The 68,295-nt window shown below is 35.2% G+C and overlaps 5 protein-coding genes and 1 long non-coding RNA gene across 38 annotated transcripts; 5 read left to right on the top strand and 1 right to left on the bottom strand.

The window, feature by feature from the left end:
* Positions 1–14,059: 14,059 nt before the first annotated feature.
* Positions 14,060–14,587, top strand: LOC113718369 (abscisic acid receptor PYL4-like). The gene has a single exon (XM_027243277.1). It carries the CDS (start codon positions 14,060–14,062, stop codon positions 14,585–14,587), a length of 528 nt encoding a protein of 175 aa, XP_027099078.1.
* Positions 14,588–17,070: 2,483 nt separating this feature from the next.
* On the bottom strand, positions 17,071–19,993 carry LOC113717982 (uncharacterized). Its single transcript, XR_011824897.1, has 2 exons — positions 19,511–19,993; positions 17,071–17,290 (listed from the first exon to the last, which is right to left on the bottom strand). It is a non-coding gene; the product is annotated as an uncharacterized lncRNA (long non-coding RNA).
* Positions 19,994–29,931: 9,938 nt separating this feature from the next.
* LOC113718368 (disease resistance protein RPM1-like) lies at positions 29,932–31,299 on the top strand. Its single transcript, XM_027243276.1, has one exon. The coding sequence runs from the start codon at positions 29,932–29,934 to the stop codon at positions 31,297–31,299; it is 1,368 nt and encodes a 455-aa protein (XP_027099077.1).
* Positions 31,300–34,896: 3,597 nt separating this feature from the next.
* LOC113717680 (DNA repair protein RAD5B-like) lies at positions 34,897–40,529 on the top strand. 33 transcript variants are annotated; one of them, XR_011825646.1, is made up of 12 exons: positions 34,897–35,134; positions 35,232–35,273; positions 35,431–35,467; positions 35,584–35,647; positions 35,894–35,977; positions 36,353–36,600; positions 37,728–37,904; positions 38,118–38,202; positions 38,297–38,510; positions 38,698–38,833; positions 39,032–39,184; positions 39,621–40,529. XR_011825646.1 is itself a non-coding variant. In XM_072073007.1 (10 exons), the coding sequence occupies exons 7-9, from the start codon at positions 38,487–38,489 to the stop codon at positions 39,372–39,374; spliced, it is 240 nt and encodes a 79-aa protein (XP_071929108.1). In that variant the 5' UTR covers positions 34,897–35,134; positions 35,232–35,647; positions 35,894–35,977; positions 36,353–36,600; positions 37,728–37,904; positions 38,118–38,202; positions 38,297–38,486; the 3' UTR covers positions 39,375–39,379; positions 39,621–40,529. The 33 variants fall into 33 exon arrangements, 1 of the variants encoding a protein (XP_071929108.1); XR_011825643.1 differs by having other exon boundaries at positions 35,579–35,647; XR_011825647.1 differs by having other exon boundaries at positions 35,562–35,647.
* Positions 40,530–48,970: 8,441 nt separating this feature from the next.
* Positions 48,971–50,577, top strand: LOC113715385 (phenylcoumaran benzylic ether reductase POP1-like). Its single transcript, XM_027239568.2, has 5 exons — positions 48,971–49,279; positions 49,373–49,507; positions 49,619–49,865; positions 49,962–50,165; positions 50,274–50,577. Exons 1-5 carry the CDS (start codon positions 49,097–49,099, stop codon positions 50,444–50,446), a joined length of 942 nt encoding a protein of 313 aa, XP_027095369.2. The 5' UTR covers positions 48,971–49,096; the 3' UTR covers positions 50,447–50,577.
* A 5,117-nt stretch (positions 50,578–55,694) lies between these two features.
* On the top strand, positions 55,695–58,024 carry LOC113718843 (disease resistance protein RPM1-like). The gene has a single exon (XM_072071680.1). The coding sequence runs from the start codon at positions 56,054–56,056 to the stop codon at positions 57,767–57,769; it is 1,716 nt and encodes a 571-aa protein (XP_071927781.1). The 5' UTR covers positions 55,695–56,053; the 3' UTR covers positions 57,770–58,024.
* The last annotated feature ends 10,271 nt before the right edge of the window (positions 58,025–68,295 follow it).

The raw sequence follows: 68,295 nt of genomic DNA, 5'->3' as shown, positions 1-68,295 counted from the left end.
ACCCTTATTAATTTGCTTTTATATTTATAAATTTTTTTCTTACAGTAGAAATATATTGCATATATTCTATCTATTGTTTTTGTTTTATTTTCAAAGAAAACAATGCAAAGCTTCTGTATTAGTAAGGTGAATTTGTTCTTAGCCGAAATGAGTTAACTTATGTACAAGCTTAAGCTAACTACGTATCCATAAGCCTCTTCAAATTTGAGGAAAATGGTAACTCTTTCATATATATACACTGGAAAGATATGGGTGACAAAGAACTTAACCAGTGTTGCATTTTGGATGAAAATCATGTCAGTTACTCAAGAAGGCACTGCAGACTTAAATGGAGTCACTAGATTGAATCAAGTGACAAATGACAGAGTAAGCAACACAAGGTGAATAAGACATGTAAACAAGGAATAAACCTTACTAATCTGTGACCTAACAATGCACTAATTACAAATAAATGGATGAAGTGGAAGATCATAAGCAAAAAAGATTCCAGTTACTAGACTCAGATGTTAATAACATTGACATCTTATCCTTCTGTTTCTCTGCCTGACAGGTGTTGAGCCTGTGCAATAATAATTACTAAAAAATCCTAGTTACCACCACAATTAATTATAGAACAAATCCAAGTATTGGAGCAGGGACCTTAGGTGTGCAATGAGTTACTTGATTCACCCTATTCCCGAAGAGTTTGCTTGATCCGATATACCAGAATTGTCTATAAAAGTATTAAATTTGCATACAATGGCAAGTAATCAATTCCACAGGGAACGGATAGGAAGTTGTTTCTTTCCAAATCAATAGAACAAAATTGGGGGATATTTAATGGAATGAAAATGAAAATAAAATAAACAAAATTCAAAAACTAACCCAACAAGTACAATTTACTAAAAATAGCAATTAATAAAATTCTACCCAAATGATCAACTTTTCAGGTACGGTCCAATTAAATGATCATCGATGCAAAGATATTTCATTCATTTGTCACTAGGTTGGTTATAGCCATCAACAAACTCTAACAGCCAGTTCTTCCTTACTTTTTTTACAGTCAAGGTACGACCATTGACTGCTTCTCTAACCAGAAAACAACCCTACGTTCGACCGTAGGAATTTAATTATCCAGTTGCATTAAAGCTAGATGAACCCAACCTTAGCCAATAAAAACGCTAAGAGAGTTTATTTAAACTAGATCCTACGTTTTTCCAACATAAAGCCAATTATGGTGGTTGCCACTAGTTGTCAACTAAACGAACAATTACGAATTCAATTCAATTAACGTGGCAATAGGCTATTAGATTAAATTATATATCCGGCCGTTGATACTCAATTAATAGAATACCCATGAACAATTAATCCAGGAAACGCATGAATAGTAACGAATTGGAAGAAATAATGAAAATAAGATTAGATCTCACATATGTTATGGACCGCGCCTTCGCGTCGACCTTTGGGTAGAGGAGAAACCTAGTCACTCCTCATCGTGCCACTCTCGCGTGATTTGATTGATTCCATCCACACAATTGCCAAATAATTGGAAGAGATGAATTAACGAAGGAACGGACGAAAAGATTTGCTTTTCTTTTTTGGGGTTTCGTCTTCGTACTGGAACGAAAAGTAAAAAGCAAAAAGGTCTAATAGCCAGCCGTACACGAGCCAAAACCAAGAGTAAATCGTCTGACAGAAAAAAAGAAACTAATAGCTAATCTATTAATATCACGTGAATCTGGCTTTTTAGCCAAATCTCTTTTGCAGTAGCCGCCGTAGATTGCTATCCCAACGATATACGTAAGAAAGTTGCAAGCCAATCTCCTTATCCCACGTGAATCTGGCTTTTCGCCAATTTCTCCCAAAGCAGCCGCCGAAAAGAAAGAAAGCATCAGAGCTTCCTACTTCCTCTAGGAGAAGAGTTTTAATCCTCTGCACCTTCGCGGCCCATGAGCCCTTTTGACTTCCTAATTTTTCACTTTTTCTACCAATCCCGCGGGGTCCGTCTTTTAGGTGTATCTCTTCAGTTTATGGTGTAGGCACGCCATAAAATAAAGGGTCTTCTAGAATTTTGCATCGAAAGATCACTTTTGACACCAATCGCCAGCGATTTACACAAATATCAAATATGAGCAAAATCTCAATACTTAGCACAGTAAGTAGCCAAAATTACGAACAAATAACAGAGTAAAAGGTGCCCAATAATTGTTCCATCAAATCCCCCTACACCTAGACAATGTTTGTTCTCAAGCATTTTGAAACTCAGAAGTACAATCAAGATAGAAACGGTTATGTAGTGATCTACACTAACACAAGTATCCCGCCTACCTGACAATATCGCCAAAGTTAGAACACACCGGATATGTAGTTATCCAAAGAGTATGAACAGTAATACTCATCATTTTCAAGAAATTGTATAGATACTAGGAACGCTCAAATCAACATCACGGAATGACATTACCATAGGCTTTCACATTTATCACATCTCCACCACTCAAAAATAAACTCAATACAAAAATAAATGGGACTTTAATAGGGTTGTAATGGGGCTTGGGTAAAAGGCTGGATAAAAAGGTAAAGATATGGTGTAATGTGTCAAGAGAATGTCCAATATTCACTACATAACCACAACGCTTTACCGGAAAAATTTCACAAGCAAGACATTTCCATTTGCTATACCCACTGTGCAAGTGTCTAAACTCTTTTTGTCCTCCATGTTTTTTTTTTAAAAAAAAGAAATAGCTTGCAAGGTGTGGGCACGCCCTGTAAACCAGAGTCTTCTGTTCACCAGCTTGCCGATAGCTTTTTTTGCTTTTTTTTTTCTCTTTTTCTCATTTTTTTTCTTTCCTCTTTTCGATCTCAGATGCACAGAACCAGCACCATACAACTTCTATTCTAACAACACTTGCGACCCTATATTTATTCGCCTTGCACAAACAATGAAATTCAAACATCTCTTAACGACATAAGGTTGAACAAGAAAGTCTAAAAAGGTTCTGGGTTATTAAACACAGCTGACAAACAAAGGAGAAGGATAAAAGCTCAAATTGGTTCACTATTGGGAAACAGGATAAAGCCATGGTTTGTAGCAAGTTAAAGAAGGTTAGATCCTAAATGCCCTTATCATTTCAAATGCCTCCAGTTCAACAAAATGTAGCCTCGACATGTATAAAATAGCAAGTTTTAGAATGCCAATACCATGTGTGATACCCACTCAACAATACAAACGAAACAGACAAAAATAATGTGCTCATGCATGGCTCAAAAGCTCCCAAGAGTTTCAAGAATGGGTCAAATCTAACATATTCAACATTCAACGATATTGCCAAGGAAAACCAAAATGCATAGCTAGCATATATGACCACATACCCGTGCACCCTGATTGTGCAATCCATCATAGCAACATGTTCTAGCAGTTAACAATTGTAGAACTAAAGAAATCAACTAACTACTTTTTTTTGTTTTCTGTTTGTTTCATTTTTTCTCTTTTTGTTTGTTTTTTTTTTCTTTTTGTGTTTTTTTTTCAAGCAAAAAGAAATAAGCAAAAAGAAATAATAGAAACCATCCCCCCACACCTAAAATCTACATTGTCCTCAATGTAGCAAAGACAAATGGATTGTAAGTATAAAGGAGCGAAACTTCCCTGACAGCCGAGATGACGTAGCGAACCACTAAGGAGGAGGCGGATGAGGCGGCTGGAATCCAATATGAGCAAGGAAAGGTGCCTGATTCTCTGTCTGAATACGGACGTAAACCTGCAGCGCTGTAAAACGGTCATCCAATCCAACACCTGATTCACGGATAGAATCTTGGACGGCACGGTATTGGGAATCCCTAGCAGGAGGACCATGGTAGGAGGAGTGCGCCGCGGCAGCGCGTTGTGCACAGCGGACTAACAAGAAAAGAGGAAAAGAAGAAACTGAAACTAAGACAAAACAAAGGAAATTGAAAAGTAGAAACTAAGACAAAAGAAATTGAAAAGACCAGACAAGACAAGAAAAGAAAAAAGTAGAAAAGTGGGGTTAGAGAGGGTCCTGGTCAAATTTTTTTGACTTTCGTTGTCGCAAAGGTTAGAAAGCGTGGGCACGCCTTGGAGGTCGAGATCTTCTGTCTATCGTGGTGTAATATGTCCGATACGATCTGCTCTGCGGCGTGGGCACGCCTTGGAGGTCGAGGTCTTCTGTTCACCAAATTTTACAAATGTCCATGTGCGGTGAGTACAAGGCGCAGGCACGCCTTGTAACATGCGACCCACAAATTTTTGCCCCCAACCCAGAATAAAACTCCACAGAAACACCCTTGACCTACATTACAGATTGTTTGTCAATAGGAATCTAAACCCACTGATCTTGAACACACAAATATGAAATAAAACGCAATTGAAATCCTTGGATTGCCATCCAAGTAGCGCCTTTTTTTAATGTCTTTGGCTAGACATTAAGCACCACTCTTCAATCTGGATGTAATTCAATTTTTCTTGTAATCGGTGGCCCTCCTTCGGGATCCAAATAGCTATTGAGTGCAACATTTTTTCTTAATTTTCTACCCATTTTCACCTCATGAATTGCTTTCATTCAATGATACTTGTTCGCAACAACTTTGAATTTACCCCTACAAGCAAACTCAGGAAATTCTTGCACACAGGGATTAGTAGCATGAATAGCAAACACAGAATGAGAGTTAACAGGATATTTCATTGTATCAAAAATATTAAAGTGAACTATTTCTTCATCAAATTCCATCGTGAGAGTACCCTTACTAACATCAATTTTAGCCTGGGCAGTACTCAAGAATGGCCTTTCTAATATAATGAGTGATGGATTTGGGACACTTCTATCATCCATGTAAAGCACATAAAAATCAGCAGGAAAAATTAATCCATCCACTTGCACTAAAACATCCTCAACTATCCCATCCGGATAAGCAAATGTACGATCAGTCAATTAAATTATTATCCCTGTTTCTTTTAAATGTCTTAAATTTAGGAAATCATACAATGATTTAGGCATCACATTAATAGAAACTTCTAAATCTAGTATGGCATTTTCGATATTAGAATGTCCAATCTTATAAGGGATAATAAACGTACCTGAATTTTCGCATTTAGGTGGTAGTTTCCTTTGTAAAATCGCTGAAACGTTCTCACCTACCACAATTTGTTCATTCCCCCTCAACTTCTTCTTGTCGATGCACAAGTTTTTCAAGAATTGAACGTATTTTGACACTTGTTCGATCCCGTCCAACAAAGGGATATTGATTGCCACCTTTCGAAACACCTCTAGAATCTCCTTTTCCTTATTTTGCTTCGTTGTCTTTTCCAACCTGCAAAGAAAAGGAGGTAAGTTAGATTTAATAGGAGTTGAAGGAGTAAATTTTACCTTAGGGTCTTCGCGAACGCACCCTTCTTCTTCAATCTCATTTTTTATCTCTTCTTCACTTTTACTCTTTAGGTTCATGGCCTTAGACCCCTCCACTTCCTTGTCACTCCTCAGTGTCATAGCACTTACATTCTTGGAATTTGCTTCGGGTTGCGATGGCAATTTTCCAAAAACTTGGGACTCTAAGCGATTAATTGCAGTTGCCATGTGACTTATTTGAATCTCCAAATTTTTCATACCCGATCTAGTTTCCTGTTGGAACTGAGCAGTACTCGTGACCAGGCTCTTGACAATATCCTCCAAAGAGCCTCCTGAATTGGAGGACGAAGGTTGAGGCTTTGGTTGCCATGGTTGCTGAAATCCTGGTGGACGATTTGAGAATGAATTCTGTGACCTGTTCCCATAGTTGAAGTTGGGGTGGTCTCTCCAACCCGGATTGTACGTGTTCGAGTATGGGTCGTACTGTTTACGAGGCGCGGGCACGCCTCCAGCTATGTTTACTTGTTCAACCCCATTCTCTTGCAAAATAGGGCATGAGTCAGTGGGGTGACCCACGTTTGTGCAAATTTCACAGACCTTTGCTTGATGCACGTTCCCCACAGCTAATTGCCGAACAAAAGATGTTAGCTCCGACAGCTATTGCTGAATGGATGTCGTCTCCACCTCATTGACCCTACGGGTAGGGTTACTCTCACGGAAGCCAAACTGTTGAGAGTTCTCTGCCATTGTTTCAATAAGCAACCATGCTTCTCTCGGCATCTTGTTCGCTAATGCTCCTCCACTCGCAGCATCAATGATACTTCTGTCAGATGACTGAAGTCCCTCATAGAAGTATTGAATCAATAGTTGTTCACTAATTTGATGCTGTGGGCATCTAGTGCACAACTTATTGAACCTTTTCCAAAGTCATATAGGGATTCCCCGGGATACTGCTTAATGTTGCATATCTCTTTTCTCAGACTTGCAGCCCGGGACGCAGGAAAGAATTTCTTCAAAAATTTCTTTTTCAGTTGGGCCCATGTTATGATATTACCCGTTGGTAGGTAGTATAACCAATCCTTCACTACATCCTTGAGGGAGAAAGGGAATGCGCTAAGTTTGATCTGTTCTTCAGTAATCTCTGAAGGTTTCATACTAGAACATACCACATCGAACTCCTGGATGTATTTATGGGGTTCCTCACCCGAGAGGCCATAGAATGAGGGTAAGGGATGAATTAACCCTGACTTCAGTTCGAAGGAGGTATTCTCAGCTAGTGTTGGAAATGTAATGTACAAAGGCTGCTGGGTCAATTTCGAAACAGCCAACTCCCTTAGTGTTCTTGCATTCGCCATAGGTATGTCCTCTTCGCTTGGGTCACTTGAATTATCACCACTGGAATCTGTTGACTCAACCCCTGGATCCAGTCTCTGAGATGCAATGCTAGATTGCTCCTCTCTGAGCTGTCTAATCTCTTTCCTAGTTCGGCGCACAGTCTTCTCTACTTCCAAATCGAAAATCAATTCGCCTGTACGAGAAGAACGAGGCATAAACTGGAAAAATGCCAGACAAATCCAAAGAAAATAATTTCGAAAGAAACAAAATTAACCAAAACACCGTTCCCCGGCAACGGCGCCAAAAATTGACAGGTGTCGAGCCTGTGCAATAATAATTACTAAAAAGTTCTAGTTACCCCCACAATTAATTATAGAACAAATCCAAGTATTGGAGCAGGTGTGCAATAGGTTACTTGATTCACCCTTTTTCCGAACAGTTTGCATGATCCGATATACCAAAATTGTCTATAAAAGTATTAAATTTGCATACAATAACAAGTAGGGTCGATTCCACAGGGAACGGATAGGAAGTTGTTTCTTTCCAAGTCAATAGAACAAAATTGAGGGATATTTAATGGAATGAAAATGAAAATAAAATAAACAAAATTCAAAAGCTAACCCAACAAGTACAGTTTACTAAAAATAGCAATTAATAAAATTCTACCCACAGGATCAACTTTTCAGGCACGGTCCAATTAAATGATCATCGATACAAAGATATTTCATTCATTTGTCACTAGGTTGGTTGTAGCCATCAACAAGCTCTGACAGCTAGTTCTTCCTTACTTTTTCGACGGTCAAGGTACGACCATTGACTGCTTCTCTAACCAGAAAACAACCCTAGATACGACCGTAGAAATTTAATTATCTAGTTGCATTAAAGTTAGACGAACCTAACTCTAACCAATAAACACGCTAAGAGGGTTTATTTAAACTAGATCTTACTTTTTCCCAACATAAAACTAATTATGGTGGTTGCCACTAGTTGTCAACTAAACGAATAATTACGGATTCAATTCAATTAACGTGGCAGTAGGCTATTAGATTAGATTAAATATCCAGCCGTTGATACTCAATTAATAGAATATCCATGAACAATTAATCCAGGAAACGCACGAATAGTAACTAATTGGATGAAATAATGAAAATTCGATTAAATCTCACATATGTTATGAACCGCGCCTTTGCGTCGACCTTTGGGTAGAGGAGAAACCTAGCCGCTTCTCATCGTGTCACTCTCGCGTGATTTGATTGATTCCATCCACACAATTGCCAAAGAATTGGAAGAGATGAATTAACGAAGGAACGAATGAAAAGATTTGCTTTTCTTTTTTGGGGTTTCGTCTTCGTATTGGAATGAAAAGTAAAAAGCAAAAAGGTCTAATAGCCTGCCGTACATGAGCCAAAACCAAGAGTAAATCGTCTGACAGAAAAAAAGAAACTAAAAGCTAATCTATTAATATGTATTGTGAAACATATGTTATCCATCTACATATGTATTGTGAAAAATGGAGAGAGATTTCATTTGAGAGGAGTACAAATGAGATATCTTGAATTCGAAACCTTCCACTTACACTTTAAAAAAAATTCTTAAAGTCACCCGACTGATAAGTTGCAATTTTTGTCATTAAATTTATGAATATTTTCCCCTTGATTTTAGTCAATATTGCATTAATTGATGGTTGATTTTAGTCAATACTGCATTAATTGATGGATTTTACTTATAGTTAGTAATTGGTGATAATTGTGAGGATCTAGAGCAAAAAGAAATTAAAGATGTAATTTTTAATGGAACTTCTTTGCAAATTAGCGTGGACCGTCAAAGTTTAACCTTGCATGTTTGGGAAGTTTGGGATTTGGCACATGGTCTCCAATTTTAAATTGAGGTCGCAATAATCAAAACTTTCGACCGAATGATAGTCTTCTACTTTTATTAGGATACTAGTTTATCTATCTTTTACCACCTCTTGAAAAAGATTGGTTAATTTTATTAGGATGTAGACTTTGTTTCTTAGTAGTAGTTGTAGCAGAGATAGGGAACGATGCAACAAAACATCATCGTTGTCATTCTTTTCTTTCGTGAAAAAGCCAGATTAACCCGAGACTTTTGCTTTTCTCGTAAGAAGAAATAAGAAACAATGTTCTTCTTTTTCTTTTCCTCTGGACTTCATCACATATTTGAAGAATGGCCGTGGAAATTACTTCTACTATTTCCCGTGCGATTTCTTCGGTGGACATGAACTAAGCTATTCATTCTAATCAAGAAATAATGGAGGATTTGATTCAATTAAAATTATGAGAACAAATTGATTATATTTATTTCTTTTATTTAGTGGTATTTATATGTTCCCTGGTTTAATTTCTTATGCCTATTATGTTATTTGAATATCAAGGGTCCGGTATTTGAATTAATCTAGTAACCTAAAACCAATTAGTGCAGTTAAATCTGTAATTGTTTAATTGCTTTAAACTAGTAATAATTGACATGATTGGATTTGTGTCAGGAGAACATATGGATTAATTTAAAATAACTCATAACTCTCGTAGCATGTTATTTGGTTAGAACATGATTTCTCTAATTGTTAAAGCAATTGAAAAATAGAACTCTAAGGTTGTACTTAGGGTTATTTCTTGATTAGGGCAGTGGTTAATGATCGTACTTTAATCACCAATACAGTAACGAGAAGTTGATTGTCATCACTTATTTGATAATTATAACTTGTTTATTAGTGAGCAAATAAAATTATTATTGTATCAGTGATCAATTGAGTGAACCATCTTTGAAGTCATTTCTTGGCTAGAGTTTGTTTATTATTGATTCAATTTCAATTGATTGTAATTTAGTCCTTTTATTTGAGTTGTTTAATATTCCCAATTTTATAAAAATTCCCTGTACTCTGGGCTCTAGAAGAAATGAAGTTTTTCCAGTCCCAGTCCCTGTGGATTCGACCCTGCTCACCGCTATATACAAAATTTATATTTTACTCGAGTAAGTATTTATTATTATACAGGCTCGACACATGTCACGACTAAACTCCATTTCCGCAAATCCTGTCTCATGTCCTTGATCACTTTTAATATGTAAAACCATATGCATGGTCCTAATTCAAAATAGTAAGGTATAGCATAGAACAACTCAATGGAAAGCTTATGATTTACCCATTTAAACACTAGGAAATTTTGCAAAAAATTGAAATTAAAAAAAAACAGCAAAACTTTGAACTATATGTTACTAGCTTTACCAAAATTTTTTGGAGCAAGTTTTGTCTAGGAAATTCAGTGTCATTTAATTAATTCGAATGTGCAATTTTTTGTTACCAATGCGTCTAAACATGTTATTATCTGAATCCATTAATTTTAAGTGTTGAATTGGGTTATCAAATAAGGCCTAATACTTAACAATTCAACAACTTAACTTAATGGAATTCAAACTTCAAACTTCAGTTTTCAAATTTTAATTTTATCAAACGCACCTCTCTTTTACCCAAATTCTACCAAACAAAATTTTTCTACATATTACCACCCTCACAATTCACAAAGTCATTTTAATAATTGAATCTATTAACTAATTTCAGTCGGTTTGGACCGTTGTGTGATATCAAAGGTGAAAAAAAAAACCACATGTGTGCACAAAAATAAAACAAAAAAAAGGTGTAGATTTTTCTTTTGGAAAAACGGAGAATTGTAGTTTTAGTCTCCATTTTTAGCATATGTGCTAAATTAATTTCTAATGTTCCGAAAAAAATAAATTTGGTTCTCAAAGCTTTTGGTAGTAGGTACATTCAACAATGACGAAAACTCAACAATGACTAAGGTCAAAATCTAATTACTGTTATTTAACAATTTTGATTCTGTACTTTTGGACCATAATGTTTGAAATTTTAATTATTTCAGTCGCTTAAGTCTTCAATAGTGATATTGAGGGTGTTAGGATAAAATAAGATGCGAATTACAAGGCAATTGTCTTAAATGGGTACTTGCATTTCTAATTAAACTTTTTTATTTTTTACTTCATTTATTCATGCCACTAATGTCTCATATATTTCTTCCCTTTGGTATAATTGGTCTCAAATTTGGTTTTATATATGTAATTATTGTTTTATACTATTAGCAATTAACTGATGATTAACCCATAATGAGTAAAAGCACTTCATATTAGTATTTATGTTTGCTAGTTTTTATAATTACAATTCCTAACTATAACAATTTAAGGCCTATATGCACAGGTCATTAGCATGAATGATAATAAATTTTATATTAATACTAGAATTTTCCTTTTTTTATTTTATATATTATGTATATATTGTCATTTGATTGTAACTTATTAAGAAAAAAAGCTCTTTAGTTCAGCAATGTTATTATGTTGATATAAAGCGTTTTTATGAAATTTTATAGGAATTTAGGATGACATTTGTCATATCTTTAGTTCAATTCACACCTTTTTTTTTATTTTAAAACCCCTAACTATAACAAGAAACTTAAGAGACCATATTGATTGAAACTTCAAACATTAGGGACTAAAAATGTAAAGTTAAAATCAGAAAATTTAGAGACCATATTTGTTTTGCTGATACATTAGAGACCAGTTGTGTTTCTCCCTTTGGAAAATTTTGAGAAGTAATAATAGAAAGATTTAAAATTCTTAAAGACATAAGTTTTGGCAAATTCACATATTGCTAATATCTAATAAAACACACATAATCAAAATTACCAAATTAACCTATCCAAGTAAGCAAGCCCCCACTCTAATCATCTAATCCCCAAATTCCCTTTCTTACTCATTTTGAGAGGGAAATGAATTAGCACGAAAATATGAGGCAATCCTTCTAGGACTATTAATAGGGCCGAGTCAGTTTCAACTCGGTTTCGAGAAAAAGTCTAATGAGCCTGACCTTTGATTGAGTTGGGTTAAAATTTGGTCTAAACATTAGTCCCGAATTAAATGTAAGTAGAGTTTGGATCTTATTAGGGTCAAACACGATATAGGCTAGACCCTTTAATATGCATCTATCTATATAATCATATATAAGATATTCATATTTTGATATATATATATAATTATATATCTAAATATATAATACTAATACTTATGAGTTATTTGTCAAAAAATATATATAAGGAATATTAAATATATAAAAGAATTTCAAAAGAATTAGAAGGACAAATCTTAGTATGAGCAAATTGAGGACCTTTGAAGATGTATTGACTGTTGATAATGTTTTATTACTATTTTTCATGTATATTGAATTAATTGGATATATGATTGTTGAAAAATTCTTGGTTTTATATACTTTTTAATGAACTGTTACCGGTTCCTATATAGTTTTAATTCTGTGGTTCTGTGGATATTAAATTAGTTTAAAACTTAACAATTATAGTAATTATATTAAGGAAATTAAGGAGTTTTAAGTGAGCTTGAGTTAGTCAGAATTAAACTTATAATCCGAATATTTTGTGAGTCAAGCATGAGTTTCATATTTATCACTTCAAATCTCATAATTCGAAATCCAAAAGTGGTACTAACTATATGAGCCGAATCTGAGTTTGTTAAACCTCACTTCAGATGGCTCAATTGACAGGCCTAAATCCTTCCATTTTTTATTTAAATGAAATTAAATTTAAACCTATAGTTTAGTACTCGTATTCTTTTGTACCCAAACTACCTTTTGACCTTTGAAATAAATTACCGAAAATACTACAAGTTACCTTCACCTTGATTAGAATTATGTCAAGTAATCATGAGAGTCAAGTCACCTAATCGATTTTGTTGTCTAGGTTCTATTTTTCTTTTTTATTTTTTTATTCTAACTGCAAAAAAGGTTCCTAATCTCAATACTACTATGATTGATCATGGAAGTATATTGTTTGGATTGCATTTTCTGGAAGGGTATACTGTAACACCTTTTTAGATGTGATTTATATAAAGTAAAAAGATCATTGAAAAAATGTATCAAGGGAATATTCCCAAAATATATGAGATTTTTGTCCAGAGAATGGCAATCCAAAAAAGCCAGTATATTGGCACACTACTACAAATTGACTTCTTTTCTACAAATATATTATTTTTTATAACTTAAACTATCCCAAAAATAGATCTCTAATCAAAATATTGAATTGTTATGTTCAAACTTGTAACATATATGCTTCTAATAAAACAAGAAAAAAAAATGAAAAAGTTCAATCTTTAAAAGTAGGGTAAAATACAAAAAAGTCCCCAGTCGTTAAGCTAACCTACAGAAAAGTCCCTTATGATTTCAAATCATAAATTTTGACCTCTCTTGGTTTGAACTAATTTGAGATAGTAATGGAAATCGTCAAAACTAGCGGAGGTAGATGAAATGACACAATTACCCTAATATATATAAGCAATAAAAGACCTTCTAACAACCATCCTATTAAGCAAACTCAGGGAAAAGCTCCCTGTGATTAAACCAATCTGTGGGAAAAACCCCCCATGGTTACATGTAATTTTGATTGATTTATTTTGTGCATAGGAATAAGATAAGCTGTATTTGGAAGTTTCTAGTTATTTATTTATGTATAGAAATAAGATGAGTTTTATTTGAGAATTTTTATTTATTTATTTATTTTATATATAGAAATAAAGATGAGTTATATTGGGAGTTTTTGGTTATTTTTTGAAAACTTTATGAGTTCTAAGGTGTTTAATAGGTATATCAACTAAAAATTTGAATTTAAAAAATTATTTTTCATGTCAAGTTACCTCAAACTCATTAATTCAAATGATTTTTGCTGATTTTCACATTAATTCAAACCATGAGATATTGGATTGTATGATTTGAAACTATAAAGGTTTTTTTTGTAGGTTTGATTAATCATGGTGGGGGAAGGGGAGGTGGGGCTTTTCTATATTATAACTCTAGGACTATAATATGTATATCAATTGAAAATTTATTTATTTCCAGTATAAATACTCGCAAAAGAAGCGCGTGTATTTCAAACCCGTTAATTCAAACGATTTCTATCACTTTTTAAATTAGTTCAAACCATAAGTTACCATAGTGTATGCTTAGAAACTATAGGGGGTTTTTTTGTATGTTCACTTAACCTTAAGGGGCTTTTCTATATTTTATCCAATTGTTAATGGCGTAATTCGATCAACCCAAATTTAGCAGAACAGATGGTTCGCCAGCCAAACTGCCACTGCCACCTGATATCCAATCCTTTTCCACATAGGAAATCATAATCCTTATCCTTCCTTATTTTGGCAATAATCCTTCTCCTCTTAGGAATTGGAGCAATTTCTCCTACGCCTATAAATACACAGTCACTATTCATCTAACTTCCTCACAGAAGAGAAACTCCTTCATCGTTTTCATTGAAGATATTGTTAAAAAATTTCCTCCCACGCCCCCTTCCACAACCATGGTTTTTCAGCTTCCCCCAACCGTTTCCAGCGACCACAACCCTGTTTTGCAGCCGAACGAATGTTCATCTACTTTGTTCCAAACTATCGCAGCTCCTGCCTCCATCGTTTGGGCTCTGGTTTCCGACTTTGAAAATCCTCAACGCTACAAGCCGTTCGTGAGATCCTGCAGAATCATAGATGGCCAGGCGAACCAAGTCAGATGCTTACGCCGTGTGGATGTCGCGTCAGGACTTCCAGCCTCCTATAGCATCGAGCGGCTGGAGATTCTTGATCATGATCAGCGCATCTTTGGGTTCAGCATTGTCAGCGGCGACCACCGGTTGTCGAATTATCGCTCGATCATGAGCCTACACCCCAACGGCGGCGATGAGACGGTGGTTGTGGAGACGTACGTGATTGATGCGGCCGAGGCCAACACGAAAGAAGAGACGTGTGCCTTTGTGGATACGATCGTGAAACTGAACTTGAGGACCCTTTCTAGAGTTGCTGAGGATTTGGCGGGCAAAGCGCAACAACAGGTTTGAAAGTTTCAATTTCTTTCACTGGTTTATTTGTTTATTAGCTAGGAAGAGAATTAGAAATTTCAAAAAACAATGAAAAAACAAAAAATAAAAAAAGATTTTGGTTTCCTCTTTTTTTTCCCTTTTTTATTTGCTAAAAAAACATTGAAAAAAATCAAAAAATCCAAAAAAGCAAAAAAGATTTTGGCTTCTTTTTTTTTGTTAACTTTTCTCTGGTAGGAAAAGAATTTTCAAAAAAAATTGAAAAATCAAAAAAGTGAAAAAAGATTTTCGTTTCTTTTTTTCTCTTTTTTATTTGCAAGCAAAGAACAAAAAACATTGAAAAAAAGACCAAAAAAAATACAAAAAACCAAAAAAGCAGAAAACTATTTTGGCTTCTTTTTTTTTGTTTACTTTTCTTTGGTAGGAAAAGAATTTAAAAAAAAATTTGAAAAAAGATTTTCGTTTCTTTTTTTCTTTTTTATTTGCAAGCAAAAAACAAAAAACAAAAAACATTGACAAAACCAAAAAAATCCAAAAAAGCCCAAAAATATTTTGGTTTCTTTTTTTGGTTTACTTTTTTTAGTAGAAAAAGCATTTTTTAAAAAAATTGAAAAATAAAAAAAGTGAAAAAAGATTTTCGTTTCTTTTTTATTTGCAAGCAAAAAACAAAAAACATTGACAAAAACAAAAAAAATCCAAAAAATCCAAAAATCCAAAAAAGCGCAAAAATATTTTGGTTTCTTTTTTTTGTTTACTTTTTTTAGTAGAAAAAGCATTTTAAAAAAATTGAAAAATCAAAAAAGTGAAAAAAATATTTCCGTTTCTTTTTTTTTCTTTTTTATTTGCAAGCAAAGAACAAAAAACAAAATTGAAAAATGATCATGGTTTCCTTTTTACTTTTTTATTTGCAAGTAAAGAACGAAAAATTGAAAAAAAAAATCCAAAAAACTAAAGGATTTTGGTTTCTTTATTCCTTTACTTTTTTATTAGTAGGGAAAGAATTTTTTTTAAAAAAAATGAAAAAAAAGCATTGAATGTCTTTTTTTTTCCCCAAAAATAGAAAATTCGCTTAGCTCTACCGAACACGTATCTATCAACTATGCATGAGGTGTTATTGTTTTCAAAAGGAAAAAAGGGTAATGCATAATTTTAAATCTGCCGCTTTAATGTCTCATAAATACTCTACACGATCAATACTTAAATTTCTGTCCTTTTGCTAATTAAACAGCACTTGATTCTTTTTTGCCCTATTTAGCCTGCCTATAAACGCTATCTTCTTAACTTTTTAACTGTTTGTGAACATTTTAATAGCTACTGATGATCACTTGAGTTCCTATTAGTATGTCTAAGTGAGTTCCCTATAACTGTGCCTAAATACCAGAGGTGAAAATGATAGGTACTTCCACTTTCAGGCATCAAAGTTAGCTATACTTTGGGAATCTGTCTAAAGCTACTTCACACACCTTTGCACTTATAACAACTAGCCCTGTAATTGTGTGATAATGCGACGGTGTAGCTTTTGATGTGAATGAAATACTAATTGGCCTCTTTCCATTTCTACCTTGGCTTAGAAACTGAAAGAAGTATGAGTTAAAACTTGAAGTCTGCGCCTAGTGATTGGAGTTGACATCTTAATATACTTAATAAGTTGGTGAGGCGATAAAGCAATCACGGGCAGGTTAGCGCCATGTATCTGTTGTGGCTCCCTGTTCGGTTGTTGCAGAGTAAGTCAAGTCTGGAGTCTCGCTATACCAAATAATAAGTGAGGGTGCAGTTGTGGTTCCCGTGCCAAACATCTCCTGAGTGAGCCAGTTGGAATCTCAGGAGACCTAAAAAAGAATAAGTGCAAAAAGAGCACAAAATAGCACCAAAAAAAAGGGTGCTTCTGAAAAAAATTGGGATTGCAATTGCCACAAGAGGGACAGCTTTGCAGTCGAAAAACAAAATCTATTAACAAGCTGCAGCCAAGTCCTTGCACTCACACAGCGAGGGACAATGGGGGGAACCCCACCGCAACTATAGTGCAGGCCAACCACTGTCGTTACCATTGTTAACGCCCTGGTTCTGGTGAGCAATCCTAGATCTCACTTGGACCTTCGACTTTTAGGTATATTGGGGTTTTAAACCAAAAAACTTGGTTTCGGATGAAAAGTTGAGACAAGTCTTTTGGACATTTTTAACCCAACTCCTGTGAGCACGCCATCTTTCTTTAATATAATTGTCATATGGGCCAGTTAGTGCTGAATTCATATCAAATTGTTATGCTCGAACAAATTCCCTTTACTAGGCTAGATGACATTTCATCCCTCATGTGGCGGCCCCACTTCTCCCTAAGGCGAACCAAAGGGTTGGCGGGTCGCCTGCCTAGCTCTCGCTAGGACTCACACACTCTATTAACTAATTTCACCAAATATAAATCGAAAATAAACCTTACTTCTCGAGCAAGTCACGTACTTAAATAATTCATACAATTCAACTTATACAGCCCAAAACACAATTCCAAGTACCAACGAAAACGTCGAGCTTAGTATACTTAAATTCAACTTAATTTACAATTTAAAGTTCCTAATCCAGGGCACAGAAGCACCACAGGATTCACATTTTCCCAAAAACACAAAAATCATCCAAAAGATACTAACGTTTCCAAAAGTACAATTACAAAAGTGGGCATTCAAAATATAACATTTCTGTTCTAGTTCTCCAAGACTTCATGCATTTCAGAACCTGTCAAGGAAAACAATTTGGAAGGGATGAGCCAATAGCTCAGTGGTGCCTCGAAACATGCAATTCACATAAGGCAATTTAACAAGTACAAATAGACAAGTAAGCACTTAACAATTTAAGAAAGCGAAACAACATGACAAGAAAAGGATACGGGGCTCTCAGGAGCCAAAGTCCACGCACTTGATCAGAAAATTTATAGTAGTTGACACTCCGTCAACTTTCACTACCTAAACTCCATGTAGACATTTTCCCTAATCTACACATCTCCTAGCAACGTCTTCCCCCTTATTTTCGGGCCCGACTCCAACACGAATATTGCAAGCACTTTTACCAAGACAGCAGAGAGGTACCTCCCACTCTAATAGAGCGTGGTACGTGCATCCGTTTGGTTTATTTAGTCGACGAGACCACGCTCCAATCGACATTGCAACACTTGTACTTGTGGCATTTCACGCAATCACATAGCATATAACATTTCATGATATCTCTAGCAAGTACTTTTAACAAGTAGTTCAACTAGCAGTTAAACACGATTCATGCAAGAGACACTCACCTCAAGTGAAGAGTCTAGAATTCCAAACTTTGATCGAGATTGTGCTCTTCACCAACTCCTAAAATCATACAAATATTTCACATAAATTTCCACTTTTGAGTTGGCGAATTTAACTCGAGTCAACTAGCATTTAATTTCACTCAAAAATCCCAAACTAGTATTAATCGTTTTCTCAAAGTGAAATCCACAAATTTCGAGTGAAATTAAATTTTGAGGTTTCTTTAAAACCAAAAACTTGCTAAATTCGTCAAATATTTCAATAACCAAGTTCTAGAGTCATATAAGCAATTAACACCACTTTGGTGTCACAGGTTGAGAAAAATCACATTTACCCATTTAGAGGAATTTTCCCTTCTAATTTTCCCCAAAAATATCTTCGGAAATTCCTTTAAGAGGAAATCATATAAACCAAGTAAAACTAGTCGTTGGAATTTCTATAAAATAGAAACTCCTTAAGTTTGCCAAATTCCATTGACCAACTTGGTTCCAAGATTTTCATGAAGGCCAAAACTTGAGTTTTCAAGAAAATTTCCAGATTTGGCATACTTCTTGAAATAGGGCATTTGGTCTAATAAAATTCAAGGTTATTGACTCGAAGTGGACCTAGTAACAAAGATTAATGCTAGAAAATATTTTTGGGACAGATTTAGTCCACATTTAACCAAAACGAAATCCAAACGTCAAAATCATTTCTAATTTCAAACAAAATTTCTGTTTTGGGTAGCCTCGTGAAGAATAAAATTTTGGTCCATTTTTTGAACGTAAACTCTACTAGATTTTGTCCCCAAATTGAGCTATACGCACCCCTTAACTAAACACAAGTCAAATTGGGTTCATGTTATCGTGAAAATTATTCAACATGTCTCATGCAAAGCCGGGAAAATTTTCAAGTGCATTCGGTACAAGCAGTCCATTTCCTCTTCAATTTGTCCAAAACTTTTCAACTACCCAAAAGTTACATTTTTCCCCAAACAATACTACACATATTGGTAAACATGTATACAGCCCAAATAGTTCACAAATTTGTCGAAATCAACCCCCAAAAATTCGACCAAAATCTGGAAAATTTCCAGAATTTTCGGGTAGCTCAAAGGTCATTTTTCTCTTTGATTTTTCAATGAAATTTTCCATTGTACCAAAGCTGCATTTTCACCAAAACTACTCTACACATATAGGTGAACATATACATGATTTAAATAGCCCAATAACTTCACAAAATCCAGCTCAAGAATTCGGGTAACAATGGAAGAAAATCAAGCCTGTTTGTGCGGCTATAGCAGAGCAGAATTTTCTCCTCTTTTTGCTTAACCATTTTCAACTTATAAGTCATACTTTAAGTCCATAACAATCACAACTAACTAGTCTAACCTCCCAACAAGCAATCCAGTTCATTACCTAAGTAAAAATTGCAAAACAACAACCGGTAACCAAGCTGGAATTTTGCCTTCCCATTTCGGCCAGCTTTCCATTTTCATTCTTAAAATTTCCCAAACATTTACCCACCACAAAACACACATATAAACACATAAAACACCTCTAGCTTCATCAATCATTAGCTTAGAGGTTCAGCAACCCAACAAGTTTCACCAACGCAAGTTAACATTTCAAGAACCACAAGCTGCAAAATCTGAAATTTTTGGCTAAGGTGCTAAGCTGGAGTTTGTTACCTTCAAGTGGGTTGTTTACTAGCTAAATGTATTGTCTAGTTCCTCAAGTTGCTCCTAGAACCACAGAGGATCAGCCGGCTCCCTTGCTCTCTGTTTCCCTCTCGGTCTGGCCAGTCACCGCAGCAGCACAGCAGCGACTGAAGATGAAGAGGGCTGGGGTTCTGGGGTTTTTGGTGAGCTTGAGGTGGTTCTGTGGTTGGTGGAAGGAAGAAATAGGAAGCTGATTTTTCTCCTTCACCCTGGTCCGAACAACCTAGCAGTAGTAGCAGCGGCAGGAGCAGCGAGAGTAGCAGCAGCAACAACGATCCTCTCCTTCCTCTTGCTCGATCTGGACAGCAGCAAGAAGTGGAGGTGGAAGCTGAAAATGGAAGCTTGAAGACTGGGTGTGAGTGGCTGAAGATGAGAGGCTGTTGGAGCTTGGAAGGCAGCGGTTTCTGCTTCTTCTTGCAGCAGAGGAGCGGAAGTTTAGAGGGGTAAGAAAAGGGTGGTAGCTGGTGACAAGATGGGAGAAAACTTGGGGTAGTCTAGGGAGTAGTCTAATTGACTTTTGGGCATGCTAATAATGGTGGAAAATTTTGAATTGAATCGCGTTTACGCGCGAGAATTTTATCTACCGGTAAGAATTCTCCATTTAACACATCCTCAGCTTAGTTGTACATTTTTATAACCTCTACATATCCTACATTTCAACTTAGGGCTACATTGCACGTCAGTGCGCAAAAATTCACCCTAATGCTTAGCCGAGCGCGAACCGTCAAATAAATTTTTAAAAATTCATGTAAATTAAAATATAACATTTATATAAGTGAAAACATCATTAATAATATAAATACACATTATTAAATATAAATACATATTATTTAATAATTTCAACATTTAAATAATATTTTGATTTTAATTTTCAGAAATTAATGCAATTTTGAGATCCTCACACCTCACACATGCTGAAGACTGGGAATTAACCAATTACTGCTATTTGATACAGCCTGCTCTACATGTTTTTGAGTGGGAGTACTCGTCAATTTTTCCTCGCATTCAATGGCATAGGGGGTATTCATTGTCCAAGGTGACTTGTCTATGATCGCGAAGAGGTGGCTTATCATGCTTGGCACTAGAGACATGAAGTTTTTAACTCCATCTATGTTGACACAATACATCACACAGCCGGTCCCAAGTCCGGATGAAGGAGGAGGGATTTTTTTTTATGCTTTAGAAGGCAGCTCTTAGCGTACGTTCTCAAAATCCTTCTGTGCAGATTATATATGAAAGGTTGGTGAATGCGAGTTTTGCTTCTTTTTTTTTTCATTCTTCTTCATAGTGCTGAATTTCTGGTCTTCATTTCATAGTTGATCTGGATTTTAGCATCTATCCCGGGTTATGATCCAATCGCATTTCTTTCATTCTTTTACCTTGCCCTGTTTTACAACCGCACTTTACTTTTTCAGAGTTTGTATACTTGTTCACATAAATCTGTCATGTGTTAGAGCTGCCAATGAACCGTTTTTACTGTAAGTAATCAACATTCACTAGTAAGTTTGGCATTCGAAATTGACAGGAACTTTTAAGCTGGTTCTCTTCTGTTCATTGAGTCACCTGAATTGTCTTTTATCTCATGCTGATCTTTCATACATGTGTAGTTTATATCGGCAAAATATGATACGGAAAAAAGGTTACGCTATTGATACTTCAGACACAAGTTGTACTATTTGGTGTGGCCGAAGTCTGACTGTAGAGTGGCCTTCATATCTTGAATTTCTTTCCCAAATTCGTGTGCTATAGGTAGATTTGCAGCACCAGTTTAGTCAGAACAGATGTTTAGAGCAAAGTGATGCTGATTACTTTCTAATTTTGCAATTCTTGGCAGGGATAATTCTATAGGATCAGTCTAATGCAATTTTGTATTGCTACAGTTTAATTAAATGAACAAGCTTTTATAGAACTGTGGGCTCACATATGATTTGAAGTCCTGTGTAGATTAGAAATTCTGTGAGTGGTGAGAGGAAAGTATGTCTTTCAGGTAATGTTACTGATTTTGGAATTTGTGGCACGGTCTCCTGGCTGTTGGTGATAGCCTGCAGACGTGGTTACAACTGGCATCTTTGGTGAAAATCTCCATATAGTTCTTTGCTTTTCAATCAAAAGTTCAAATTTTCCTCAATTACGATGGTTTTATGTGATGAAAGATGATAATGCAAACAGGGTATGTGATGCAAGATCAAAACTCTCATTCAACTACTTGCAGAAGATTATATATTTCTAGGCATTGTTTTGGTGCCGGACATGACCCATGAACTATATAGTATACTCGGCCGAATTCAAACATTACAGTGAAGTTAAAGATACTCCAAAGGGGAGGATGAGCAGGCCAGGGAAGTTGACTATCAATGCTTCTTGCCCTCTTCTTAAGCCCGTGAAGATGAATTTCTCAATCAAGTCGGTCACAGCACTCAATATTGCCATGAAAAATATAACCATGCCAAGCAGGACATGCCATGGGGCAAAATTTGCTCTAGTTGTGGAGTCTCGGGCTCAGAACCAAAAGGAAAAGAAGCCAAACAGCCACTGACAAAAACAGTTCAGAATCTTCCATTAGATTCTGGCTCTAGTTGTTTTAATAAACTTGTTCTTATTTTTTCATGCATACAAGTCGTATTACCTGTTCTTACAGACAAATCCCCAGCCTCTTCATTTTCTTTGTAAATTTGCAGGTCGTTATACATGTTAATTTGCATTATCTGTACGAGCATGTGTATCAACTAAAATACCAGACTTAAACTATTACCAGGTTCTCCAAAGTCATCGGCCTCATCTTTCCTCTCCAAACTGTTGTCAAGTTCCTCCTCTGTACTTACAGATATTCTCCTCTTCTTCGCTGACATATTCTCATCCAAACTTTCAGAACCTTCAGCATTTAGAATACTCAAGGATCTGACATACTGCAAAGCATATTTAATCGAACAACTGGTCAACATCTCACAGAACATAAACGCAACTTGAATTAACTTATTTGGTTTTACATACACAACAAAATGTACTGCAATTACAGGTAACAAGACACCAAGCTGATTTCTACACTTTACACCCTTTAGATGCAAGTAGGTTTCCCATTGAGATAGTTCAGATATATGAAATTGGATGAATCAATCAGATCATCTATAAAAAACAAAGATGGTGAAGAGATATCATGCATGCTGCTTCTGCACAAGTTCAGTAGCATAAGTATATAAAAGCCATAGGCTATTGTCTTCAAGAATTACATTTCATTAAACTGCAATTTCTCTACTAATAATCATATCAAACAATTATGTCAGAATTGCTCCCAAACTCGAGTATTCTGCCCCTGGACCATCTGTTGTACAATAAATTTCTGATTATCCTTGTGCTAATTGTCACTCTTTTAACCAAGATTTCATAAACTAATACAGCTATCAAGAAAGAACCGGGTCAGCCAAAAAGTTGTAGAAAGAAGCATTCTTCGAAGATCAAAAGTGCTAAAAGTCAATCATATTTTGTAAAAAATTAATGAAAATAAAAAGTAAAGAATGACGATAGATCACCACCAGCTAGCCAGACTCACTTCATTTCTCCACCAGTTTCCATGAGAAAACATTTTACATAGAATAGCCAGCAAGAAAAGATTATCTATATTTGACACATAATTCTTTTATCTCTATAGGAGGATTCAGAGGGATTCTCATCTTTAAAAGTCAATAGTTCGATTGGTCGCAGATATTTCTGTTGTCATGGAATTCTTCAGGTTTCAATCAGCAATCAGGATATAAAAGTCTTCTATACTTGCAACTGATGGAAGTAGAAGAATACAGATAGTTATTGATGCATATGAAAATAACACGAGATTTGGAGAATATGCAAGGTTGTCCACTGTAGGAGTGATGTATCAGATCTCTATGTTGGCAGTTTGAAAAGGAGAACTGGTACAAAATAGTATCCCCATGGACGCAACGGTTTCTAAATTTCTTCTTCCCTACTCCTGTTCTAATTTTCTGCACCAATTGTATCCTAGAGCCCTATTTAGCGCACAAATTCAGCAACTCGCTATTCCAACAACACAGAGCATGCTTCAAGCTTAAGACCCATGCCTAGATAACAAAGCACTTCCCCAGCTTTTGAAATCCATTAGAAGTACACTAAAATAGCTTCTGACGTACACAGGCTGCTGATCAGTAAAAATTGTCCTGAACTCTTTTAACTAATAGTCTTAAAAGCAGCAAACTCATTCACACAAAATTTGAACACAAGCTTTTAACACTGAATGTTATTTGACAGTGGGGAAGACAGGTTGAACTCTTACTTTCACATTGGTGTATATTCAAGGACGGGAAAAGAAACTACCACATGCAATGGAAGATGAGAGTAAAAAGTCAGGAAGAAAGCCACATATGACACAAAGGTTTAGGACATCACTTCCAAGACAAAGATGCATAAAAAATTCACCAGTGAAAAACTTAAATAACTCCTTCATGGATGGCCTAACAAACCTGGGTCTGTGGGGTGTGTGTGCAATAGTACATGCAATATGTACTGGGCTTCAGCTCAGCCCTGGGGACCAGAATATCTTATGACAGGAAATTGAGGTGATGAATCCCAACATTTCAATTAAAAGCCCTTCCATCAAAGTCAATGAATAAGCCTATGGTCTCAAACAACGGCCGAAGTGTCCTCCACTGTCAGTTTACCCAATACCCATAAGCTACTAAAGCACCATAAATTTTAAGCCTACTGAAATATGTAGAATTTAAATTTTTAATAAATAATCTTGATCCTAAAAAGATTACCCATTCTTCAAAGTGGGTAAATTGGATCTTCAGCCAAGTTCCCAAGAATATTAAAATTTACTCTTCCCTTAAACTCTTCATTGGTTGCATCAGTCGTGAATATTGATGGCATTCGTAAAAAAAGAATGGAACGCATAATGTATCAATATATCAACATCAGTTTGAAACCCTAAGAAAACATTCAGCACACACAGTTTTTATAAAAACCCCGTGAAGTCAAAAGAATAGAATCTTGCAAGCACCAGATGCACACCTTCCCATTCTCCAAGTTGGTTCATCATTTGTCTTCCCTTTGCAACAAGAGAGGTCCAAGAAGTAAAAACGATACAGGCTTTGGAGAGGACTTCAAATATAACTGAAACTCATTCATTTCTTTCACATAGTGATAAGCCTCAGCAACGCTTGGCCTCTGGTGTAAATATATCCAAAAACAATTCCAAACAAGTTGTCTGCCACAAGATTTTAAGCTAACTCTAAATTGTCCACTTATTATTTGGGCCCTAGAAGAGTGCAACATCTCATGCCTATACAAGTCCCTTTAGGTATGAATGAAAGACAATTATCTAAAGCTGCTGCAATGGAGAATGCCTTTTTGATGTTAAAAGCAAACTGAAGCTTATATATCTATTTCTTGAGAACTCAAAATAGGTAGTTGGCAATCAGCTATATATTTCATGCATATAATATCTGATGTCTCAAATGCCTAACAAAATTGGACTAATGGTCTTCTCCTTCCAGAAATATGATCACTTAAGACCATGTCATTCTTTAGAGAAATATAGCGATACACTTATTAAATTGCTTTTATATTTAAAAAAATTTTCTTACAGCAGAAAATATTGCATATCTTCTATCTATTGTTTATGATTTATTTTCAAAGAAAACAATGCAAAGGTTTCGTATTAGTAAGGTGAATTTGTGCTTAACCTGCATCAGTTATGTGCTCAAGCTTAAGCTAAGGTTACTATGTATCCATAAGCCTCTTCAAATTCAAGGAAATTGGTAACTCTTATATATATATATATATACTGGAAAGCTGTGAGTGATTAACCAGTGCTGCATTTTGGATGTCGAATCATGTCATTCACTCAAGAAGGCACAGCAGACTTAACCAGTCACTTGATTGAACCAAGTGACAAATGACAGTGTGTAAGCAAAACACGTTGAATAAGACTTGTAAACAAGGACTAAACCATACTAATCTGTGACCCAAAAATGCACAGGCTACAAATAAATGGATGAAGTGGAAGATCATAAGCAAAAAAATTTGAAGCCAGCTACTAGACTCAGATGTTAATAACCTATCGCCAGGATAATTGACATCTTATCCTTCTGTTTGTCTGCAAACTGAAATCTTAATCAAGTTTAGAACCCAAAAATCATAAACATTTTTCCTAGACTAAGTTCAACAGATGGAAATATTGTTCTTGCATAATTTTGCCATTATTCTCACAAATGAAGACCATTCGCATTACACTTCATTTCCAAAAAGTTATCACATTTAAAACGGTAAACAACTTTAGTTTGTTTGTTTTTCCCCCATCAACACCTATTGAATTTGAACAACACAACATGCCTGTGCCTACCTTCTGCATAGCTCACCAAGTTCTCCAAACTTCATCAGTTTTATCAATTAGTTGCTATCCCATTTGCTGTTTACTTATGCTTAATCATTCAAACATCTATTCCATAACATTGCTACTCTTCATCTTAAACCAAAACAATTACAGCTGCAAACACATTACACCGGTAATTCAAGCCCGCTACAGTCTTATTCACTTACAAAAACCCCAAGTTCCCAACCTTGCCCAGAATTTAAGAATCCCATAAAACCAAGTTCACTAAACCAATTTAACTGTCCTGATTCTCAAGTCAGCAAGAATTTTCTTTATGGCTAAAATTTACTTATTTTGACATTATTCCAGAGAACTGACAAGAGACTAAACCAGCAGAATTCATTACCTTTTCAAGAATTGACATGGCTTCTTTTGTTGCACTCTTCCTCCCTCTCTACATAACAAATGAAGCATTTTTATCAATCACCACACTGCCCAGACTATCCCAAACAATCAAATTGAAAATTTTCAAAAACCCAGAAGCAAATTACATAAATAAATGCCAATAAAGTACAAAAATAACAAAAAAAAAAAACTTTCTGGACAGAAGAGATGGGATGAGAGGCCTTACTGATGGGGCAGGTGATGAGGAATCCGGAGTGGGAATGACTGAGGAGAAAAGAAGAGGCGTTGTAGTCAAAACGAGGAATGGTGATCACTGATCACAACAGAGTGCTGCTCCCAGGGCTTCAGCTCATGCCTGGTTTCCAGTTCCACTTTCATTGCTTCTTCTTCCAATCCTTTTGCTTTTTCTTCTGTTTTTTCTGTCACAAATTTTCAAGCCACTCTTTTTTGAGTCTATCGGTGTTTCATTCCTAGTATTATTGAGTTAATGGATTGCAATCTGTATGGCAATTGATATTTATATTTATATTTGGCCCCACTTTTGTGTGGCAAATGAGGTTTTATACCCTGGTTCTTCCACTTACTTTACTGATAAAATGTGATTTATACTAAATGATTTAGATCTTGTTTGATAATCCAATTTAACACTTAAACTTAATGGGTTCAGATCTGAACATTTTCAGATGCATTTGATAACCAAAAATAGAATGTCGAAATTAATTAAGTGACATTAAATTTTTTACGCAAAACTTGCTCCCAAAATAAAATATTAAATTTAAAGTCTGAATCCGTTAAACTATTAAATGTTTAAGTACTAAATATGATATATTTGAGTGTATATCGAAATGAAATATTAAATTTAAAGTCTAAATTCATTAATTTATTGAATTGTTAAGTACTAAATATGATACATTTAAGTATATATCACATTAAGTGACAAATGAATAACTTATCACCTATTTTTTGGTGCAAGTTTTACCTGAAAAATTTAGTGCCATTTTATTTTTTGAAGCCAATTTTGCCTAAAAAATTCAGTCTACCTTAACCCTAAGTTGAGGATTCTGACCTAGCTCGATGACCCCTTAGTGAAACTCTAGCCCTTTCTGCTTACGGTGCTGATAGTTCCTTGTCTCCAGCCTCTCATGCGAGTTGAGTTGAATTTTCAACAATTGTTTTTGTTTGCTTCGCTTTGCTTCCGAGTTGTTTCAATAGCTGACATCCGTGGGTGTCATTTAATTAATTCAGATGTGCAATTTTTTGGTTATCAAATGCGTTTGAACATGTTAATATCTAAATCCATTAACTTTAAGTATTAAATTGAGTTATCAAATAGGACTTAATACTTAACAATTTAACAACTTAACTTAATGAAATTCATACTTCAATTTTCAAACTTTAATTTTATCAAATGCACTCTCCTTTTATCCAAATTCTACCAAACAGGATTTTTCTACATATTACCACCCTCACAATTTACAAAGTCATTTTAACAATTGAATCTATTAACCGATGTCAGTGGGTTTGGACCGTTGTGTGATATCAAAGGTAAAAAAAAACACATGTGTGCACAAAAAATCACATGTGTGAACAAAAAGGTGTAGATTTTTCTTTTGGAAAAAGGGAGAATTGTAGTTTTAGTCTCCAATTTTTAGCATAAGCGTTAAATTAGTCTTTAATGTTCCGATCAAATAAATTTGGTTCTCAAAGTTTTTGGTAGTAGATACATTCTACAATGACGAAAACTCAGCAATGACTAACGGTCAAAATTTAATTACCGTTATTTAAAAATTTTGACTTTGTACTTTTGGATCCTGATGTTTGAAATTTTAATCATTTTAGTTGCTTAAGTTTTCACATAGTGATATTGAGGGTATTAGGACAAAATAAGACCCGAATCACAATGCAATTGTCTTAAATTGGCACTAGCAATTCTAATTAAAATTTTTTATTTTTTACTTCATTTATTCATGCCACTAATGTCTCGTATACTTCTTCCCTTTGGTATACTTGGTCTCAAATTTGGTATTATATATGTAATTATTGTTTTATCCCTTTCTTACTCATTTTGAGAGGGAAGCGGATTAGCAGGAAAATCTAAGGCAATCCTTCTAGGACTATCAATGGGGCTGAGTCAGTTTGAATTCGGCTCCGAGAAAAAGTCTAATGAGTCTGACCTTTCATTGAGTTGGATTGAAATTGGATCTAAATATTAGTTCGAAATTAAATGTGAACAGAGTTTGGGTCTTATTAGGGTCAAACCCGATATAGGCTCGACCCTTTAATATGTATATATATAATATTCATATTTTGATATATATAATTATATATCTAAATATATAATACTAATACTAGGTATGCAAGTTTTAGTAGGGTTTATTGAAGAAGTGTCTTCTTTTTAATTGAGATTGGTAGTTTAGAAAATTGATGAAAAGAACTTAAGCCTAACACAAATAGAAGTTATTCAAACATTTCTCTTCTTTCCATTTTTAAATCAAGTTCTTTCTCCACATGTAAAGAAAGAAAAAATAAGTTCAAGAAGGATGTTTTCGATTGTTTAAAAAATCAATTCAAAAGGTTTATTCTTTTGAGAAAATCACAGAAGAGATAGTGAAATAAGGAAGAAACGAAGTTTTAGTCCCTAATGTTTAGCTTGCGCACCAAAATGATCCTTAATATTTTGACCAAAAAAAAAATGTTCTCCACAAAGTTTGTGGTTTTAGCCTTTTAGGCAAATATAGAACCATTGATGAAAAATTCCAATAACTGACGGCCAAAATCAAATTGTTTTAATCCATTGACAGGTATAACTAACCCATGACCAGAATCTCATCGTCCGTTTCTTCTAAAGCATCTTCATTCAATTTTTTTTTCCTTTTAATCTTTGGCAACATGTTGGTCAATGTCATCATTATTTTGCAGATTCTGTGCCTAAAAACTCAAATGCTAAGGACTGTTAGAAATTGTATGAAGTTACAAGCATTGCTCATTTTAGAGTTGGAAGCCGGACTTCAGTTTCAGATTATGATTTTGAACATCTTTTTGATCTCATAACTTCCGTGCCAGAAGAAAAAGACGCTTGAAGCTAGTTTCTTGATAGTAAATTCACATATGAAAACCTTTCAGCGGAATAAGAAAATGCCTCATATTATAATCTGGTAGTTATAGTGCTGCATTGCAAAAACAAGTTGCAAACAAGATCGATAACTATGTACTTCATGTGGTTTTGTCTATCACTACATTTTTTTTTTCTATCACTACATGATTCCTTTAAAGTATAACCTTTCAAAATATTCACATAATCCCCACTATAATTTTATGTAAAGTAAAAATTTGACGTAAAGGAGTCTTCATAGAATCGTTATTTGAAATGCTTGTATTGCACTTATTCAAGTATGGAGTAAATTTTTGGGGGGAGGGGGAGGGGGAAGGGGAGGAACAACTTTTTGTAAAATTATAGGGAATTTTGTGGGCAGACATGAAATAGTAGAATGATTAAATAAATATTATAGCTTCATTACAACGCTCTCTTAGAGTGCATTTAGCTCATTCGATATGACTGGAGTTACTTTCTGTTCATTTTCAATTTTATATAAAACTATATAGATTTATAGGATTTGTAGAAGAGAAAGGAGGAATAACATCCACCGACATTGCTATGAGATGTATGAAAGAACTCATCAACAGAAGCTTAATCCAAGTTGAATCCACGTGGGACGATGGCACATTGGATACATGTGGTCTCCACGATTTTGTGCGTGAAATCCTTGTTTCAAAATCTAAAGAGCAGGGCTTCATGACTGTAGCCACCAAATATTACACAAGATGGCCTGAAAAAGTTCGACACCTAGCAATCCACAACTTCACTGATAATCCACAAGAATTTAGTAGCTTAAAGTGTCTTCGGTCTGTGGTAATATTTGAGTATGAAGATCCTCTCACAACTACATTTTTGTCCAAGTTTTTACATGGTGATCCCAAGTTGCTAAAGGTGTTGGATTTGGATGGAGCTGAATTGGACAGTATCCCAAAGCAAGTCTTCAAACTATTTCATCTCAGGTATCTTAGTCTCAATGGAACTGGAGTTAGAATTATTCCAAAATCTATTGGGAAGCTTCAAAACCTTGAAGTTTTGTCACTGATGGAAACCAATGTAACAGAGTTGCCTATGGAAATTCTAAAGCTAAGAAAGCTCCGTTCCCTTTTCTTAGGTGGAATGGGTGATTATTCAAATGAGTATGCAATTTGGGGCTGTAAATGTCCACTTGGAATTGGAAAGCTTATTTGTTTGGAGGAGTTGTATGGTATAGAAGCAGACAGTGATAAAATAGTAAGGGAGGTTGGAAAGCTAACGCAATTGCGACGATTAGCCATCAGAAAGCTGAGAAGAGAAGATGGAAAGGAGTTGCTCTCCTCCCTCTTGAGGCTGACCAACCTTCGAGTGTTGTCCATCTCCTGTATTAAAGAAGATGAGACCCTTGATCTCCAACATTCCGTCTCTCCAAAGCTTGAATTCCTCACAATTCTGTTGTTGAAGGGGCGTTTAGAGAGAGTACCGCAATGGGTGACATCACTTCAATCCTTGAGAACCTTACGGTTGGTCAATAGTAGGTTGAGAGAAGATGAGAATGTAACAGGCTCCCTCGGACATTTGCCCAATCTGGTATCACTTACTCTCTATGGTGCTTATGAAGGGGAGACAATATGTTTCAAAAAAATTGGAGGATTTCAAAAACTCCAGAGCTTAGAGCTTGTGCAATTAACAAGACTGAAATGGGTGAGAGTGGAAGAGGAATCCATGCCTAATCTCAGAAATCTGCGCTTAGGTGGTTGCAAACTAATGCAAGAGTTGCCTTCGGGCATCCAAAACTTGACCAGACTTGAATATCTTGGGTTTTATGAAATGTCTGATGAGCTAATGCACAAAGTACAGAATTTGGATAAACAAAGTGAAGATTATCAGACAATTTCTCATATCCCTCAAGTTTTCACTGGTCACTGGATTGATGGTCAGTGGAAAGGCACGTTCCTCTAACAGAAGAGAAGCTAAGAGACAACTCTTTGCAGCTTTCAACATTATCTGATATTCAGTCAACTCATCTCTTCTATAAGTCTCAGGTTGCTTACTAGCTTTTCCTTTTATTTCATGGGCTCTCGTTAACCTTTTCATTTCTACTGCTTATTACATTTGTATCAAATCATATCATGAAATAGCTCAATTCCTCGAAATAGTATGTGTTCATATATATGGATTTAGATTTCCTTTTTATAGTTGGCCCCATCAAACTCTCTCTGGTTAAGTAAAACATAGATCAGAGCACCTACTACAGAAAACAGAAGGCAGTCTTCATTAAGTTAATTTGAAAGTGTATGAAGCAGTTAGTGAAATTAGTTTGTATGTATAACACCTTTTGAAGTTCAAAGTCCAGACTTGAAGGTTCTTGTTGCATTTCTTTTCTTTCTTTTTTTTTTCTTTTTTTCTAAATTCTCAGTCTGTATGCACAACTTTCTCAAATGAAATTTGGTTCTTGATCTTAGAAATGCATGCCTATAACATATGATTTTTGTTCTTCAGCAAGTTTCTCAATAGTGAATTTGCAAATGGAAAAATTTTTCAGAAAATAAGGGATTTTGCCCCATCTCAACCTTAACCACAGATTAATGTGCCTTTAGTCAATAAACAGGTTTAGTAAGCACATGCTAGTGCCGTCAGTGCCTTAAGGTGTTAAGTTTACAATAAAAATTTAAAATTAGTGGGCTGTTTTGGGTGGGTTATTAGTGGGTGGGTATGGACGAATTAACGTAATTGGGCTGTGATTGACACTTTCCTCCATCAAACTTGTTTTGGTTCAATAAGACATAGAACAGAGCATCTGCAAAAGAAAAAAAAAGGCAGTCTTCATTAAGTTAATATTGAAGTGTATGAAGCACAAAAGATGAAGTTAGTCAAATTAGTAAAGCGTGGATAACACCTTTCAAAGTCCGAACTTGAAGGTTCAGTGTGCATTTATTTTTCTTCGAAATTCTATGCATATTTTTCTCAAATGAAATTTGATTCTTGATCTCAGAAATGCATGCCTGAAAAATATAATGTTATTATTGAACTAGTTTCTCAATTTTGAATTTACAAATGAAAAAATTAGCAGAAAATAAGGGATGCAAGATCTTTATCTGATTTTACCCCAAAGAAGCTACCTTAACAGGGTTGAGAACACGCCGTTAATGCTGGGATCGACGTTTTCCAACATTGAATTTGAATCCTCCCTCAATTTTTGAAGTAAATAACTCTAAGCAATTCTTTGTGATTTTCAATAGGAGCTACCTTAATCTGGCCATTATCACAACACAGAAACTTGACAGGGTTGCAAAGAACACAGTTTGGAACATGTTTTTCATTTCATGCGATTCAGATACCACAGGCCATGTAAAGTAAAACTGATGGAAGAGTTACCTTTGGGTTCACTCTACAATATATCTATTGAGCTAATGAACAAGTGAGGGTAATGGTGGCAAATGATCCCAAACTTCAATGGGCTGTCCATGACCAAAGGTAATTTGGGCGGGATGGATTTAATATATATATATATATATATATATATATATATATATATATATATATATATATATATATGGGAATACTTGGGTATTGAGCGGAGTCTTAGGGGCCCAATCTTTCGAGTTTTTGTAACAAATAATTTTTATTTTCCCTGATTAAAGTGTAAACACATTTTTGAATTATATGTTTAATGTATGTGAACTTCCATGGTACAAAACTAGTTCTTTACCTTATTTGTTCCCCTGCTTTTAACATCTTAAATCCATATGTTTTTCCTTGAGAGATTTTTTTTTTTTTAGCAAATGAGGAGCATATAGTCTAATGAAGTAAATTCACTCGGAACTTCATTTCTACAAAATTAATTCTTAATCTAATACATAGCAATTTGTACAAAGATCTTATTGACTAGAAAAAAACTATCATGTTAATCTTGATTGTAGAGTAACATGAACAAATATAGTACCCTCCGTATGATGAAATGCCTAGTAATTTTTTCTTTTAGTATGATGAAATGCTTAGTAGGCAAAAATTTGAAATTTAGAATATGGATTTCTTTGGTAGGTTTTACAAGTGGTGGAAACATCTTATTATATTCTACAATAATCAACCATTTTGTTATATCCACAATAATTTATTTGGGCAATTAGTGGGAAAAAATAGAAAAAACTATGGGTAGAATATTAATCTGAATTGATTTTTTTCTGGTAGGATATTAATATGGGTAGGTATACTTGAAGAAAGAAGGGATGTAATACGTGCAAATGATTTGAAGATGTTAGTTTGTTCCTGTTGTTTTCTCTTAGTTAGAGGGCATTTGTAGTATACTTATATAATACTCATTCTTATGTATAATTCAAAAAAGGGCAAACACCCCCTGTGATTTAATGTTTTTTTACATAACTCCCATATGGTTTTAAAAACTATACATAACCCCCTTATGATTTGGATTAAAGTGTCAAAGTGACGGAAATGATCATTCATAACGGAGTTATCTAAAATATCAAAAAATACTCTTATATAAAGTTGAAAATTATTTATTAACCACGGAGGGTTATGTGTATATTTTGAAAACCATAAGAGGGTTGTATGTTAAAATATTAAACTATAAAGGGGTTATATGGTAAAACATAAAAACCATACATGGTTAGTGTATCTTGTATTTATAAGGGTAATTTCAATATTTTCAAAAGTTCCGTTACGAATGACTATTTCCGTTACGTTGACACTTTAGTCCAAACCATGAGGGAGTTATGTATAACTTTTGAAACCATAAGGGGGTTATGTAAAAAAGCACTAAACCACAGGGGATAAAATGTAATTTGCCCTTCAAAAAACTTCATATTTCCTAGATTTCAAAAATACTTTGAAAAATGCTCATACTTTTCAATTAACTAGATGAAACACGTAATAAATTTTTGTTATATATTATACTTCATGAATTATATTTCAATTTTTAAAAAAAATTAAAATTTAATGATAATGACATGTTCATGAGTTATATACAAAATAAGAACAACATATAATGTAACAATTGTAGATTTATACATATTTAAATAATATGATAACCAAATTTTAATAAATTTAACATCTCATACATTAAAATAAGTTAAAGATTTGTATAGAAATGGCATATTCTTTGAAAACTATAGTAAATTTATCTATATTTTTAGTTCCATAATTTTCAAATATGTTCGTACTATACACGTACAAATTTATATGAGTAATTTTGCCGAACATGCCAAATTTTTAATCGTACCTTTTAAAATAAATCTTTTATGCATATATATACCTCATGTTATACTCATACCATATTTTACAATCTATGCCCTTCATCAACCTATCAACCTAAGGTAGACTAAGTGCTTAGGAAAGTCTCCAAGGGTGCGTGGTTTTGATGACGTGCCAGTTCATGATTTGCTGAAATGTTGTCGTCCTCCAGCTGCTCACGTGACTTGATGGTTGGAAATTGGGATGTGAATTCCGTTTGTGAGCCACCGAGTCTTTTTGCTTGCATCCAACCCACTAAAGAAAGTGATAATAGTAGTAATAGTCCTTTTTCTTTTTCAAACACAGTGGTTGGGCCTATTTCTCTTTCCCACCTTACCGACTGTCAGCCTTTTTGGTCACACCTACTGGATCAGAACCATCTTTTATCTCTCCCTCTTTGTTCATCGTCTCTCTCTCTCTGTTTCTTTTCGTTTCTTCATCTCCGACGAGAAAGCCCCCTTCTTCTCTTTCTCTTTTCTTTGTCTTCGTCTTCTGATAGAGAATAATGATAAGCCAAAAAAGATGGTTTATATATATACTTTTAAAGGTTCTTGTTTCTTCCTTTGCAGAACTTCTCTAGCCCTCATTTTTTTTTTTTTTTAAATGGGTTGTAGTTGTCTAATTTACATATTTCTATGTTGCAGGTGACAAATTGGAAATTACTTCCGGCAACCTGATGACATCTTGCAAGTCTTTTGTTTCCTTTTCTAAAGTGCATTCTGTATGCTTAAAAGTTTTGATTCTTCTAATTCCTGCACTTTCTTATGCCCGAGTTCTTTTGTACTTTTTTTTTTTGTTTTCTGAAGAAACCGTGTTGTGGGTTTTTCTGTTTTTTCCCAATAGAGCAAGGGATCAATGATAAAGGAGGCATCTTTTTCAGGTTTGAGGTTATGTTTAATAGTTTTTATCAATGATTTTTTAAATCAATAGCCTATTGTTGTTTTTTTGCTTGAACTATTTTTATTTATCGGTAGCCTTCTTGATTTTCAAGTTTAGAAGAGATTTTTGCAGTTTTTTGGGACAAAAACAGCTTGGATGAGTTTTTAGGAAAATTGCCTTGGTGAGTTTCTTGCTACGGATTTATGTGTTTTGGACTATTGTTATCTAAGCGCTTTTGTAACGTTGTCTTTTTTATGAACTGACTTCAAGTTTTTTCCTCCTTTTTTTATAACTGCTGTTGGTATATGCTTTTGCCGTTGTGGCGAGTTCATTTTAAACTTCCTGCCTTTTTCTTTCTGTTTTCAGTTTTTCTTTCTATTCTTGTGATTGCCTGTTTTACATCCGTATGGTATGCCTTTCTTTGTAGAATTCGCTGGCCTTTTGATTCTTGCAAGGGGCCTTCTTTGAAGCTAATCCTTTGTCATTTGTTGGGACAGGAATTCTGTTGCAGGTCAGATGCTTATTTATTTGTCTTGTTTGCTTTTTCCTTTTGTCGTACATTCTTTATTTAGTTGCCACTTTTGCTTTTCCGTTTTTAGTTCATGCATGAGTATCACCTCTGCGTAATAGTTGTTAACTCGCATGTAAGAGTTGCCATGCATGGTTTAATAAATTTATGCTCTGTTCTTTTTGCTTCTTACTTTTTGGCAATAGAGCTGGTATGCATGCATGTTTTTTATTTCATTGTATCATATATCTTATGTTCTTTACAGCAATTCGTAAATGTTGTTTTTGTTCTTCTTTACAATCATTCGACTATAGTTTTTGGTGGCTATTGTAAATTGCCATTGGCTGATTTTTTTTTTTTTGGACTGATGGTTCTTAGTCATTTAAGTCAGGTGGATAGAAATACTATTCGTCAAAAATGGTATGTTGAAATGTCACAGAGTGAGAAGGCTGCACTTTCATGTCGGAGGCATGAAGCCAGGCTTTTGGAAAAAAAGGGAGAAATCCTCACGCTCTTATGTTCATAGGGTACTGTTTGGTTGCATAGAAGCCGGTGTTTGTTTTCCTGGTTCTACTCTTGAGGGCGATAGCAAGCTACTCTTGAAGGCTGTGGTTTTACTCCTCGAGGTATATGTGCCGTTGTAGTATTTTACTCGTCTATTCTGTATCTGTTAGTTTATTTAGCCTTGTGTCAGATCATTATCTTTGAATGGCTTCACGTTTCTGTGCCATTTACGATTGAAGCCATCTATTTTTGCACATTACAGCAGCTCCATTGAATGACATAGTTCAGGTTACAAAAGGTCAACCAGAATCTAGTGCTGGAAAAAAAACTGTGTCTTCTCATCTTTGGCCGAACGTTTGGCCTTCTATTAATGATCAGCCTTCTTAGCACAGTCATAAAGAAGTCTTACCTAAAGGATTGCCTGACCTCTTAGATAACATTACAGTCTTCAATGAGAACGAACAAACTTGTGATTCTCAAAATGTCAACAAAATTACATACTTCAATCTTTAAAGGACTCAAACTCTGGAATCCTTAACTCTTTGAACACTCCGTCTTTAAATCGTTTGTCCAGAGACTGTGTTTCCTCTTCTATTGCATTGAATCCCTGATCTTTCAGCATTCCGCGAGATAGAGATATTACTGCATCCAACAAATCATTCTTCTTGCTTTTCTTATTCAGCCTTTAGTATCGTTGTCTTTCATAAACTATTCTTAATAAAATAAGGCCGTCTATTTATGCACGTTGCAGCAACTCCATTCAATGACAGAGCTCAGCGTTAGAAATGTCAGATAGAAACTAATGCTGGAAAAAGGAAGAAAAAGGAAAAAAAAAAAGGACATCTATCTTTTGATTCCTTACCTAATGACCAACCTTGTAAGCGGAGGCATGGAAATGCATTGTCTAAGGCATGGTCTCCTGTTTCAGAAGTTAACATTGCGATCTCTTAAGACAATGAACAAACCTGTGGTGCTTGATGTTAAAATACAGCTAACATCTTTGAACCTACGCGGAACTTGAATTCTAAAATTCTTGGTTCTTTGCAGAGTCCATTTTTGAATTGCTCGTTAAATGACTGTATTTATTCTTCTACTACATTGAATCTCCAGTCTTCTAGTACTTCTCAAGATACAAATATTATTATATGTACCAATTATTTTGCTTGCTTTTCTTGTTCAATCTCCGGTACTTAAAAAAAATTCTTCTCCACTTCTAAGATAATGTTGTGTCTTTTGGGCACCTTATTAGGATTTGCCATTGCAGATATCCCATCGATTCAGAAAAATATGGTGGTTCATTCTCAAATAATAAATGATGTGTCGACTAACAAAGATGGGACCAGCAAATCATCTGATATTCCTGTTGGTTTTGCAACTCGAACGAAGGATCATACAAATGTTATGCCGACAAGAACGACGCAGTCAGGTTAGTTGATATGTAGGTTATTCTGAAAGGGGCCAAAAACGTTTCATCCTTGTTGGAGTATCGTATATGTGATGAATATGTATTTCTGTCCTTGAAATATTAAAAAAAAAAAAGAGCAGCTGCTTATAAAATCCTTGAGCATTAACTGCCTTAAGCTTGATTATGCTACTATTTGATCATTTGTTTCAGGAGTTATTTGATCATTTGTTTCAGGAGGGCTCCCACAGTATATGTTAACATTTTCTCTTGGGAAGCTGCAACACAATTTCCAATAGCAACACAGATAGCAAGAGGAGGGGCAAGTTTCTCTTGCTACTGTTACTGACTGTCCATTTGAGTATCAATGTTAATTATTATATATTCTAAGCTGAATATTCTGCGGATCTTGGCAGATGCAATGGGGCTTGGGAAAACTGTGATGACTATTGCTCTGATTCTTGCAAGGCAAGGCAGAGGTACCCTGAGGATTAAGAATCGATTGCCAAAAGTGAGGGTGATACAGAGTACATCAAGAAAAAGAAAGAGGAATCTGATCTCAAACCTTTTAGAAAAGTGAAAGGCAGCACCCTCATTATTCGTCCTATGGCGTTGCTTGGCCAGCGGAAGGTGAGTCCCTATAATATATTTGATTCAGCCAGAATAACAAAGTTTTCTGAGTTTGTATGCATTCTGAATAGGTTTAGCTACATTGTTCTGAAACTGCATTACTGATTTTCTGATCGTATGTTAGTTAATGGATAGGCACAAGGATATACTGTCGTCTTCTCTGAATAAGAATTTACTGAATGAACAGGATGAACTTGAAACACACTCAAAGCCAGATAGCATCTCCGTTTCTGTCTTTTTTGGTGGGGATCGGAGCAGTGACCCTAGAGTGATTGCTGAACCTAATGTGATCTTGACCACATACAATGTCTTAACGGCTGCTTGTAAGAATATAAGCTAGCTATTTCCATTTTTTGTTACTTTCCACCACCGAAATCCATTTACTTGCAGCTTATAAGAATGAAAAGCTGTCCATTTCCATTTTTTTAGTTTCCACCACTTAAATCCAATTGCTAATGCTGCTTGTTCTTTTCCCCTGTTGAAACATTTTTAATGATTACTATTTTATATGTTCAACACAGGATGGGGAGAATAGCATTTTCCACAGAGTTGACTGGTACAGAGTGGTTTTGGATGAAGCTCATACCATCAAGTCCTCTAAAACTCTAGGTGCCCAGGCTGCCTTCAAATTGTCATCCTATTGCATGTGGTGTCTTACTGGTACCCCTCTTCAGGTATGGCAGCAGCAAAGAATTCTGGCATTAGTTGAACAAGTGCCCGAGTAATGTTTTTCCTGATTGTTATTAAACCACTGGCTATTGTCTAGCATGTATCAATTAAGGTCATTATCAATTGCTGCAGAACAAGTTGGAAGACCTTTATAACCTACTTTGCTTCTTGCATGTTGAACCATGGTGTAACTAGGCTTGGTGAGCTTATTATTATTATTTTTTTTGACAATTTTATGGCTGATGCTCGAGATGATTTAAAAACAAGCAGTTACTATTCAGTTTTTGCGTCACATTTCCTAGAAAAATTGTTCAAAGAGTTAAAGATGGCCAAATCTTTTTTTTTTTGTTTATTGTTATTTTTTTAATCAACATTATAATGCAAATGAGCTTGTTCCCTCGCTCTTCCCATTTGCTGAAATTTGTTTACTGCTTGTTATAGGTGGCAAAAACTGATTCAGAAGCCATATGAGAGTGGTGATTATAGAGGGATAAAGCTGATCAAGGCTATTTGTAGGGCTGTCAACGGATCGGGTTCGGGCCGGAATTCATTATTCCGGATCCGGACCCGAATTACTATACCGGGCCCGGATCCGACCCGTTTATCCGACGGGTCTTTTATTCTATGTTCCGGATCCGGATCCGGCGGGTCCCGGATCCGGGTCGGGTCTACCCAAACAAATTTAGCAAAATTTCTAATTTCTAATAAAAATGAGAAAAAAATATATTTGTAAACTAATTTCTAACTAATGCAAAGAAAAAACCAAATAAAAAAAGAAATCAAATTGACTTTATTCAAATACATCACCTTAATCAAATTATATTGATAAATATATATTTTTTAAATTATTAATTCATTTATATCCGGATCCGGGTCTAATACGGGTCAGAATACTATATTTCGTATCCGATCCGTTTTTTTGTTTGACAAAACGGATCCGGATCCGGGAAACGGAATTAAATCCCTACCCATACCCGCAATAATTTCACGGATCTGGTCCGGATCCGGGTCTAGACCCGACCCGTTGACCAGCCTAGCTATTTGGAGGCCACTAAAGCTCTACTATTTACAGACAGGAGTGATTATCATTTCTTTTAATGTAATAACTGTTTCCTTCTATTTCTTCGACAGCTTATAGTACTTTCTTTTTTTATCTCCACCAAAATGTAGATTTAACTCAACATCTCCTGACTACTCTACAGGGAAATATAGTTATATGTTACATCAAGCCTTCTCCTTCTAGATTTAGACTGACCAGATATGTAGCTCATGAAATAATCACTGCCTATGGATGAAGCTCTCAATATTGACAACCTCAACATCAACAATCTCAAGATTAATGACTGACAATCTACTTCTTGTGTTATTTTTAATTGTACCTTTGCTACACCGACGATTTACAATCTACTTATTATCTGTTTTTAGTCATAACTTTACTACATCTATAGTCTATTATGTCCTTTATTATACTTTTCGATTTCGTTTTTTTCTATTTTCTAGATTCTTATTAGCTTATTGAGCAAAACTAGGCATACGCGCGGTGTACACCTCCTAGTGCTATAAGTAAAATACGTTGGAAGTTAAATGAACAAATTGACTACATATGATCATTTGAGGATCTAGCTTTCAAAAATCACATTGACCATAGGTTAGGACATGCCCAAGGCTGATCTAGTGCACACTGCACAGTGCCTTGTAAATATATATTAACATGCCCTAAGGGTTTAGCACTAATTGGACAAGCTTACCAAGTCGGATATTAAACAAATTAACTAGATTTTTAATTAGCAAAGCTCTACCATCTTTAATTATGTCCTTGGGATGAATATTTAAGGGTTGGAAGTTGGTTTAATCCAAAATGCACATAAGTTAGCTCAAAACACCACCTGCCCCAACAAAAATTAATGAGCAAGAAATTCAAAAAAAAAAAAAAGAGAGAGACCCTTAAACATGAGAGATTGATGGCTAAATCCATCCTCATCCATAGATTGTGACAAAAAAATTAATAAATCTCTTGATTGACTCCATTCCTTGACTAGTTTCTGAATTGTCTAAGCAAACTGTGTCTATTACTTATATTAATTGTATTGTTTGGATTAAATGCCTATGAATACAGTCTTCTATCAGTATATGATGAAATATAAACAAAATGTTGTTCTTTTCATTTTTTTTTCTTGTGGTATCGAAGCAAATGAAGAGATTCTAGCGCATTGTTTAACGTTTAATACTAAGTTTATGCTCTTTTTTTTTTGTTTACTTCAACATTTTGTTCGTCAGCGCTTACTTCAGGTTTGGTCATCACCGATTCAGGGAAGAAAGTGAAGGGTTTCATGTAGACGATCGTGTTCTTGTATCAAATTTTGCCATGATTTATCCATTTTTTGGTTGGCAATTTAAATGTAGTATGATGTGGTCGTTATCATGCCAAATTCGTACACTTCTGCTAGGCCCACAATCATTCAAGTGCTTGCTGCTGCTGTTGTTTGGCTCTCAGGATGAGCAATTTCTTCTAGGTGATTTGAGAAGCAGTTGTAATTTTACTGTGTTTTGTATGATTATAATATTTTGAGTGCTTGCTGTTTTTCAGTTTTGCTTGGCATCTGCTGATGTAATATGAAAATTAGACCTCCTTTTATTTGCGATGGATTGTATGTCTATAAAGGTTATAATAGTTTGCCTAAAAAATTTTATTATTTTGTTTTGCCTGACAAGAGACTTCCATAAACTAAACAAAATTATGCAGAATAATTAGAACATATGCTTGACTCCATGTTTTGCTGTTGGCTTTGCAATTCCTTAGAAATGCTAAATTCTTGATGGTTTGGTTAATAACGGAAAATAGTAAGGTAAGCAAAATGATTTCTAGGGGGAGGGAGTGTAAGTGAGAGGTCTCGGGTTCGAGTCCTCCCGCTTACAAAAAAATAAAAAACAAAAAATAAAAAAAGCAAAATGATTTCCAGAAAAATAGTTCTTATATTTTGGATTATCGATTTGTCAGGAAAATATGTAGCAATACAGAAATCAATCTTGAATTCACTTTATTTGTTTTCATTTCTCAAATTTCACAATTTAGTAGAGCATAATTTGACTCCCAATCTTTAACCAAAATTGTCTTCACAATTTCACTGCCATCTTCAACCCACTTGTTTTTGATGCTCATAAACACATTTAAAAGAAAAAAGGGGTTGCCCAATATCTTGTATAAATTGCAGAGTTTAAGACCCTATTTACCTCAAAATTTACTATTAACAATTCTCAACTTCAACATCGCCATTGTCTGTGACCTTGAGTAAGAGTAGCTTTGATCAAGGGTAGAGGAAAGAATTGGACAGAACTTGAGGTCCATATCTCCCAGAAGCAGCTTCTATCACCATTGATATCCAGGAAAACCAAAGATACTAGACTGGCAACTCTGATAGATGAATTTTTTGCCATAACTAGCTCAAGAGCTGCTCTTTGAAGTGACTTTCTCACATTTTTCTGCAAATCAATGACACTGAATAGGTGCAAAGATCCATAGAATTTTACACGAAAGTATTATTCTATGAAATTAACCCCTTTGAGGTATAACATAATTGCAAAAGTTAGCAATAGGCATCAAGAATCACACTTAGCTCTCATATTTTAATGCTTACATAAACAAACCAAAACAAGATTAGCAAAATATTGCTTTGACTTTCCTAAAATACGCTTTTCAATCTACAAAAGTAGAGAAGAAAAAAACCGACCGTCAACTTCTTTAAAACTTCCCATCATAACAAATTAAACTGTTGCGCCATTGTAACATTGTTTGATCAAACTAGAGATTTTCTTACTTTATTTTATTTTTATTGTATTTTTTTATTTTAATGTAAGTAGAAAGTCTTGAACCCAGGATCTCTTATTTGTACTCCCTTCCCTCTTACCATCCAATCCATCCCTCTCCCTTCTTCTAGTACTCTAAAATTATGTTACTAATTATGCGCAATTTAATATAAGAGGTTTTGCAAGTATTTTCAAGAGTTTTTTGCCAAATAGTTGTGATTTGTGTTAAAAAATTTCTATCATCATTTGTTATTCCAATTTTTCTCCTTGCATAATGAAGTATTATATTGCCATCTCATACTCCATGCCATCCATGCTGACATAACTGCTACTTCTAAGTTCCGTACTTATCCACTACTACTATATATATCCAAGTCTTCCCGCTAACTTCAATTAAAAAAATCCCAATACTCTATAATCAATTCTTTTGCTCTAACTAGTTTGTTGTTTTATATCTTTTTCATTATTTACTTTTTCCTAAAATATATGCACACATAGAGTGTGTGTCTCACCCAGTGATTCCAATAATTACACAAACTAGCATGAACTAGATGCATTTTCTACTTGTGAGGCCCGTTTCCAACATTTTCATGGGTTACCATTTTATCTATTTATCTACAGAAATTTTTTTTAAAAAAAGAAGGACAAAATGATTACCTGAGGAGTTTTGACACAGAGCTTAGGGCCCGTGAAGTTGAGTGTTGCACATTAGGATTACGTAGAGCCTTGTTCAGGTTGGGCCAATGACGGATTTCGGCAGCCGAAAATTCATAGGCCTGGAAGTCCAGAATATTTTCCGCATCATTTGTTGGTGGTTCATCTGCAAATCATGTGAAGTCCATTGCTGCCATTCCCTAATGAGCAATGACTTCCAACCCAATTGAGGATATATATATATATTTTTATCCATGTTCAATTGGGAGGTAAAAAGTAATTTTAATAACGTTCACCTATAAAAAGCGCGTTTAAATCACAACATTTTTAAGTGATTAATACAAATATGAGAGTTTGTAAAATCAAAGACATTATGTAATTCTTTAATTTGGAGCACAACCTGATCCTCTTTTTTTTTTTTACGCAACACAATGTGAACTTAATTATTCTCTCACATTAAATACTCATTCTCCATTTCCTCAAAATTGCCACAAAATTTGTACATTATAGATTCAAAAAATTTTATAGAAATAAAATAAACTAACTTAAAAGCGACAAAAATATGTGGTAAATACCTTGTATTTCTATTTGTCACAAGGATAAAGTGAATAAAAAAGGGAAAAATTTTTGAAACCGCTTCTAAGATTCACCTAGTGCCCTCTAAATTCAACAATTATGCTGACCACTCTTGTATTTATTGTTTTGGTAATACAATCTTTGAAAAGACACAAATTTCACATAAAAAATTTTAAATTACCATTTTTTTTTAAAAAAAGTTGTCTTATATTATTCTCTCTGCCACCAAAATTCACGAACGCTACCATTTTTCTACCTCCACAACCACCACCAAGGTTGCCTCTATTGCCACTATCACAGGGCAACAACCAGAGCCCAGAGGGAAAATAAAAGTCATAGAAAATTCTCTAGTACTCTTTTCTTTCCACCACTGTTGAAAGACAAAGATAAAAAACATATAGAGATGCTCAAAAAAATCACATCTCTTTCCATACTATGGTTTTTACATGCACTTCTATATTGATTACCTTCGATAAAATTCATATCCAAATCAAATATTAAAATATGTTTTTCTATTTTGGCAATTGTTTTGAGATATCAAGGAAACTTTTCCAATAAGTTTTTCTAATTTTTTCTTTTCTTTCCCTCTTTTAAGAATAGTTAGTAAATACTCATATTATACCCCATATATTTGCTAATTTTTGTCATCTTTCTTTAAAAAATATTTACATTAATAGTGTACAAGACTTAATTCATTATTCGTCAAACTTTTTTTTTGGTGCCAAATTATTTGATTTGTCATCAATATACAGAACTGGTGAAAATTTGGAAATGGGTAGGACTAAATATGCCTTCAGGGAAACTTTAAAGACGAAAATTGTCCAAACCCCAAAACATTTGTTATTCCCATTTGACAAATTTTCAATTGGTTTGGTGCTTTTCTATCAAACATTTTATATTAATTTAAATTACAAAAAAGAGGGTGGAAGTTCTACGGTAGCGTAAATCAGTAAATCAACCAACTGATAGCGAGTGAACATTTCCATTAATTGAATCTCGAATATGTCTCCAAGGATTTTTTTCCCACAAAACATACGGATTTTCCCACGGCAGTATGGGGACTTTCATTGACGACCTAACTTATTATTCAATACATTAACAAAAATCGTTCAAGACAGTTAACCTGACAACGATCCCTATCTCAAGTTGTCGATGGACTGGTTCATACTGATAAGTCTGATGAAAAACAAAATATATACATCGCTCGAGAGCAGGAGCCGGGATCCTCTATCCAATATTTTGTGTCCAGGTGTAGGCGGTCAATTTTCCATGAAGACTTTTAGGTAGTCATCTTTATCAGCAATTTCTACTAACATTTAAATGAACCACCCATCTGGGATTCTGGGGTAGCTTTATCAAATATCCGGGGCCAAATAACATCCAATTGGGCATCTTCTTGGTACTTATTCATCTGTACTACAGCTGTCCTTATTCAGTTCTATTCAAGTCTCCAGCCAATTCCCATTTGGCAGTAGTAATCAACCTTATAATTATTTAGATCTTTACTGGCATATTGTACATGAAAAAATGTTAAATTTTATTAGCAAAGTCATAAATTTTGTTTGAAAAAGTAGCAAGTTTTGTCAAAAAAAAAAAGGGAAGTTTTGTTCGAAAAATAGAAAGGCTTTTGTTAATGATATACGAAATTTTACTAAAAAAGTGGTAAGATTTGTTAATGAAGTCATAAGTTTTTCTTGAGAAATCATATGTTTTATATAAAAAAAATGTTAAGTTTTGGGAAAAAATGGTAATTTTTGCTGAAAAATCTAATAAGATTTAATATTTAAATAGCAAGTTACAATAACTAATAAAAGTTATTTGTTTTGTGCAAATTTACTATCACAATTTGATTGCCATTCTCACGACAATCTCAAGATTGTCATTCCATGCCAAATTTCTCCTCTGCCGCTGGTTTTATTTAGCCTCCTCATAGCTATAATTTTTAGAGACAATTAATTGGAACAACACAAAATGGAATTCTAAATTACTCAGGAATGTATTGTTAGATTGTCTATGAGAGATACCTTTTTTTTTCCCCAACTTAGCAAACCAAAATTTTCATCTATGTCATTCTAAGCATAACAGGATATTTATTCTTATTTAGAAAGTACACGTGCTCCAAACTTGTCTGAATTATGATCAACTAAGATTAGCTATTTTGATTTTATGAAATCAAAGTATAATGAATAAATAATAACATTACAATTAAAAAAAAAGCAAATTTCATGGAATTAAAAGATGATAAACCAAAATTGATGGAATGACATTGCCCGAGCTATGGTTTGATTGAGTAAGGTGTCCTCATGGCTTCTACTTTTTAATCCTCCTAACAATTATTGCTACATTTTAATTGTCATCGAGGATTTTTCTTAGTGATTTTGTGAAATGTAAGGGATGAAAAAATTCATTTTATTAAATGTGAAGGACTATCAATCAGATTATGTGAAATATGATTTGACAATTTTTTCCCTCAAACATGATCACATGCAGGGCACGTGGTGAATTCCGGAAAAAATTAGTTGGAAACCTAGATAGGGACAAAATTTAACTGATATGAATTTATAAAAGACGTAAAATCAATTTTTTAGAATGCGAGACGGAAAAAAATCATTTTACAAAAATGTGAGTAACGCTTTCAACGATTTTCCCTATCAATTATATTAATTGCATTGTCCGGATTCGTTGTACCCAAATGCCTATGAGTACAGGCTTCTACCAGTATACGATGAATATATAAAAAGAAAAATAATGTTGTTCTTTTCATTTTTTCCTAGCACATTGTAATGTTTCCTATATATATAAAAAGGAGTTTGTAAGTGATTGTTGAAAAATTTTCATCTATTATCTTTAGAGATAATTTAGGTAGGAAAAAAATCAAATACAAGTGATTAAGCCAAACGTGCAACATTATAATGTATAGTTGAGTTGGGTTTGACTATTGTGTCCTCCCATTTACAATTGGCTTATATTCCACATGATTATCAAGCATTTAAGTGGTGTTTCAACCACTTACAAATGTAATTGCAATACTCTCCATCTTCTTTTATAATTGTTGGATAACTTTTATAACTACAATAATAGAGGGTCGTAATGCTAAAGATAATTGGTTCAGGAAACACTTAATAATGAACATGATTGATTTTGGTTCATATTTTCAATTCATTACAAGTATAATTGTAGTGCTCTTCAACTTGATAATAATTGAGGCTTTTAATACTGAAGAATGTTGCTTCAAGTGCATGTGCTCAAATTTTTTTTGTGGGTGTTTAGACAGGTATGCTCATTTACTTTCTCTTTTTCTGGAGTTTTGGATGTTTAGCTAATATAATAAAAATTGTGAGTTTTCTACTGCAATATTTTCTCAATAGCTATTGTGTGAATATGGAAATTTCATTATGGAATACTTGATACATACATATGAATATCCATAGGAAACTTTTTACATCTTCTAACTATATTTCCAAAATCCGATGTTTGTGGCTGCAGGTGGTTAAACTGCGACTAAAGATTATCTATTGACTACAATTTCATGACCAAGGTAGGATCTAAATTTAACCTTATAATTTAAGCATGCTAATTGTTGATTGGATATGGCCATGATTGTGTTATAATGGCATAGGGACAAGGATAATGATATTATTGTTATTGTTATTGTGGTATGGTGTGATTATCTACTACATGTATGTATGGACTGAACAGGGAGATCTACACAATCATCAGCAGTTGGTAAATGCAATCAAACAAGTTGACATAGTGATCTCTGCAGTCGGGGGAGATCTGGTAGCTCATCAAGTTAAGATTATTGCAGCAATTAAAGAAGCTGGAAACATCAAAGTAAGCACAATACAGGGTTACAAATTCTTTCTTGATTTTTCTTTTTTGCGTTTATCCCTTTGTGAGTTGTGACTTCCATATTAAAGAAGGAGCAGTATTTGGTTTCAGAGATTTTTACCTTCTGAATTTGGGGTTGAATTATGATCAACTAAGATTAGCTATTTTGATTTTATGAAATCAAAGTATAATGAATAAATAATAACATTACAAGTAAAAAAAAAAAGCAAATTTCACGGAATTAAAAGATGATAAACCAAAATTGATGGAATGACATTGCACGAACTATTGTTTGATTGAGTAAGGTGTCCTCATGGCTTATACTTTTTAATCCTCCTAACAATTATTGCTACATTTTAATTGTCATCGAGGATTTTGCTTAGTGATTTTGTGAAATGTAAGGTACGAAAAAATTCATTTTGTAAAGTGTGAGAGGCTATCAATTAGATTATGTGAAATATGATTTGACAAATTTTCCCCTCAAAAATAATGTTGTTCTTTTCATTTTTTTTTTCTAGCACATTGTTTAACGTTTAGTGCTAAGTTTATGCTCTTTTTGTTCGCTTCAACATTTTGTTTAACATCAGCGCTTACTTCAGGTTTGGTCATCACTGATTCAGGGGCGAAATCCTACCGCTAAATCTCCCATATGAGTAGTTTCACAAGCACATTCAATTGACTTTGGCCACCTTTCTCTTTCGCAATTGCCAAGCACCCCTACACATTGCGCATCTTGGCCAATAAGAATCCGTTAGTGCTATGATTTTTTAGGAAACCTCGTGATAATGTTCAACTGTCTAACTTCCGTTGATTGGTTCTTGGAGCATTTTCGAAATTTCAGAAGCCAATAGAGCATCAAAAGGAAACTGCAGCGACAGCGTTGCTTGCCAGTTTCAATACTTTTTCCTCTATAAATTAACCGTGCACGAAAAAAAAAAAAAAAAAAAAAAATTAACCGTGCACGAAGCTGCAGCCTATAGGCACATTTCTGCATCTGTTCAGCTCATCGATTTACGGTTTCCATACAGTACTTTACTATCCTAGAGTTGGAAATGGATGTGAAAAGCAAGATTTTGATCATTGGGGGCACTGGAAATATCGGGAAATATTTAGTGGAAGCAAGTGCAAAGGCAGGGCACCCAACGTTTGCACTGGTCCGAGAAAGCACAATTTCAGATCCTAAGAGGGCAGCCATCATCGAGAGTTTCAAGAGTTTGGGAGTCATATTTCTTCATGTGTGCTGTTATTTCTTTCTTCGTTGTCTAAATAGTGTTTCAATTTTTTTTCAAGAAATTATAGAAACTGACATGTACGTATGGACTGAACAGGGAGATCTACACAATCATCAGCAGTTGGTAAATGCAATCAAACAAGTTGACATAGTGATCTCTGCAGTCGGGGGAGATTTGGTAGCTCATCAAGTTAAGATTATTGAAGCAATTAAAGAAGCTGGAAACATCAAAGTAAGCACAATACAGTGTTACAAATTCTTTCTTGATTTTTATTTTTTGCGTTTGTCCCTTTGTGAGTTGTGACTTCCATATTCCTAAAGAAGGAGCTGTATTTGGTTTCAGAGATTTTTACCTTCTGAATTTGGGGTTGATGTGGATCGTGCGAACGCTGTTGAGCCTGCTGCTAGCTTAAACAGGACCAAGGTTGAGATCCGCAGAGCTATTGAGGCAGAAGGGATACCTTACACTTATTTAGTATCTAACGGATTTGCTGGTTACTTGAATTATATCCTCAACAACTTTGGAGACTCTTTCTCTGCAAGTCCTCCCAGAGACAAAATTGTCATTCTTGGCGATGGAAATCCAAAAGGTATCCGAAAGGGGCTTGTCTGCTGCATATCTTGATTGGTTTAGTATCATCTTTTAGAGTTCTCAATTTTTTCTTCAATTTCATGTTTCGTTGCAGTTGTTTTCACCAAGGAAGAAGACATTGCTGCATACACCATCAAAGCAGCAGATGACCCAAGGACTCTGAACAAGAGTGTGTACATTACACCCCCTGCCAACACCTTGTCCTACAACGAAATAGTATCATTGTGGGAAAAGAAAATTGGCAAGACCCTCGAAAAGATCTACGTTCCAGGGGACGAAGTTCTTAAGAAAATTCAAGGTCATCTAACAATAAGAAAAAAGTGCACAAGTTGCTAATTTTTAATACAATAGCATCTACTATTCCACGTTCTAATCAAATTGCTTTCTTTTCTTGTATCTTTCGCAGAGGCTTCAATGCCATTAAAATTGCTCCTGTCTTTGGCATACACATTTTTCGTGAAGGGAGAAATTGCCAACTTTGAGATCAAGGCTTCTTTTGGCATGGAGGCAACGGAGCTCTATCCTGATGTTAAATACACCACACTTGATGAGTACCTCATCCAGTTTGTATCAAATTAGCTTAGATGCTTTCAGATTAGCTCTACCAGATTTTTGCAGCAGTTTCTTGTGTACTACTAGATTTTGTTCTTCTTCCAGATGAGGATTGTCATGAATGTGATCGAAATAAAATCTGTCCTTGATTTGTATCCTGTCTTTGCGTCAATAGCGTCAATATAGAAATGAGCATGCTCCTCTACCTCGAGTTGAAGACTATTGTCTAATACAATGTTGGGAACAAAACAAGATTCCTTCTTCATCTCCTTCCTATAAGAAGAATCATCTTCCTTCTTCCCCTCCCAAAGAGGGGTAGCAGAATGCTCCTCCTCCTCAAGTGGTGAAGTGGTGAACACGCTCAACCTAGCACAATGTGGTGATTTTTGCCCCACAGTTGCGAGCCAAAGGGTAGCAAACTTATTTGGGCCAATTTGCTGTAGGGGCATTGGACTATGACCATGATATTGAGGAGGAAAATAATGGAAGCCTCCGAAACCATAAATTAGGGATCCACAGGAACCAAAAGTTACCTCTAAGCCTAAAGCTGGCATTTAATTCTCGATTTTCCGAGCGCGGAGTTTACCACCACCACCACCACCAGCAGTCTGTGATAAGTTGCCTACATACCAAACCAACTCAAATTCTCTGCCAAACCGACTACATACCAAAATTGGTACATAGTTTAAGTTCTTCGTTTTTTTGGTCAAATTCATGTTTTAATCCTCTGTGAATAGAGGAAGCACAATCATATTTTGTTTGCTTTTCAAGTTAATTAATGAACAATATGTCCTCTATTCTTAGAGTGCATTTTTTATACTTTTTTTTCTAAACATGATTTCAGTAATTTTGATACTCATAGATAACTAAATAATCAAGCCCTAGCTAGCTGAATGTACTGTGTGGTCAAAGATATTTTGCTCCACTATCTACCTTAATGGGGAAGCTAAGACACCATGATATCTACATGTTTTTATTGTAAGTACCGAATTACAATATCTTTCTTATTCTTTCATCTCTTTTGTGATAAAGAAAAGAATTGTTTGTTGTTCTTCTCCAGTTCTCACACCGTACAACAATATAGGGCTGTTGAAAGAAACAATAGGCAGTAAAACAACACGAGTTCTTAAAACTTGTATGACTTTTTTAGAGTACATTCTGTTCATGCACTCACAATTAATTTTCTAATGAAATGAAGCTATCTGTTAGTTTTTTAGAGGGAAATCCCATTTCATCTCTTCTCTGCCTTCTAATATTTTGGATTGCACAATTTTTCTCCAGCAATTCTTTGTAACTTGCAATCCACCAAATCTTGCCTTGAACTCTACTCTTGTATTAAGAAGCCAAAACTTTCACAGATACACACCTCTCACATAAACTATTTGTAGCAAACTGGGTGGGTACACAGAAAATTTTTGCTAAAGGTTTTTTTTTTTTTTTAAGAAGAGGGGGGGGGGGTTGAGAGTTTATGCGTATGGGCAGTAATAGAGCCTTACACAAACTCAAACTAGGCTAAATAAGTATGTCACAGGGATGGAGCTATCATAAGGTATTTTCTTTACCCTTGCCCTTCTATTAACTTCTCATTCCCTTTCTTTATAGTAACATATTTTTTTTTAACTAAACTTGTTCATATTATTTCATGCATACAAGTCATATTACCTATTCTTGCAGACAAATTCCCACCCTCTTCATTTTCTTTGTAGATTTACAGGTACTTATATATATATATATTTGAGGGATTTGCAGGTACGTAGTTATACATTATAATTTGCATTATTTGTAGAAGCATGTGTATAAACTAAAATACCAGACTTAAACTATTATCAGGTTCTCCAAAGTCATCGGCCGCATCTTTCCTCTCCATACTGCTGCCAAGTTCCTCGTCCGTACTTACTGATATTCTCATCCCTTTAGCTGACATATTCGCATCCAAACTTTCAAAACCTACAGCATTTAGACCACTCAAAGATCTGAAATACTGCAAAGAGTATTTAACCATATAACTGGTCAACATCTCACAAAACATAAATGTGACTTAACTTGAATTAACATCTCACATGTAAGAAAATGTACTGCAGTTAGGTAACAAGACACTAAGCTGATTACTACACTTTACACCCTCTAGATGCAAGCAGGCTTTCCCACTGAGATACTTCATATATATGAATTGGATGAACCGATCAGATCAACTAAACCCCAAAAAAAAGTATGATGGTGAAAAATATCATTCATGCTGATTCTGCACAAGTTCAGTTGCATAAGTATATAAAAGCCAAAGGCAATTGAAGAAGTATATAAAAGCCAAAGGCAATTGTCTTCAATAACTGGATTTCATTTAACTGCAATTTCTCTGCTAACAATCACATCAAACAATTATGTCAGAATTGCTCCCAAACTCGAGTATTCTGCCACTAGACCATCTATTGTACAATCAATTTCTGATTTATCATTGTGCTAATTGTCACTCTTTTAAACAAGATTTCATAAATTAATACAGCTATTAAGATGGAACCTAATTAGAAAAAAATTTCTAATGCAAGATGCATTCTTCTAAAATCAAAAGTGCTAAAAGTCAATCAGATTTTGTACAAATTAATGGAAAAACAAACCGTCAAGAATGACGATAGATCACCATCGTTTTTGATACTAAAACTAATGATTCACTGCACTCGTAGCATGAGCCTCTTCCAGTTGTTATCTACCACTTCTGTATATATCTCATTTTTCAGTCATTTAAAGATTTAATTTTAATAACTTTTCCAGTGATATATTGTCCCTTTTCAATGCCAACATTTTTTTTAATTGTAGTTGACACTCAGAATTTTTTTTTTAAAAAAAACAAACAGCATATGAATTTATGAGGAAATAGAACATGATGCTTCATCAGTTTGATTGAGCATTTATTTGGGACCGAGAGTGATAAGAGTTTATTTTACGTATTTTTTGTGTGTTTTATTAGTTAATTTTGGTTTGATTATTTAGTTTAATAACTAAAATAACTAAGGTTTTGGTAAAAAAACTACATTTTATGTTAAAATGGCTAAACATTGCATTTTATGGATTTTTATGGTAAAAACTTCATATTTTGTAGGTTTAATGATTCAATCATCAAATGAAGTGCATTGAGAAGATATTTGGATGATTGAAGATGGATTAAAGTGGTGAAAATAAAATATGAAGTGTAAAAAGAAAAAATGCAATTTGAATCAAGAAAAGTCAGGTTTTGACAACTCTGACACGTTTTGGTATTTTGACTATATCTAGAGCTACACAGATCGGATCAAGGTGATCTTGGTACCATTTTGAAGCTAAGAGATATATCTACATTTGGTATGAAGACATCAAAGTCCAGTTCAGCCGTTTTCATAGTCCAAAAGTTGAAATACCGAAATTCAACTCAGCTGTCCAAAGTGGAAAACAGAGCTCTGACCAGTGTTTAGTATTTCGATCATATCTCAGGCTACAAAGCTCAGATTTGGATGATTCTTGAAGCATTGGAAAGCTAACTCAAAGGGCTACAACTTTGGTGTTTTACAAAAAATCCAGTTCAGCCTTTATGATAGAGAAAATCGCAGCTGAAGTAAGGACAAAGTGAATACGCGAGTACACAAAACGTGACTTGTAACCGCGTTTTGTGTAGGCGCGTTTTCCGGCCGCAATTCTGCAATTTTGCTCAGTCAATTCTCTTGTGTTCTGACTACTTTCCAGCTACAATCTGCAAGAGAATTCGGTGCACATGCTTTAGAAGACAAAAGGGCAAGAAAGTTGGCATATTTTCAAGTCAAAAACAATGGCTATTGACTATCTTAACAATTTCAGATTTGGAAATCAAATGCAGCAAGTTTGGACCAATGGAAAAGGAGCTTTTGGAGCAGTTTATATAGGGAGCAACCAGGACATGCAGAGCATACGGGAGAAGCTTGAAGAGGCAGAAATGTAGTTCTTCCATTTCCTTAGTGTAGGATAGTGTAGTAAGTGTAGTTCATCCATTCTTGTATACTATCTAGATTAGGATGAAAATGGAGATGAAGAAAGAGAAGTTAAAGCTCAAGTGACATGGGTTATCTCTTCTCCAACTCTTTATCTTTTGTATTGGATTCTTAAATATAGTTAATATACAAGTTCTGGAATTTATGTTATTTATGTGTCTTTAAAGTTTATACCTTGGGTTTGGTTGAACTTTCTATGATTGTTAGTGTTTATTATTTGGTTATTTGATTGCTATGATTTGAGCAAGTTATTTAGTATTTTAGCTCTTAAAATCATGATTAATCTGGTACCATTAATTGTGATTATCTAAGGTGTTATTTCTACAATGAAAATTGAGATTTAACATTAGTTCAAGAAGTGCTAAACATAGGGAGTACACTCACGAAAGTAGAGGTGCACCTATGTGGTTTTTAGTGATTCATTTCATGTAATTTCACTGAAGAAATGAACTTGTAGCTAATTTCATAACCATGAGAATAGGTATGGATTAGTTATAAGTATAATTGATTCACTACGAAAGTAGGATTCAAATGCATAAGGAAATTACACCATAATTAGCCTAGATGTAGTACTCAATGATCCAAATATAACACTTGCATGAGTAGTTAGGGATACCACAACCTAAGGAGCTTTTATTTGTTAATTTCTTGTATAAGTGCAGTAGGTTAAATTTCTTATCATTCATTGATAGTCTAAATAATAGAGAAGCTTTAGTAATACCGGTAATTGTTCACTCTTCCTTATGGGATCGACCCGATATATACCCTAAACTACTAGTTGATCTGTATACTTGCAGTGAACGGGTGTAATTCGGTATTTTTTAGCTTGCATGTATGTAAAATACCCGTCAGAGAGCATCCATTGACTGAGTCGTCCGATTGACGATCAATATGCTTGTACAGGGAAATCCACTTGCAAAAATTAATGGGAAACTTTTGACCATGGACCATGGAGACTATTTCATTGTCCCTTGCATTATTGGAAGATACAGCATCACAACCATTCCTTTTTACATTGACCATTTGCCACTGTGAACTCTTGGCCTGTCGGCTTAGGATAAGAATCCAAGACCTTCAATGGTTGGTTAAAAAAAATCCGTGAATTATTTATTTCTCTTGTTATATTAGGAATTGGTTAGTACAAAGATTATTCTTATTGGTTAGTACATAATTGATCAATGACCAATATTGAAAAAATATACAAAGAAAACAAAAAACTGCATTTTTCATTAATTGTAGCTTGCGAGCTTTCGACAATAATTGTACTATCAAAGTGCCAAGTAAAACTCATCGTCTATACGACCAAAAAAAAATGCATATGTTCCCAAATTCATATCATTCTTGAATAGCTACTCTGTCAAATTCATAAAATTCTAGAATTTGATTGCTCATATAAACCACATCCTGTGTACTACAAAAGAAAGAAAAGAAAAAAAGAAAAACAGCATATTTTCTGAATTTTGGAACAACTCTCAAAATTTCCTTGATAAGAAAACCGACTCTTGAGAAATTTGATTGAGCATCATGGCAGAGTGTCGTAGGTATTTTGATTGAACAGCTCTCAACCTTGCTTTCCCAAGAGATCACACTTTTGGGGGGGCTTAAATCAGATGTTCAATTCATCAAAGATGAACTCGAGAGCATGAAGGCTTTCCTCAGAGAAGCTGAAGCAAAGGAAGACAATGATTCTCAACTCCAAGCATGGCTAAAGCAGGTTCGAGAAGTTGCTTATGATACAGAGGATGTTCTTGATGATTTTACCTTCCGCTTTGCTCGTCGCTACAAGGATGGATTCCGTGGCAAGGTTGGAAAGATCTATAACTCAATAAAGAATCTGAAAGGTCGCCATCAAATTTCTTTGGAGATAAAAGAGATCAAGGCCAGATTTGGAGAGATTTCAGAAAGGCATCGGAGGTACCTGTCCCAATATGGTACTCAAGAGAGAGGCTTCAGCTCTTCCCGACAGGCGAATGCAGATTTTGACACTCGTGCTCAATCACTCTTCATTGAAGAAGCTCAACTTGTTGGGATTGATAAGCCAAAAGCAGAGCTCATCTCAAAAATCCTTGATGACCATTCCCAATTGAAAGTAGTTTCGGTTAAGGGAATGGGGGGACTCGGCAAGACTACCCTGGTGAAAAAAGTCTACGATGACGCTGCAGTGAAGAAACAATTTCAGAGCCATGCCTGGATAACTGTTTCTCAAACTTTTCAATTCAGTGACATCATCAAGAACCTGATCCAACAGTTGTACAATGAAATCAGACGGCCGGTCCCTCGCCGAGTGGAATCCATGGATGATATTATGCTGAGTGAATTTGTCAGAGACTTCCTCCGAGAAAGAAGGTACATCCTTGTCCTTGATGATGTGTGGAGTATAGATGCCTGGGAAGCTATCAAATGTGTATTGCCTGACTGCACTACTGCTAGTCGTGTTGTATTGACAACACGAATAGCCGATGTAGCTTCTGCGTCCTGTTTAGGATCACTTGACTTCGTCTATAAGATGGAGCCTCTTTCTGATAAAGAGTCTTGGACTCTGTTTTGCAATAGAACATTTCAGAGCAATAACTGTCCTCCAAATCTAGAAGAAGTTGCTAAAAAAATACTGAAAAAATGTGAGGGCCTACCGCTTGCAATTGTTGCAATAGGTGGTGTTTTGGCTCTGAAGGACAACGAAAAGACACATGAATGGGAGATGATTCTTCATGGTTTTGGTGGCGAGGCAGATGGCAGTGGTAAGCTTGACAGAATCAAAAGGGTACTCTTACTTAGCTACAATGATTTGCCTCACTATCTTAAAAGCTGCCTATTGTATCTAAGCATCTACCCTGAAGATTATCCAATTGATGTGGTATCTATACTTCTGAAGTGGATTGCACTAGAATTTGTAGAAGAGAGAGAAAGAATAACATCCACCGATATTGCTATGAGTTATATGAAAGAACTCATCAACAGAAGCTTAATCCAAGTTAAATCCACATTGAACGATGGCAGATTGAATAAATGTGGTCTCCACGATTTTCTGCGTGAAATCCTAGTTTCAAAATCCAAAGAGCAGGACTTCACGACTGTAGCCACCAGGTATTACACAAGATGGCCTGAAAAAGTTCGACACCTAGCAATCCACAACTTCACTGATAATCCACAAGAATTTAGTAGCTTGAAGTGTCTTCGATCTGTGGTAATATTTGGGTATAAAGATCCTCTCACAATGGTTCGAAGTCTCGGCCGAGACCGAGACGACTCGGCCGAGTCGTCACCGTCTCGACCCCTACCGATACGATATCGTGACGAAACGATACCGAAATACTTGACTCGCCGAGAAATCGGTCGAGTCATCACCGTGACGGATTGACTCAGCGAGTCACACCGAGTCACTCCGAATTATCCCGAGTCAAGACGAGAAATCAGCCGAGTCACACCGTGACGGATTGACTTGGCCGTTTCTTTTACTATTTTTTAATTATTTTTATTTAGCATACTTTTTTATATTATTAACAATTTTTAGAATATTAAATACTTTAAAATTTGCGTCTCACCGAGACCGCGACCGATATGCCGAGACCGATGTGGAACGTTCCGGGCCGCGACCACAACCGCGACCGTGACTTTGAACCATGCTCACAACTACATTTTTATCCAAGTTCTTAAGTGGTGATCCCAAGTTGCTGAAGGCGTTGGATTTGGATGGAGCTAAATTGGACAACATCCCAAAGCAAGTCTTCAAACTATTTCATCTCAGGTATCTTAGTTTTGCAAGAACTGGAGTTAAAATTATTCCAAAATCTATTGGGAAGCTTCAAAACCTTGAAGCTATAAATCTGAGACGGACCAATGTAACAAAGTTGCCTGTGGAAGTTCTAAAGCTAAGAAAACTCCGTTTTCTTAGGTTTGGCGGATGGGGAGATTATTCAAATGACTATGCAGTTTGGGGCTGTAAATGTCCACTTGGAATTGGAAAGCTTATTTGTTTGGAGGAGCTGTATGGTATAGAAGCAGATAGTGATAAAATAGTAAGAGAGATTGGAAGCCTAACGCAATTGCGGCGATTAGACATCACAGGGCTCAGAAGAGAAGATGGAAAGGAGTTGCTCTCCTCCCTCTTGAGGCTGACCAACCTTCGAGATTTGATCATCTCCTGTATTGAAGAAGATGAGACCCTTGATCTCCAACATTCCGTCTCTCCAAAACTTGAATTCCTCACATCTCTGTTATTGAATGGGCGTTTAGAGAGAGTGCCGCAATGGGTGACATCACTTCAATCCTTGAGAACCTTACGGTTGTTCAACAGTAGGTTGAGAGAAGATGAGAATGTAATAGGCTCCCTCGAACATTTGCCCAATCTGGTATCACTTAGTCTCTATGGTGCTTATGAAGGGGAGACATTATGTTTCAAGGTTGGAGGATTTCAAAAACTCCAGTGCTTAGAGCTTGCACAATTGAAAAGACTGAAATGGGTGAGAGTGGAAGAGGAATCAGTGCCTAGTCTCAGAAGTCTACAATTAGTTGGTTGTAAACTGATGCAGGAGTTGCCTGCAGGCACCCAAAACTTGACCGGACTTCAATTTCTTGGGTTCCTTGATATGTCTGATGAGCTGATGCACAAAGTACAGAATTTGGATAAACAAAGTGAAGATTATCAGACAATTTCTCATATCCCTCAAGTTTTCACTGGTCACTGGATTAACGGTCGGTGGGAACCCAAGTTCCTCTAAGAGAAGAGAAGCTGAAAGACAACTCTTGCCGTTCTCAATGCTAACTGGTATCCAGTTAACTCATCTCTTCAAAGTACGACGTCGCTTTTCCTTGTGTTTCGTTGAGTTCTCGTTTGCTTTTCCCCTTCTACTGCTTGTCATATTTGTATCAAATCATATCGTGAAATATCAATTCCTCAAAAACGTGTATGTGTACATATATAGATTTAGATATTTACCAAAAAAAAAAAAATAGATTTAGATTTTCTTTTCAAAGTTACTTCCATCAAACATAGAGCAGGTATTTATTCCAAGTCCTATATAATGCGCTGTTGGAACAGTTTACTTATAATAGTTAGGGACGAGCCAGAGAAGAGTTTTTAGAGTTTTTTCCATTGAATTTAATGCAGGTTTTGGATCTAGTCATTTTATCGGCTTCGGCTGTTAATTTTCTTCATTTTCATTTTAGAAATTTTCCTCTCCAAGATTTGAAACCCAAACTTTTTTGCCAGAAAGAAACAATTAGTCACTACTACTAGTAAGGTGTTCTTGTCCTAAATGTGGGATGGTCTCTCAAGTTTTGATAAGTCAAAAAGAGAGTAGTAAATAAATAATAAATTGAAACACTACATTCATCTCGTACATCAAACGATTTAAGCACAAAAAATTAAACCTCTATTTTTAAGTTCAATATATGATTGGGATTGATACACATACATCTCGCATATCTTATAAATTACTTCTTTGTTTTTGGGTCAATCCACTTTTTGTTTCTTCTTTCTTTTGCAAGTGTGGTCCAAGAAGGGGGAGTCAAGTAGTACTAATTCTTGTACTACTTTTCTTTTGTACTATATTAGCCAATAATGAAAATCATGTAACTGAGTTTAAAGATCATGAAAAATCATATAATTGAGTAACTTTAACCATTAAATTTGGGTTAAAGAACTGGGGTGAGTAAAGGGAGGCTTGCAGGGATAGGATAGGCTTAGCCTCTTTATATTGGCCAAAGATAACCAATAGAAGTCTTATAACTCATACGGTAATACAAATGATCTACAAGTAGTGATATAGATTATCTACGATGATCTACAAGTAGTGACATAGATGACCTACGAGTACCAAGCAAATATTTAAATATTGATCTGTCTAACGGATGCTCATAGTGTACTCGTTAAGATATGATAAGATATTAATATAAGGGGTAATATGTAAGATTAAATAGAAAAATTATATAAATATAAAAGAGAATAATAATTGTTAGTATATATATATATATATATATGGTAGGTTAGGTGGATGCTACGTGACGTTCGAAAAACCCTAATGTAGGACTTGGAATGAACGAAATAGAGCAGGTCTTTATTAAGAAGGCAGTCTTCATTAAGTTAATACTGAAGTGTACGAAGCATAAAAGATGAAGTTAATGAAATTAGTGAAGCTTCGATAACACCTTTTCAAAGTCCAAACTTGAAGGTTCAGTTGCATTTTTTTTCCTTCTAAATTCTCGGTTTGTATGCATATTTTTCTCAAATGCTTGACTATAGAATACATATGATTCTATTCTTCAGCTAGTTTCTCAATTGTGGATTTGCAAATGAAATAATTTTTCAAAAAAAAATAAGGGATATGTCAATAGAAAAACATGCAAAATAATCATAAAACTGTTTAAACTTATTTACAACTTATTGCTTTCTAATGAAGTGAAATTACAGTCACCTTACTCAAAGGAAATTATAACACTTTTCTCTATCACACAAAAAGTTGCAATCAAGAAACATATTTAAAAAATAATAATAAGACCACCGACTTGAAAAGAGAAATATAGAAAACAAAACAAAACCCAAAGCGAAAAAAGAAGGAAGAAAGTGAAGGGTTTCATGTAGACGATCATGTTCTTGTATCAAATTTTGCCATGATTTATCCATTTTTCGTTGGCAATTTAAATGTGCCAAATTCGTACACTTCAAGATTGTAAGAATTTGATTGTCATTCTCATGACAATCTCAAGATTGTCATTCCATGCCAAATTTCTCCTCTGCCGCTGGTTTTATTTAGCCTCATAGATATAATTTTTAGAGACAATTAATTGGAACAACACAAAATGGAATTCTAAATTACCCAAGAATGTATTGTTGGATTGTCTGTGAGAGATACCTTTTTTTTCCCAACTTAGTAAACCAAAATTTCATCTATGTCATGCAAAGCATAAATGGATATTTATTCTTATTTAGAAAGTGCACGTGCTCCAAACTTGTCTGAATTATGATCAACTAAGATTAGCTATTTTGATTTTATGAAATCAAAGTATAATGAATAAATAATAACATTACAATTAAAAAAAAAGCAAATTTCATGGAATTAAAAGATGATAAACCAAAATTGATGGAATGACATTGCCCGAGCTATGGTTTGATTGAGTAAGGTGTCCTCATGGCTTCTACTTTTTAATCCTCCTAACAATTATTGCTACATTTTAATTGTCATCGAGGATTTTTCTTAGTGATTTTGTGAAATGTAAGGGATGAAAAAATTCATTTTATTAAATGTGAAGGACTATCAATCAGATTATGTGAAATATGATTTGACAATTTTTTCCCTCAAACATGATCACATGCAGGGCACGTGGTGAATTCCGGAAAAAATTAGTTGGAAACCTAGGTAGGGACAAAATTTAACTGATATGAATTTATAAAAGACGTAAAATCAATTTTTTAGAATGCGAGACGGAAAAAAATCATTTTACAAAAATGTGAGTAACGATTTCAACGATTTTCCCTATCAATTATATTAATTGCATTGTCCGGATTCGTTGTACCCAAATGCCTATGAGTACAGGCTTCTACCAGTATACGATGAATATATAAAAAGAAAAATAATGTTGTTCTTTTCATTTTTTCCTAGCACATTGTAATGTTTCCTATATATATAAAAAGGAGTTTGTAAGTGATTGTTGAAAAATTTTCATCTATTATCTTTAGAGATAATTTAGGTAGGAAAAAAATCAAATACAAGTGATTAAGCCAAACGTGCAACATTATAATGTATAGTTGAGTTGGGTTTGACTATTGTGTCCTCCCATTTACAATTGGCTTATATTCCACATGATTATCAAGCATTTAAGTGGTGTTTCAACCACTTACAAATGTAATTGCAATACTCTCCATCTTCTTTTATAATTGTTGGATAACTTTTATAACTACAATAATAGAGGGTCGTAATGCTAAAGATAATTGGTTCAGGAAACACTTAATAATGAACATGATTGATTTTGGTTCATATTTTCAATTCATTACAAGTATAATTGTAGTGCTCTTCAACTTGATAATAATTGAGGCTTTTAATACTGAAGAATGTTGCTTCAAGTGCATGTGCTCAAATTTTTTTTGTGGGTGTTTAGACAGGTATGCTCATTTACTTTCTCTTTTTCTGGAGTTTTGGATGTTTAGCTAATATAATAAAAATTGTGAGTTTTCTACTGCAATATTTTCTCAATAGCTATTGTGTGAATATGGAAATTTCATTATGGAATACTTGATACATACATATGAATATCCATAGGAAACTTTTTACATCTTCTAACTATATTTCCAAAATCCGATGTTTGTGACTGCAGGTGGTTAAACTGCGACTAAAGATTATCTATTGACTACAATTTCATGACCAAGGTAGGATCTAAATTTAACCTTATAATTTAAGCATGCTAATTGTTGATTGGATATGGCCATGATTGTGTTATAATGGCATAGGGACAAGGATAATGATATTATTGTTATTGTTATTGTGGTATGGTGTGATTATCTACTACATGTATGTATGGACTGAACAGGGAGATCTACACAATCATCAGCAGTTGGTAAATGCAATCAAACAAGTTGACATAGTGATCTCTGCAGTCGGGGGAGATCTGGTAGCTCATCAAGTTAAGATTATTGCAGCAATTAAAGAAGCTGGAAACATCAAAGTAAGCACAATACAGGGTTACAAATTCTTTCTTGATTTTTCTTTTTTGCGTTTATCCCTTTGTGAGTTGTGACTTCCATATTAAAGAAGGAGCAGTATTTGGTTTCAGAGATTTTTACCTTCTGAATTTGGGGTTGATGTGGATCGTGTGCATGCTATTGAGCCTGCTGCTAGCTTATGCAGGACCAAGGTTGAGATCCGCAGAGCTATTGAGGCAGAAGGGATACCTTACACTTACTTAGTATCTAACGGATTTGCTGGTTACTTGAATTATATCCTCAACAACTTTGGAGACTCTAGCTCTGCAAGTCCTCCCAAAGACAAAATTGTCATTCTTAGTGATGCAAATCCAAAAGGTGTCCGAAAGGAGCTTGTCTGCTGCATTTCTTGGTTGGTTTAGTATCATGTTTTAGAGTTCATCGTTCTTAATTTTATGTTTCGTTGCATTTGTTTCCACCAAGGAAGAAGACATTGCTACATACACCATCAAAGCAGCAGATGACCTAAGGACTCTGAACAAGAGTGTGTACGTTACACCCCCTGCCAACACTTTGTCCTACAACGAAACAGTATCATTGTGGGAAAAGAAAATTGGCAAGACCCTCGAAAAGATCTACGTTCCAGGGGACGAAGTTCTTAAGAAAATTCAAGGTCATCTAACAATAAGAAAAAAGTGCACAAGTTGCTAATTTTAATACAATAGCACCTACTATTATTAAGACCTATTCCGCGTTCTAATCAAATTTCTCTCTTTTCTTGTATCTTTCCCAGAGGCTTCAATGCCATTAAAATTGCTCCTGTCTTTGGCATACACATTTTTCGTGAAGGGAGAAATAGCCAACTTTGAGATCAAGGCTTCTTTTGGCATGGAGGCAACGGAGCTCTATCCTGATGTTAAATACACCACACTTGATGAGTACCTCAGCCAGTTTGTATCAAATTAGCTTAGATACTTTCAGATTAGCTCTACCAGATGTTTGCAGCAGTTTCTTGTGTACTACTAGATTTTGTTCTTCTTCCAAATGAGGATTGTCATGAATGTGATTGAAATAAAATCTGCCCTTAATTTGTATCCTGTCTTTTGTGTACTTGGGTTGAATTCTTCCAACTTGAAATCATCATCTGGTTGCCTCCGAGCATCCTTTCTTGATACTTACAACTACATAGTCGAGAAAGTTGGATAACGGTGCTAAATTCCGGACAATGTAAGACAAATCATCTACTCCTCGTCTCCTTGGTCCTGGCCTAGGATCCGGAATTTCAGAAAATATTGAGATACACAGGCATAATTCTGCTCATCTGATTGAGCTCTTTTGAGACCTGAGTTTTCAGGAAGTGAACCATTTCTTATCTAAAGAGTTGCCTAAGGCCAAATTACTAAGACTTCTATTCTAGTGTTTTCACAAGAAGCTAATAGAAAACAAATCTGTAGCTATTTTGATAAACTTCCGAATTTGAGTCAAAAGTCTTGTGCTTGTAGATTTGATCTTGATGTTTCTCCACCCTTGTTCAACAGCTTTCATGAGAGTGATGTTTCTTCACAGTCGCGATTTGATTTGGATTTCATTGTTTTTATATATAAATTTTGAGATTGTATGTTATATAAAAAGATCAACATGAAACATGTTCGGAGGTTGTAACTTATTTGTTTAGGAATTAAGATTTCATCAGCAAAATAAAAAAGAATATGTCATTACTAAGCTATTAAAGTCATGATTAAGCTTGCCATCACCTAGAAAATGATATATGAAAAATAATTTGAGAGCATGTGTATTCGTTTTGTGCTGATAAAAACAACTGAAAATGAGTTTTGAATCCCGACCAAAAAAAAATTGCAAAAGATGGGCTAATTACTTAGAATATTGGCAAAAAAATGAAAAGTCGTACACTTAAGAGTTCTGACAGGAATGTGGTATCAAACTATTGGCTGGCTGGCAGGAGTGCGGTATCAAACTTAGAGTCTTGTGTCGCACACTTAGAGCCCGCCCGGCAGCCAGTCAAAGCCAGTCAAAGAAAAACTTTTGACTGGCTGCCGGGCTCTATCAGCCCGGCACCTGACTGTCAGGGAATTAATATTTCGACCAAATTGTACCAAATGATACCGTTTTCATCCAATTGTGCAAATTAGGTTGGATAGGGCAGAATAAGTGTGACGACGTCGCATAGCTGGGAATTAAAAGGAACGACGTCGTAGGAAGCATTAACAGATTCAGTTACAAGAATTAATTGAGTCGGTTGGTTGTCCTATTTGTAGGCTCTTGATTGGCCAAAAAAGCATCCAACAGATTTAACAGAATTTTCATTATCTTCCTCCTACTTTCTCTCTCTATTTTTCCCTCGCTCTCTCCTTCATCTCTTTTCTCTTTCTCTCTGAAATCTTCTTCCCCCAAATTTCTGAATCAATTCTCCAATCCGGTACATAAATGGAGTCCGTAGCCTAACAATTAGTATCAGAGTAGGCAGGATTCTTGGACAACATCAGGAGGCTATGGCGGAAAGCACCAGGTTCAAGACACTAGATGAGCAAATCAGAAAGCAAGAAATCAGAATCCAACTAGTAGTAGAAAGTCTACAGTCTTCGCAGTCGCAACAGCAGCAACTACAGACTGAGTTCCGTACGGAGCTAGAAGAAAACAACAAGAGGATGGAAGGCTTGCTAGCGGAGATGAAGCAAGAGTTCAGTGCCTTCATGAGAGCAATGATTAATAAAGATAAGGCTATTTCTGAGGAGGACAGAACAAGAATGGAGCAGGCTCCTCTGTTACCAACGCCTCCACTAAATCAGAGGCTGCCCGTAGGAACTGACTTCAACAAGACCGTCAGGAAGGAAACAAGTAAGATCTCAATACCAAATCCTCCTAGAATTGATTTACCCATGTTTGCTGGTGAGAACCCTAGAGAATGGATTCGAAAATGTAATAAATACTGCCTGAGTTACCAGATCCCTGAGGATCAGAAAGTAGAAGTAATAGAAATGTATCTGGAAGGGAGGGCTGATAACTGGTTTCAGGGAATTAAATTGGACCGACCAGGAATAACTTGGAGAACTTTTGAGGATCTGCTGTATAAGAGGTTTGATAGTAGAAATGGGAGGGTGTAGTGGAGGAATTCAATAAGCTGAGGCAATCTAGCAAAGTAGAGGAATACAAGGAAAAGTTTGAGGAACTTAAGACTCTCATGATAATTAGGAATCAGCACCTAGATGAGGAATATTTTGTGTCTAGCTTCATCAGTGGGCTTAAGGAAGAAATCAAAACTATGATACGGATGCTGAAACTTGCCACTCTGTCAGAAGCCTTTGAATTGGCTGCCCTTTAAGAAGAGGCATTAAGGTTACAAACCAGGACCTTCAAAGAGGGAGGAAAGATTATGCACGAAGACAGGTTGGGCATTGCCAGGAATTCTTCTCAGCACCAGAACCACAATTTTCACTACAGAGTGCCCTCTACCAGTAGCTTCGGGAACACTCCTTTCAAAGGAAGCACAGTTCCCACTCCTGGATCTGAGTCTAGGAGAATCTTAGCACAAGAGTTACAATATAGAAGGGATAAAGGACTTTGTTTCAAGTGTGGAGAGAAGTTCGGACAAGGGCATCAGTGTAAAGCTGGTCATTTAAACCTTCTGGTGACTGAGGATGAAGAGGAACCTGAGTTTGAAGATGCTGTAGGGGAGCAAGATGAATCCACTGGTAATCCAGGTCAAATCATGGAAATGTCTTTGTATGCATTGTCAGAAGCCATGAAGAGGAAGACAATAACATTGGTAGGGAAGATGGATGGAGAAGAAATGCTCATTTTAGTGGATACTGGGAGTTCTGACAGTTATATCAGCAACGAGAAGGTGATTACATTTGACAAACCATACCAATTGGTGGAACCATTTTCTGTGATTGTAGGCAATGGAGCCTGTGTGACTAGCAAGGCCATCTGCCCCAAAGCTTCCTGGGAAGTTGGCCAGCATAAGTTCTGCTTTAATCTCAAAGTTATGGACCTGAGTGGGTGGGATATTATACTGGGGGTAGACTGGATGACTCACTTCAGCCCTATTACATTTGACTTCTATCAGTTGACTATCTCCCTGCATAACCAAGGGAAAGTAGTGCAACTGAGAGGAAGGCAGAAGATTGTGACTTGGATCTGATCAGAGGTAGTGACCTGAGACATTTCATTGAGTATAAGAAACAGATGTGTTTAGCTGGGACAACAAAAGTTATCTGAGGAATTTGCTATGCCTGCTGAGGTACAGCAGATCATTGAAGAATTTGATGATGTATTCCAGACCCCCACTGAGTTGCCCCCCACAAGAACAGTAGACCATGAGATTCCCTTAAAGCCTAACTCCCAAGCTTTTAAAATGAAACCTTACAGATATTCTCACTCCCAAAAAGGCGAAATAGAGAAACAAGTTAGTGAGATGCTGCAGCATGGGATCATTATCCATAGCAATAGCCCCTTTGCATCACTAGTATTACTGGTTAAAAAGAAAGAAGGAACATGGCGTTTCTGTGTGGATTATAGGCGTTTGAATGAGATGACTATTAAGGACAGGTATCCTATACCAAATGTAGATGAGCTGATCAATGAGTTGGCAGGGTCAAAGTACAAAACCAAACTGGATCTCACCTCTGATTATCACCAGATTAGGGTCAAACCCAAGGATGCTCATAAAACTGCTTTTCAAACTCACTGTGGTCATTATGAGTTCTTAGTAATGCCATTCGGCCTCACCATTGCACCTGCAACATTTCAATCCCTTATGAATCAGATATTTCAACCTTACTTAAGGAAATTTGTCTTGGTATTCTTTGACAATATCTTGATTTACAGTCCCACATTGGAGTTGCATTTAGATCACCTGAAAATAGTGCTATCTATCCTGAGACAGCACCAGCTTTTTGCCAAGAGATCCAAATGCTCCTTTGCACAGGAAAAGATAGATTATCTGGGCCATACTATAACTGAAAATGAGGTTTACATGGATCAAGCTAAGATTGAGAGTATCATGAACTGGCCCATGCCTAAGACAGTGAAATATCTGAGGGATTTTTTGGGTTTGACTGGATATTACAGGAGATTCATTCAACACTATGGGATCATCTGCAAACCACTCACAGAACTACTTAAGAAGGATAAATTTGCTTGGAACAGTGAAGCAAAAGAGGCTTTTAAGTCATTGAAATGCATCATGTGTAAGGCTCCTGTGCTCACACCGCCAGATTTTCACAAAG

Source organism: Coffea arabica, chromosome 11e (genome assembly GCF_036785885.1).
Source record: "Coffea arabica cultivar ET-39 chromosome 11e, Coffea Arabica ET-39 HiFi, whole genome shotgun sequence".
In the NCBI taxonomy this organism is placed as follows: Eukaryota; Viridiplantae; Streptophyta; class Magnoliopsida; order Gentianales; family Rubiaceae; genus Coffea; species Coffea arabica.
Note: the sequence above shows the minus strand (reverse complement) of the source record. Positions and strands in the feature narration are given on the sequence as shown.

Bases quoted from the DNA above. Each gene is read 5' to 3' on its own strand.
- LOC113718369 (XM_027243277.1), top strand. From the start codon at position 14,060: ATGGTTTTTCAGCTTCCCCCAACCGTTTCCAGCGACCACAACCCTGTT.
- LOC113718368 (XM_027243276.1), top strand. From the start codon at position 29,932: ATGAAAGAACTCATCAACAGAAGCTTAATCCAAGTTGAATCCACGTGG.
- LOC113717680 (XM_072073007.1), top strand. From the start codon at position 38,487: ATGGCGTTGCTTGGCCAGCGGAAG. The intron at 38,511-39,031 runs GTGAGTCCCTAT...TGTTCAACACAG, and splicing joins CGTTGCTTGGCCAGCGGAAG to GATGGGGAGAATAGCATTTT. The intron at 39,185-39,311 runs GTATGGCAGCAG...CAATTGCTGCAG, and splicing joins TTACTGGTACCCCTCTTCAG to AACAAGTTGGAAGACCTTTA.
- LOC113715385 (XM_027239568.2), top strand. From the start codon at position 49,097: ATGGATGTGAAAAGCAAGATTTTGATCATTGGGGGCACTGGAAATATC. The intron at 49,280-49,372 runs GTGTGCTGTTAT...TGGACTGAACAG, and splicing joins TGGGAGTCATATTTCTTCAT to GGAGATCTACACAATCATCA. The intron at 49,508-49,618 runs GTAAGCACAATA...ATTTGGTTTCAG, and splicing joins AAGAAGCTGGAAACATCAAA to AGATTTTTACCTTCTGAATT.
- LOC113718843 (XM_072071680.1), top strand. From the start codon at position 56,054: ATGAAGGCTTTCCTCAGAGAAGCTGAAGCAAAGGAAGACAATGATTCT.